Source organism: Myxocyprinus asiaticus, chromosome 15, assembly GCF_019703515.2.
Source record: "Myxocyprinus asiaticus isolate MX2 ecotype Aquarium Trade chromosome 15, UBuf_Myxa_2, whole genome shotgun sequence".
Taxonomy (NCBI): Eukaryota; Metazoa; Chordata; class Actinopteri; order Cypriniformes; family Catostomidae; genus Myxocyprinus; species Myxocyprinus asiaticus.
The window spans coordinates 17,871,684-17,943,772 of NC_059358.1; the positions used below are offsets into that span (position 1 = coordinate 17,871,684).

The 72,089-nt window shown below is 40.2% G+C and overlaps 2 protein-coding genes across 5 annotated transcripts; one reads left to right on the plus strand and one right to left on the minus strand.

Annotated features, from left to right (window-relative positions):
* The first annotated feature begins 1,115 nt into the window (after positions 1-1,115).
* On the plus strand, positions 1,116-23,168 carry LOC127453309 (F-box/LRR-repeat protein 4-like). Of its 4 annotated transcripts, none has more exons than XM_051719634.1 (8): positions 1,116-1,227; positions 4,103-4,725; positions 6,393-6,729; positions 9,451-9,695; positions 10,146-10,359; positions 19,450-19,521; positions 20,854-21,166; positions 21,855-23,168. In XM_051719634.1, the coding sequence occupies exons 2-8, from the start codon at positions 4,220-4,222 to the stop codon at positions 21,857-21,859; spliced, it is 1,692 nt and encodes a 563-aa protein (XP_051575594.1). In that variant the 5' UTR covers positions 1,116-1,227; positions 4,103-4,219; the 3' UTR covers positions 21,860-23,168. The 4 variants fall into 4 exon arrangements, with proteins under 4 accessions (XP_051575594.1, XP_051575590.1, XP_051575592.1 ...); XM_051719630.1 differs by having other exon boundaries at positions 21,766-23,167; XM_051719632.1 differs by having other exon boundaries at positions 1,144-1,227; positions 4,282-4,725; positions 21,766-23,167.
* Positions 23,169-28,055: 4,887 nt separating this feature from the next.
* On the minus strand, positions 28,056-29,710 carry LOC127453340 (POU domain, class 3, transcription factor 2). Its single transcript, XM_051719674.1, has one exon. It carries the CDS (start codon positions 29,683-29,685, stop codon positions 28,558-28,560), a length of 1,128 nt encoding a protein of 375 aa, XP_051575634.1. The 5' UTR covers positions 29,686-29,710; the 3' UTR covers positions 28,056-28,557.
* Positions 29,711-72,089: the final 42,379 nt, after the last annotated feature.

Here is a 72,089-nt window from a genome sequence, read left to right on the forward strand (position 1 = left end):
CAGTGATGAATATTAGTAGTTGCTATAAGACACAATAGACAAAATGCACAAAAAAGTCTCTTTTTTCAGGGTAAAAGAATTGTTTTCATTTTCCAGCATACAGCACCACTTAATGAGAGTTTGGCCTGTGATTGCTGAAGCTTCCACAGAGACTCAATGCTCTTTGTGGTGACAATGTGGCTTCAATTTACCCATGAGACAAAGTGACTGGACAAGTCATTCATCGATGCAAAATGCCAGCCAAGACGCGGTCATATGCATCTGTTTCCCTCTGTGAGCCCACCGCTTGCCCATGATGGACAGCCAGCAGCACATATTCTTTGGAGCCAAGCCTTCCCGGCGTCTTCAATCCACCAGAGAGGCCAGCAGAACAGGTCGTGAGGGAATGTGGCCATTTACGATTAAATAAATGTCACAATCGCCAGATTCTCAGTCAATTCTACGAGACAAATGTATTATTCAGAACATCACAACAATGTCTTTCTTCAAGACTACAAAGGCTTTGTGCTTCTCAATGGGCTGTTACATGAGAAAAATATTGAGAAAGTGGGGGGCCTGGGTAGCTCAGCGAGTATTGACGCTGACTACCACCCCTGGAGTCGCGAGTTCGTATCCAGGGCGTGCTGAGTGACTCCATCCAGGTCTCCTAAGCAACCAAATTGGCCCAGTTGCTAGGGAGGGTAGAATCACATGGAGTAACTTCCTTGTGGTCGCCATAATGTGGTGCGCTCTCTGTGGGGCACGTGGTGAGTTGTGCGTGGATATCGCAGAGAATAGCGTGAAGCCTCCACACGCGCTATGTCTCTGCAGTAATGCGCTCAACAAGCCACGTGATAAGAGGAAACTGAGATTCGTCCTTTATTCAAACACCCTTATGCTTGTAAACACCACATATGGAACATGTGCCTTAGAATTTTGTCTAAACTAGATTTCATATTTTAAGGCATGAATATTATTCATTAATCATTAAAAGTTAAATATTAAGTCCTCAGTCGTGATCTCTAAAACATCAGAATAGTTATTTAAATCATCGGCGCTTTGTTCAGAGATTCATAAAAATCCAGTGGTAGTGTGGTAGAACTCCACTTCCCACAATGCACTGTGCAGAGGTTAAGCGGATGTTTATCTTCGGCGTAAACAGTGAAGAATGTGCAAGCAATGACAGTAGAAGCGAGAGATGGACCGAGAACACGGAACACAGCGCCCCGAACCTCGATCACATCCTTTGTAAGTTGGCACTGTTTTTAAAGAAGTCGGTCAATGCGATGTGCCATTATTTAGCCGGTTGATAACCAAGCATGCATCAACAACCTGAAGCTCAGGTAGATAACATTTGCCCTCTCGTTTCAGGTTGCATTCTGAACATATTTTGAGCTCATATACACATAGAAAGTCGTATATGGTCAAAATATAAATATATGTCAAATGTGAGTTTGCTATAGCTCAAGAGTATGCTAGGTCTGAACATTAGCGACAGCTTTCTGAAAATATTAAGTGTTGTTTGATGGTGTGTGATATTGAATTGCACTGTGCATTACTGTACATTGTATGTATGTATGTATGTATGTATGTATGTATGTATACAAATTATTTTGCTGCAAACTAGTTTCGCTTGTGTGGCAGTAAACCGCATGATTTTAAACTGCAGATTTAGCCATAATTAAAATATTGGAATTGACAGAACCTTCTCTGTATGTCACTTGGGAGGACCTTTATTGAAGTTATTGTTCCACTTTATGGTTCATATCAGCAATTACATTGTTCAGGGAAGTCAGACAGTAGAGTGCAATAAAGAGTATATCTTAATCTTTATGACCTGCTGTTTGCCTGTCCTCAAATTTAAAGAATATTCCTGGTTAATGCAAGTTAAGTTCTGTAGTTCACAGATGATGTTGATTATCAAAGAAAATAATTTTAACTTATACCTTAGTTGTAAAATTATACCAACCAAAACAATGCACTTACAGTCATACAGAAATGCAGTTACAATAGCAATCTATAGGGCAACTGCTGAATGCTAACCCCATAGACTATCAACACACTTTTTTTATTTTTGAAAACTAAGATACATACACTATATTGCCAAAAGTATTCGCTCACCCATCCAAATAATTGAATTCAGGTGTTCCAATCACTTCCATGGCCAAAGGTGTATAAAATGAAGCACCTAGGCATGCAGACTGCTTCTACAAACATTTGTGAAAGAATGGGCCGCTCTCAGGAGCTCAGTGAATTCCAGCGTGGTACTGTGATAGGATGCCACCTGTGCAACAAGTCCAGTTGTGAAATTTCCTCGCTACTAAATATTCCACAGTCAACTGTCAGTGGTATAATAACAAAGTGGAAGCGATTGGGAATGACAGCAACTCAGCCACGAAGTGGTAGGCCACGTAAAATGACAGAGCGGGGTCAGCGGATGCTGAGGCGCATAGTGCGCAGAGGTTGCCAACTTTCTGCGGAGTCAATCGCTACAGACCTCCAAAGTTCATGTGGCCTTCAGATTAGCTCAAGAACAGTGCGTAGAGAGCTTCATGGAATGGGTTTCCATGGCCGAGCAGCTGCATCCAAGCCATACATCACCAAGTGCAATGCAAAGCGTCGGATGCAGTGGTGTAAAGCACACCGCCACTGGACTCTAGAGCAGTGGAGACGCGTTCTCTGGAGTGACGAATCAAGCTTCTCCATCTGGCAATCTGATGGACAAGTCTGGGTTTGGCGGTTGCCAGGAGAACGGTACTTGTCTGACTGCATTGTGCCAACTGTGAAGTTTGGTGGAGGGAGGATTATGGTGTGGGGTTGTTTTTCAGGAGCTGGGCTTGGCCCCTTAGTTCCAGTGAAAGGAACTCCGAGTGCTTCAGCATACCAAGAGATTTTGGACAATTCCATGCTCCCAACTTTGTGGGAACAGTTTGGGGTTGGCCCCTTCCTGTTCTAACATGACTGCGCACCAGTGCACAAAGCAAGGTCCATAAAGACATGGATGAGGGAGTTTGGTGTGGAAGAACTTGACTGGCCTGCACAGAGTCCTGACCTCAACCCGATAGAGCACCTTTGGGATGAATTAGAGCGAAGACTGCGAGCCAGGCCTTCTCGTCCAACATCAGTGTCTGACCTCACAAATGCGCTTCTGGAAGAATGGTCAAAAATTCCCATAAACACACTCCTAAACCTTGTGGAAAGCCTTCCCAGAAGAGTTGAAGCTGTTATAGCTGCAAAGGGTGGGCCGACGTCATATTAAACCCTATGGATTAAGAATGGGATGTCACTTAAGTTCATATGCGTCTAAAGGCAGATGAGCGAATACTTTTGGCAATATAGTGTACACTACCGTTCAAAAGTTTGGGGTCACTTGCCTGAAATGTTTCTCATGATCTTAAAAATCTTTTGATCTGAAGGTGTATGCTTAAATGTTTGAAATTAGTTTTGTAGACAAAAATATTTGTGCCACCATATTAATTTATTTAATTACAAAACTAAAATTTTATTTAAAAAAAAAAGTTTTTGAAATGGATGACTTGGACCGAATAATTAAGAAAAGCAGCCACTAAGTGCTCAGCATATACTGTAGATGGGAACTCTTTCAATACTGTTTAAAAAGCATCCCAGGGTGATACCTCAAGAAGTTGGTTGAGAAAATGTCAAGAGTATGTTTCTACAAATTCTGGGCAAAGTGTGGCCACTTTAAAGATGCTAAATTATATCATAGTTTTGATTTTTTTTTTTTTTTTTTTTTTTTTTTGTCACAACATAATTCCCACATTTCCATTTCTATTATTCCATGTTGTGATGACTATACTATTATTCTAAAATGTGAAAAAAAAAAATAAATATAAAGAATGAGTAAGTGACCCTAAACTTTTGAACAGTAGTGTAAGTCAACATTTATTTTCTGTGAGCTTAACAGTATATATTTTTAAGCATGCAAAACACAATAGATTAAAGTTAAGCACTAGTCTAGCAAGATGCCATAAGCTTAGTCTTGCTCAAAATTTTGACCTTAGACTTTCTGATCTGGCATTTCAGGGTCCTCACAATCTTGGTTTGTGTGTGTGTGTGTGTGTGTGTGTATGCGCGCGCATGTGTTTCTCACTATAACCCACAGGTCATGCATGCAGCTTGGCCTATAGCGTGTGCAGTATAGAACCCAACCCCATTCACACTACAGTGCAGGGAAGGGCAGAGAGGGTGTGCTTGACTGAAAACCCGGCCCTGCTGCTCCATGTTTCCTATGCTAACCCTTCTGAGCATGTTTTACTATATCTGTCTACGGCGGCGCTCCAGGAGCGGGACGCGGAGTGAGGCATTGGGCAGCCGGCGGGCGGTGGAACTGGGCCAGCGTTCGGCACTGCCTGTCACAGTAGAGGTCGAGCAGTATGGAAAGGAGGTCCTGGATTTCAGCTCCCACTATGGCAGCGAGAACAGCATGTCATATACCATGTGGAACTTGGCAGGAGTACCTAACGTCTACCCGAGCTCAGGAGACTTCACCCAGACTGCCGTGTTCCGCACTTATGGAGGCTGGTGGGAGCAGTGCACCAGTGCCGCGCCCCCATTCCGCCGTACGCCACCCAATTTCCACAGCAAGGACTTCCTGGAGCTGGCCTTCGAGGAGCCTGTCTATCCCACGGCGGTGGAGGTGCTGGAGACGTACCACCCTGGGGCCATCGTCAAGATCCTAGCTTGCTCACTCAACCCATTCTCCCAGAACCCACCAGCTGATGTTAGGTAAAATGTTGGGTGCTGCATTGTGCTGGTTAAAGCTCTGGGTTGGTTACTGAAAGTTTGTACCTTCTTGCCTTTGTTAAAGACACTAAACCTCAGGTTGCTCCAAGGTGGCTGACCCTCTGATAAGTATACTGCAAGTTAAAGGAATAGTTCACCCAAGAATGAAAATTCTTTCATCATATTCTCACCCTTATGCCATCCCAGATGTGTATGACTTTCTTTCATCTGCTGAACTCAAATGAAGATTTTTAGAAGAATTTTTCAGCACTTTTGGTCACTATAATGAAAGTGAATGGGTGTCAAAATGTTGAAGCTCCAAAAATCACATAAGTCAGCATAAAAGTAATCCATATGACTCCAGTGGTTAAATCAATGTCTTCAGAAGCAATATGAAAGGTGAGGGTGAGAAACAGATCAATATTTACTGTAAGTCCTTTTTTACTATAAATTCTCCATCCTGCTCAGTCAATCTCCACTTTCACTTTCACATTCTTCTTTTGTTTTTGGTGATTCACAATCTTCATGCATATCACCCCCTACTGGGGAGGGAGAAGAATTTCTTGCAAAAAAGGACTTAAATATTGATCTGTTTCTCACCCACACATATCATATCACTTCTGAAGCTATGCATTAAAACACTGGAGTCGTATGTATTACTTTTATGATGACTTTTTGTGCTTTTTGGAGCATCAACATTTTGCCACCCATTCACTTGCATTGTATGGACCTACAGAGCTGAAATATTCTTCTAAAAATCATAATTTGTATTTTGCAGAAGAAAGGAAGTCATACACATCTGGGATAGTATGAGGATGAGTAAAAGATGAGAGAATTTTCATTTTTGGGTGACCTATCCCTTTAAGCTTTGGATAGAAGTGTCACTAAATGACTTGGGTAAAAGCCCTACAGCCCTGACAGTTAGCCTGAGCCATAGAGTTCATATTTTACAGATATTAGTTGATGGGATTTCAATATGTACAGTTTAATCCAGTGTATGTACACTGAGCAATTGTTAGTCAATTTATGGATGCTATAACTCAAGAGCTTGGAACTTACCTAAAGAGTAGATTATCTTCAATGAGTAACCTCATTCCATTTTAAAGATAAAGCATGTCCAGATCTATTACAATCTCAATAAAGTTATGTCTTTTTGCTTATTATACAGTACATGAGTAAGCAAAATGCATTGTGATACATCAGTATGACAGTTAAAATCCAATGCATCAACATCATAATAATAATAATCAAATATCACCATAATAATACCCAATGTATTATGTGCTTTTCTACTTCTACAATATACAATTCATGGCTTTTTCAAGTTGTAAAAATCTACCAAATCCACATCCTCAATCTACTTCTGGTGTGGAAACATTTGATTGTCCCTCTGGTTACATTTCTGTTTCGGAATATTTTTAGTTAATAATTATGAATTGTACCAAAATAATCAAATCTAATTGATTTGTGATGAATTGTTACCAAATGTCATATTTCATAGTGCATTGCATAATTTAGTAAACATTTGTTATCAGATCAAGTTATTGTTGTTAGTGCAAATATTTAAACCCCATGATTAAGTATAGTCTGTTTTGTAGTGGTAGATGCCATTTTCAGTGTCTTGAGTATAGGTCAACCCTGTAAACAATATAATGTTGGTTTTTGTGCAGGTGGGAGGTTCTATGGTCTGGCAAGCCCACTAAAGCTCTGACCCCTCAAGCACGGCAGTTCTCTCCCATCATCAGGCAGATCAGCTTTGCCACCAATCTCCTGCGCCTGGAGGTGAACAGCTCTGTCCTTGAATACTACACTGAGCTGGATGCTGTGATTCTGCGTGGTGTTCGGGAGAGACCCATTCTGGCCTTCTATAAGATTCCCGTCATCGACATCAACGATCTGAGTGACAGCGAAGAGGAGATCAGTGAGGCAGGAGGCCTCTGTTGCCGGTCAGGTGGAGATAACAGGCACAACCTGGGGAATGGCTACTTTGATAGACTCCCTTATGAGGTTAGCAGAGCATTGTAGACTTTGACTGTAGTTATCCACAATGCTTAAATGATTAAAGGCTCACTCACACTACTCAAACAAACTCTGTTGTTGGGATTTTTTGGATCAGTGTATTAATTGTGTTGGTCCATTTTCATTCGATTCCTAATTTTCAGTTTCCTAAAGTTATTGTTTTCCAAAGTATGCGATAATAAGAGCATTTTCGATGGAGAAAGTTGCAGTTCAAGAGTAGATGAGGGGCGTAAACGTAGCAGAATAAATGCACTTCCAAGTGCAAACGTATTAGTGTGAACGTGTCTTTAGCCTTGAAGAACAGTTCGTCACATCATGTATGTAGTCCAGATAACAAAGATTGTTTTGATTTGTGGATAACAATTCAACAGTGTTGAATTCTTCTACATACAAGACAGATATTGAAGAGAAATAGTTTAGTTTCCTGATAGGACTTGTGTGGTTTTGCTAGGTTTCTTCCTGTAATTTTCAGATAATTAAAGACCATTTTGTCATAATTTAAAAATACCTTTCTAATTCCTAACCCCTCATTACCTGTTCATAGCTCTGATCTTTTGCCCAAACCACTGTCACCCAAAATCTCATTACAGCAAACATGTGTGTGTTTCTGAAACATTATACAGCCATTATCTGCTAACTGATATCCAGCTCAACATAAACTATTGTTCACCCTGTCCAATAGTGCACACCTACAACAAAACATAACCAGCGCACCAACGGAAGTCTTGAAAGTAACTTTGGCTAGTACCTTTCTCTTTAAAGTGATGAGATGAAATCAAAAATAAATCTGAATGGGAGTTTTGTGGCCTTTAATCTATGTTTTATCAGCTTTAAAGCCATATATGTTCTAATGTACTCCTTAAAGGAATATTCCAGGTTCAATACAAGTTAAGAGCAATTGACAGCATTTGTGGCATTATATTGATTATTACCACAAAAAATTATTCAGAGTGTCTATTTGCATACCTGTGTAAATGGCATCTGCCACACAGTGCTGCTATTTGCTCCCCAATAGTGTGGTAGAACCACAGAAATATACGACAAACTAAACAATAGGTGTCGCTGCAGTGGTGTGGGGTGTAAAGACGGTGCAAATGTGTACTCTATTGTCTTAGCGACTGCGGTTCAAATCTGCGTTTTGACCCACTCTTTTTCCCATCCGATTTCCTGTTTCCACTCTTAATATTTCCTTTAATACTAATTAAATTAATAGATACAAATTATTATAAATGTTGATTTCATCAAATTGATTTGGTCACGGTGAATGTCGAGGAGTGCAGAGAAGGGTTTGATCAGGAGGCGGGGTCTGTCGATTGCACTCGTTCCCACCGCTTGGCATCGCTTGTGTGTAGATTGATCACTGTATTACTAATATTGTAGTAACCATGTTTTTTGGCAGAAACCATAGTTTTAATGCAAATAGCCATGGTGTTAGTACAGTAATATGATGGTAATATAGTAACCATGATTAATTTTGTGGTTACTGAAATTTACAAAAAATACCATGGTGAAACCATGGTTACTGTAGTAAAACCAAGTTGTTTTTTTTTAAGGTAAGGTTAAGGTTAGGTTTAAGGGTAGAGGTTAATGTAGTGTGTCTGCGGGACTCTAGATTAGCACAATAAACACACTGCAGTGATGCCCATATACTGTATGTTAGTATTCAAATATGGGTACAAATAGTATCTGACACTATTTGCATCAGGGTGCAATTAGTATCTATTTGAACCAGGGTTGGGGTGCAAATAATATCTGCCACTATTTTCACTGGGTGTAAATTGCATATACCATTATTTCCACCAGGTTGCAAATAGTATATGCCATATTTCAACTCGTCCCTCCTTTTCTTTAAAAAAAAGCAAAAATCGAAGTTACAATGAGGGATACTATGGAAGTAAATGTGGCCAATTTTTGGAGGGTTTAAAGGCAGAAATGTGAAGCTTGTAATTTTATAAAAACACTTAGATTAATTCTTGTGTTAAAACTCATGTATTATGAGTGTAAAGTTGTTTAAATCATCATAAATCATCAACAAAGTTGTAAAATTGGCAATAACTTTCCACAGAAAAGGTTAGTAAGCGATTTTATCACACTAAAATCATTTTAACACAGATATTGTTTACATCTTGTGACTATACTTTTGAAACTATTTTAACATTGAAAAATTGGCCCCCATTCACTTCCAAGTGCCTCACTAACCCAGATTTAGCTTTTTGTTTTTTTTAAAGAAAAGGATGAAAGTAATTTTTCTGGTAATCAGTAGTATGGCACAAATGCTGTTGATTGAGCTTAACATGTATTGAACCTGGAATATTCCTTTAAAGTTCACAAAATTAACCTTTAGCAAATAGACACATTTTAAAATGTACAGACTCCTGCTTTTGGGAAAACTGATAAAAAAAAATAAAATAAAATGTATGTCACTTCTTGAACTACACAGACATTTGTCCTATCAAATGCTTCCTAGAATGAGAATGTCCTTCCCTCTAATACCACCTGGAAACCAACTAGCAAGTAGCAGATCATGGTTTATGGCTCTGACGTAACTAAAGCTAATTGGCTATTTAAAAATAATATCCCTTGCCCAAACGTTCAGTTCCAATAGGAAACATAGGAAAGAGGACTGCAAAAATACCACATAATTTGTCTTTGTAAGTATCAGTAAGTGTATTTCACTTATTTATTTTGAATTTGTGTGTGTTACTGTAGCTGATCCAGCTAATCGTCAGTCACCTGGCACATCCGGACCTGTGCCAACTGGCTCAGAGCTCCAAGCTCTTTCACAAGCACTGCTGTGACCCACTGCAGTATATCCAGCTCAGCCTCCAGCCATACTGGGCCCGGCTCACTGACACCTCTCTGTGCCATCTGCAGAGTCGCTGTACCCTCCTGCAGAGGCTAAATATGTCCTGGACGGGCAACCGTGGAGCCGTGACGGCCGCTGGCTTCTGCAGGTAATGATGAGATGCGTTCTTGTGTTAAAAACAGATAGGCGGAGCCCAGTGGAATTAACCGGAAGATGGGTATAAAGGCACATTAAAGCTGTATATTAGCACACCGTTGCTAATATACAATAAGCATTCAAAATGCTTGTCTGTATGTAAATATGCTTATCCCACACCCAGATTCTGATTGGTCTATTGTTTTAAATCTGACAACGCAATTTAACAGCCAAACACATCCGTCTAGCACATATTAACATAGACCACAGATGGAACACAAGAATGTTTTCTGTATGAACAGCCCCTTATTGTGTAAAAATTTGTTTGCTTCAGATATAAAAATCACAATGCCATTAATGATATTGTAGCTGAACAGAACAGCAATAGTTTTTGAGAACAAAAGTAATGTGATGTGTTATCAATTTGATTTTCTCAAAGTCATTCTATCTGTGTCACTTCCAGCTTTATGAAGGCCTGTGGGTTAAGTCTGGTGTGTTTAGAGCTGTCGTGCTGTCATTTCCTGACTGAAACGTGTTTAGAGGTAATCGCCCAGATGTGTCCGTGCTTGCAGGAGCTAAATTTGGCTTCCTGTGACCGTCTACATCCTCAGGCCTTCAGTCACATCGCCAAACTCACTAATCTGCGCAGACTCGTGCTCTACCGCACTAAGGTTGAGGTAAGAGAAAGATTTTGCTCTGGTGAAGCATCTGGAATCAGTGGCAAATTCTCAGGGCCAGCCAAGCCTTCTCTGCTGGCCTAACATGCCTAAAAAAATAATTACGTTCTCATTCACCTTTTTGCCTATTTATTTTCAATCGCTTTCGACTCCTACTTCATCTACAAATGAATACGGGAAAACAAAAAGTTTGTCCTTACAAACAAAGCATGATGCCTGTTTCACATCGCATGCCAAAGCCGAGCTTGTTTGAAGCAGCGTGTGAGTCTGAGCCCCACGCCCTCAAGCTTTCAGAATTTCCATTGAATCCCTAAACAGTGCAAGTGAATAGGCATCTAAAGTCAGACTGTCAGATTCATCAGCCATTCAGATTGATTATTTGTTCTTGGTGGGTGTGGTCTTACCGAAATGACCTTCTAGCTGGCCTTGAATGACGCAATCACGCATTGAGCGAAGAGCGTGAGACCTAGCTGTCGGCTGTCATTATTGCCGCTATCGCCATTGAGAAAGAGATCCTTGTGGATGTAAAAACCTAAGATGTTCTGCATGATCGTGTGATTGATTCATTTATTAAACAGTAAAGAAGGGCTGATTTTCATTTCAAGTAAACTGATAAGTGCTTTTTGCATTATTATAGCAACATCAGGCGTATTCTAAGTGTAAATTAGGCTTCTTGAGCATTCAGTTGCGGTTCAAGTTTTGAAAAGTAATCGAGTACCCTGACAAAACTAAATTTATTGCAAGCGACATTTAAATTACAAATATTATTAGATAGCTTTTTCCAAGTATAGTAGAACTCCTTGGTAGATTCATAAGAAAAAATATTATTTTTGAATGTCAGTTCGGGAGATGTTCATTTCACAAAACAATCGTGCTACAGTTAAAATTAGGCTGACTTGAGCATTCAGAATCTTTTCAACTTTTGGCTTTCGTTCATGGACGTGTTTTTAAAATGTCAGTTTGTGATATTAAGTGACTGCGACATAATGATGTCCATAGGGTGTCTTGTTAATTGTGAAACTGTGTTTTCTTAATGGCATGAATCGCACTGAAGGCCTAGATTTTAAATGCACGGGTCGCCACTGTCTGGATTGCACTAAATTAAAGTCCGCCTGAAATGAAAATTCACCCTATCTATTTTCTATGTTATTGATCTTATTGTGAATGATTCATCCATGCATATGTTTTATTTTTATTTTATTTATTTTTTTACCTCGTAATCTTTCATCAAAATTTAATAACTCTTCCGGTGAAACGACAGACTTCTCTCTGGTGACGTATGCAGGACTTCTCCCATCATTTAGTCCACTTAAACCCTGCCCCTTTCTTATAAATACCACTAGAGTTGAATGAAGTGTCAGTCACATGTTGGTGAAGATGGCAAGTTGTATTTTCGTCTTTTTCCTTTGTCATAGGTTAGTCGTGTCTAGGTGTGGTGAGGAGGATGTTCTAGCACACTCAGAGGCATGGAGACAGGATTTCATCATAGATGGGATTTTTATTTGTTTCCCAAATAAGGCCAAAGGCAGGATAAAGTATAATAAATAAATAAACTGAAATAATGAAACTATTTACAAACAGAAAACCATATGACATGAGTCAAAAAAAATAATAAAACAAGATGAAATTCAAAACAATATTCTGAATTGAATTCTTTCTAGCCATCAATAATAATAATAATAATAATAATAATAATACGTTTATTTTATATAGTTCCTTTCTTGAACCCAAGGTCACTTTACATGGAGCAAATACATGAAATACAGCAAAAGGACAGATAACACATACATTCCAAAAAAAAAAAAAATCCCTAACAAGCAGCCGAGAGATAACACTGAGTGAAGAGATGAATTTTTAGATGTAATTTAAAGGAGGAGAAGGTGTGAGTTCCCGAAGAGGTTGTGGGAGAGCATTCCAAAGCCGAGGAGCAACAGTCATAAATGACCTGCCTCCCATTGAAGACAACCTGAACTTCGGGACAAACAGGAAATTTGCTCCAACAGACCATAGAGTGCGAGTGGGAATATAAGGGTGAAGCAACTCACTGATGTACTGAGGAGCAAGAGTGTGAAGAGCCTTGAAAGTTATCAACAATATCTTATATTGAATGCGATACTAGTAGCCAGTGGAGCTGTTGCAGAGTTTTACTAAAAGTAAGAACTCTAGCTGCAGAATTTTGGATGTATTGTAGGCAATTTAGAGTCTTAGTAGGTAAACCATAGTAGAGTGAGTTACAATAATCCAATCTAGAGGAGATGAACGCATGGAATAGTGTTTCTGCGTCGTTCGTATTGATTACTGGTCCATGACATCATGATGGCGCTGCAGATGGCAGCCTCGGTGGGGAGCGCTCCTATTGTTTTGTTGTTTTTGTTTGTTTGTCCTGTGTTTAGTAATCTTTTTCCAGTCAGTTTTATCAGAGACAAACTGCTGAACATTCGACAGCTTATACCAGACAGTCTTTTCCTGGTTTTTGAATATTCAGACGTTTTGCTGGACATTTTAGTTGGAGGCGCGGCTTTGTTGTTCAGGAGACGCAGGCGAGGGAGACGAGCCGGTGCGCTGGTCAAACTCCGTTAGCGCGGCTTTCGAACAGCCCTGCTGAGCATTCATCTTGCGAATCTCCGCTCTCTTCCTAACAAAACGGACAAACTACATCTCACCCAAACAAACAAGGACTTTTCAACCTCTGCTGCCTTGTGCTTCACAGAGTGAAGCCATTCCGGCAGCGCGTTACATCTGCCGGACTTTCAGCTGTTCAGAACGGATCGCATCGTGAAGTTAATGGGGAAAACGAGAGGTGGTGGAACATGCTTTTACATCAGTGAAAGTTGGTGTACAGATGTATCAACGTTAAAGAGGATGTGCTGTCCTAATTTGGAAGCGCTCTTTATTAATTGTAAGCCGTTCTACTTGCCGCAGGAGTTTTCCTCATTTATTCTGGTGAGTGTGTATATCACGCAAACGTGTGTGTGAACACAGCGCTGCAACAGCTGACTGATGAAATCACAGACACAGAACAAGAATACCTGGACTCAGTTATTATTATTCTTGGGGATTTTAACAAAGAAAATCTCACACGTGAACTGCCCAAATACAAACAGCACATTACATGCCCCACCAGAGACAGGAACATACTGGATCATTGCTACACAACAATAAAGGATGCATATCGCTCTGTCCCTAGAGCAGCTTTGGGACTCTCTGATCACTGTCTGGTTCATCTTCTTCCAACCTACAGGCAGATATTAAAATCAACCAAGCCAGTAGTAAGGACTGTAAAGAGATGGACCAATGAAGCAGAGCGGGAACTACAAGCCTGCATCGATTGCACGGTTTGGAGTGTTTTTGAGGCTGCAGCCACAGACCTGGATGAGCTCACAGATACTGTTACATCATATATCAGATTCTGTGAGGATATGTGCATTCCTACTAGGACAAAAGTTCAACAACGACAAACCGTGGTTTACAGCAGAGCTCAGGCAGCTTCGTCAGGCCAAAGAGGATGCTTACAGGGGTGGGATAAAGTCTTGTACAATCATGCCAGGAACACACTGAACAAGGAAATCAGAGTGGCTAAAAGAAGATACTCTGAGAAGCTGAAAAACAAGTTTTCAGCTAACGACCCTGCATCAGTGTGGAGTGGCATGAAACAACTCACAAATTACAGGACTCCTACCCCCAACCCTGTGGTGGACCAGCAACTGGCTGACGACCTGAATGTGTTCTACTGCAGATTTGAAAGGCCTAATCTCACACCCCACACCCACTCTGACCTTCACTTCACACAAACACCAACACCTCCTGCAGCCCCCTTCCTCCCCCCTCCAGCTACTCACCCTGCACTTAAGATCTGTGAAGATGATGTGAGCCACGTCTTTCGGAAACAAAAGACGAGGAAAGCTTCAGGCCCAGATGGCGTCTCACCAGCGTCTCTTCGATTCTGTGCTAACCAGCTGGCCCCCATCTTCACACAGATCTTCAATAGATCACTGGAGCAGTGTGAAGTCCCATGCTGCTTCAAATGCTCAATCATTATTCCTGTCCCAAAGAAACCAAAAACCACAGGACTTAATGACTACAGACCTGTCGCCCTGATGTCTATGGTCATGAAATTATTTGAGAGACTGGTGTTGGCCCACCTGAAGAACATCACTGGACCCTTTCTAAATCCCCTTCAATTTGCTTATCGAGCAAACAGGTCTGTGGATGATGCAGTCAACATGGGATTGCATCATATCCTGCAACATCTGGACAGACCAGGGACATATGCAAGGATCCTTTTTGTGGACTTCAGTTTGGCTTTCAACACCATCATCCCAGCTATACTTCAGAATAAATTACACCAACTCTCAGTTCCCATGTCTATCTGTCAGTGGGTTACCAGTTTTCTGAAGGACAGGCAGCAGCTTGTGAGACAGGGGAAACTCACTTCCAGCAATTGTACAATCAGCACTGGTGCCCCCCAGGGATGTGTGCTCTCCCCACTACTCTTCTCGCTCTACACCAATGACTGCATTGCCAAGGACCCCTCTGTCAAGCTCCTGAAGTCACACCACTGTCATCGGCCTCATCCGAGATGACGATGAGTCTGCATACAGAAGGGAGGTTGAACAGCTGGCTGTCTGGTGCAGTCAAAACAACCTTGAGCTGAACACGCTCAAAACGGTGGAGATAATTGTGGACTTTAGGAGGAACACCCCAACACTGACCCCCCTCACCATTCTAAACAGCACTGTGGCAGCAGTGGAGTCATTCAGGTTCCTGGGCACTACCATCTCACAGGACCTGAAGTGGGAGACACTCATTGACTCCATTGTGAAAAAGGCCCAGCAGAGGTTGTACTTCCTTCACCAGCTTAGGAAGTTCAACCTGCCACAGGCGCTACTGATACAGTTCTACTCAGCAGTCATTGAGTCTGTCCTCTGCACTTCAATAACTGTCTGGTTTGGTTCAGCTACGAAATCAGATATCAGAAGACTACAAAGGACAGTTCGCTGAGAGGATTATTGGTTGGCCCCTGCCCCCCTTTCAAGAACTATACACTTCCAGAGTGAGGAAAAAGGCTGGAAAAAAATCACTCTGCACCCCACTTACCCTGCCCATTACCTTTTTGAACTGTTGCCTTCTGGCCGACGCTTCAGAGCTCTGAGCACCAGAACCGTCAGGCACAGGAACAGTTTTTTCCCTCAGGCTATCCATCTCATGAACAGTTAAATTGCCCCATTGAGCAATAACTATGTGCAATACACAGTTAATCTTTTTTATATTTATCCAATACATCCAACCTCTTCTGCCATTTCATTCCTCTGAAAAAAAAAAAAAAAAAAACATTTACACTGTACATGACAGATTTGTATTTGCATTGTACATAACAGATTTCAATTAGATTGCACTACGTATGTGTATGTGTGTATGTATGTATGTATGTATGTGTGTGTCTGTGTGTATTTACGTATGTGTATAACTATTTTTTATTTTTTATTATTATCTATGTCTTGCTGCTGTTTTTGTATTGTTTTTGTATTGTTGTACACTGAAGCTCCTGTCACCAAGACAAATTCCTTGTACGTGTAAGCATACTTGGCAATAAAGCTGATTCTGATTCTGGTTGGAGACGGGCAATATTGCGTAAATGAAAAAAATTATGTCTTTATAATGTTATTAACATGAGCCTCGAAGGTGAGTGATGTATCAAAAATCACCCAAGGTTACGAACAGTGAGAGAGGGCTTTTAGTTAGTTTTTACCTCACATGACTGAGGGAGAGCAATATACATACATCTGCATTCAACCACGTCTCACTCTCCTGAGCAAATGAAGTGCCTATGTTAAATAGGTACATTTCCCTCTGCACTGAGTGGACCAAACCATTTACATAAGCACTGCGGGGGTGTTCAAATGGGGGTGTTCACAACACAAGAAAAACGCTAATAAAACAGCAAAACAAGAATATAACCTTCTAAACAACATAGAATGATTCTTCTAAATCATACAGCTAAATGATAACATAATCACAGCACAAAGAAACAGCATAAATCAGGTTTAAAGCAAATTCATCTTACTTCCGGCCAGGTATCACAGAGAATGGATGGCACATAGAAGGTTCTCACTCGGGGCGCGTGCCCATAGACCGCTACACTCAATCACAGAACAAAGACCACTGTAAGATAAACGCTAAATCCTCAACATACTTAATTCAAAATAAACTGAACATTAAAACAAAGACAGTGTGTGGTGTGGTTATTTTGGGGTGATGAGTTGATGATTTAGTAGATTTATGTAGTGGAAACGTAATGTATTTAGGGAGATGTGTTTGTATAATTTGTTTCCACTCTCAGCAGCTCGATCTATTTAATTGGTGCACACAACTAAACAAATGCGTGTATCTACGCGAGTGTGTGAGTATGAATGTTTGCATGTACACTGGCGATCAAAAGTTTGGAATAATGTACAGATTTTGCTCTTATGGAAAGAAATTGGTACTTTTATTCACCAAAGTGGCATTCAACTGATCACAATGTATAGTCATTATACATAGGTATCGCCAGTGTATGAAACGATAAGTATACGTGGGATGTAATGATAAACGGAGAGTGCAGATATTTTAAACTGAGAATCAGTACATTTACAAACATAGTCCATACTTTCTTGGTTACGGGTCAACTAGCTTGAATTTACATTTAGGATGAGGAGGAATAACGGCGAATTCACGGTTGTGTTCGAGACATTTCATGCCTGAATTGCTGAGGTGAACACTAATGGATACAATGCTTCGGATGCCTCTGGAGTTTATTTATATTTTTGAATGCAGTTATCTTGGCATGCACAGCACGAGTAAGTGTTTTTTTTCCTTTATATTTAGTGTATTGTGATTCAGAACGTTAAATATGGTTATGGTTTTTCAACGGCTACAGCCTCTTCGTAAGCAAAGACTGCGATGTGCTTGTGCATTTATTTTGTCAGTTTGATAATAAATGTGTTGAGATAACTGCTCAATTCACAGATAACTGGCTCTGACCCGAGCACAACGTGTTTGGGGTTTTTGTGTGTCCACTGCAAACTCGCATTCAGATCTGCCTCCGTTCCGCTATGCAACGCCCATATTTTCACAATCCAATCAACAACCGATGGAAACACTCAAATCCCCGCTCTACATTTTTTTCTTGTTCGATAAGCTGTTTCACTCGGAAATACGTCACAATACGGAAGTAAAGTCAGTCGTAACTTCCGTCTCATGACGACTTTAAATGATCTTGCTCAAAAGCTAGGTAAATAGTGTAGTTTATGTATTGTCTCATCTTTTAATTTAATTAAACTGCTTACCTCTAGATTAATTGAATAATAAAAATAAAATAAAATAAAAAGTTTTTTTTCTTCTTCAGCAGTTTGGTAAATTAACACTTTTGTCAGCAATCCAAAAACTCACAACTACTCACCAGCCAAAGCTGGTCAGCCAAGTTGATTTGTGTGTGATAATTATGGTGGGAGGAGTCATTCTGAGGCGAAGCTAATCATAACAGTTTGTTTTCCTGCAGCTATAAACAAGAAACAGAACATGTCCCCCTGAACAGTTCCATACGAATTAAATGAACATGGTGTGTTTTAGACACCATAGTATACCCACTAATATATGGATATTAATGTGGATAAACAGATTATAATCTTATAATAATCTAGATATTAGAGGTTGACCAATTTTGCCAATACGATGAAAAGGACGTTAACCGATTTATTGCTTGATACTTGATTTATAGAATGATAAAAATGGCTTAGACTTTCCTTACTATGACGAGCACAGATTGAGGCTACAGGAGACCAAAATTAATAAAATCCCAAAAGCATTTTACTTTGCTACCAAAATCCCATTAACCATAAAAATTAAAATTTAGTGCATAACTTGAGACTTTTCACTATAAACAAGCCCAACATACAGAGGTTTATTGATGAGGGATAAAAAAAAAGAGGAATCCACCTATTAGCTCAGATTAATCGGTAAAACCGATATATCGGCCTAACCCTACTAGATATTTTGTAAAGTTGACTTCTTTTCTGGATCATATTTATACAGTAGATCTGTGTACATAATGAAAGCAGGAATTTGGCCAGTAATAATGAAGGTTTTTTTTCAAATAGCTAATTACTGGTGCATGGCTGAAATTTTGTGTTCATCCAAAAAGTGATGTGCTTTATTGTGCATATTTCAAGTTTTCATATCGCCTTTGTTTATTGTTTATTTGGTCTCATAAAAAAAGAAAGATATATTGAGAATTGAGGAAGAATGCTAAGTAAATTTGCTAGTTACCTGTTCATAATATTGTTTCAGGCTGTATAGCTGACTGTTTAACTGCATTATGACCTTTTGATCATTATGCTGCTGCTGCAAGTCCAAGTATGCCACTAATCTATGGTTGAAAAAAGAACAACACAGCATCCCTCCGTGTGTGGTTAACTGTGACTCAGCATTTGTGATTGTCTCTCTCAAAAGGAATAATGATTCTGTAGCTGTTTGTTTAGTGATGGCAACTATGTGTAACACACACACACACACACACGGCGGGCTGTGTCTGTAGCACACCCACTTATCTCAATCCACATTACTCTGTCATTACTTTAAATAAAATATATCTTCAGGAAGGAACCTAATAATATAAATAACAATCGAAACACACACACACACACACACACACACACACACACACACCGAGTTTATCCATTAACACACAACACTGTTATCCTTTGCTGTTTGAGTTATTGTACATTTCACATGACTGTTTTTGAAACCAGCACAATAATGAAAACAAGGGGGTATTCTCCTGGTGATCTCCATAAGATCACATTATATCACTTCATCTCTGAGTGTGCAAAATCATGGTCACATAATAGTTTTATTTTGACTTATCCATTTGGAGGAATATTGAATAGCAGACTTAAATATGTTGTCATCTTTGATTTGTGATTTCAAGTATTCCTTCATTTTATTCTACTCCACTGGTATCTGAATAGGAGGTTTTGTCAAACCCATGTATTCTCTCATTATTGTATTGTGTAAATAATTGTTATTTTCTACATTTTATTTCTTTCTATGTAGCAATCAGCCATTTTGAGCATCCTCACATTCTGCCCAGAGCTCAGGCACCTTAACCTGGGAAGTTGTGTCATGGTGAGTCTACTGGACAGATATAAAGTATGCATGTACAGTGTACTATCAGTCAGAAGTTTGGACACGCATACTCATTCTTTATTGTCTTCACATTTTAGAATAATAAAGTCATCAAAACTATAAAACAACACTAACAGAACACATTATAATAATTTAGGACACATCCACACTAATATGATTTTGTGTGAAAAGCACTTTTTCAGTTTCATAACATTATCGTTTTCCTCAATTATATTGATATCAATTTTAGGTTTCCAAACATACTTTTTGCAAATAGAATAGAATAGAAGTTGAACAAGGAGTCCTGCAACAGATGATATGGCCCCCACAGATTCTGGATCTCAACATCGAGTCAGTCTGGGATTACACAAAGAAACAGAAGCAATTGAGATGGCCTAACTACATTAAACCGTTGCTGCTTGGAACAAATTATCTGACAAAAACCTTAAAAAACTGTATGCAAGTGTACCTAGGAGAATTTGTGCTGCTTTAAAGGCATAGGGTGGTCACACTAAATACTGATTTTGTTTTTTAAGTTTACTCCACTTTGTATGAATTCAGTTGATACATAAAATATTTCATGGCATTATTTTTTGAAAACATCCTGACTATACAACATTTTCCACAGCAGACTAAAAATTTTGCACAGTACTGTAAATTATATTTAGACTTAAATACATAGATTTTTCTCTTTTTAAAGTTCTATAAAAAGGTTTATAAGATCATGATAAACATACATTCAGTCAAGTGTGTCCAAACTTTTTGCTGTTCGTGCAGTTCAAATGGTTTGCATATTCATCCCTAATAATAGTACATTGAAAATAGTATGTGAAATGTAGCCGGATGGCATACTATTTCTGGAGTTTCGAAGTAATGCATCCATGCATGTTCTAGGCTAATATTGCCCACAACCCCTTGCTATGCAAGATGATTGGATTGGTCAATGATTGGACAGTTTTATGACTTCATACTTCATAAAAGTACAAACTTTAATATTGCCAGTGCAGTACGTAGGTTGAATTTAGGTAAATCAGTCCACTTTTGGACTATCTCAAATATCAAAAACTGTCCGGGTTCACCTAAATTCACCCTACATTTTGTACTTGGTAGAAGTATGAAAATTGTTTTTTAGCCTGTGTTCCAATTCAGCCACAGAAACATTGTCTTACCTACTTTGCTACTTAAACCTGTCTCACGTGTTACCTTGCAACATGCAACTACATGCAACATATACTGAAATAAATTAGATTCTGGGTTTTCATATTTTGCTCTTAGAATAGCTCAGAGACAGTCGGTTAGCGACATGGTGATTTCATGGCCCGCTTTCTGCAGATTGAGGATTATGATGTGGTGGCGAGCATGCTGAGCGCCCGCTGCCATTCTCTGCGCTCCCTCGACCTGTGGCGCTGCAGGAACCTGAGTGAGCGTGGAATGGCAGAGCTGGTTATGGGCTGCAGGCTCCTGGAGGAGCTAGACCTCGGGTGGTGCTCTACACTTCAGAGCAGCTCTGGCTGCTTCCAGCACTTGGCTCGCAGCTTGCCTCGCCTACGCAAGCTCTTCCTCACCGCCAACCGCACTGTGTGTGACTCCGACCTGGAGGAGCTGGCTGATAACTGCAGTGCTCTGGAGCACCTTGATCTACTGGGTGAGTTGAGTATAAATGAGAAGTGCATGGAAACAAACAATTTCTCATGAGTGTCTTACCAAATGGGTAAAAAAAAAAAAGTAAAAGAAATCTAAACAAAATTATTGGTCAAAAAAATATCTAAAATAAAATTATTGGTCAGTTGCTTCATTATGGCAAGTGTTGTTTTTTTTTTATGTAAGTGTCATCTCTGTAATTACCTGAACATTAAAGGTACACAGTATTTTTTGTTTAGTAGTATTCTTAGTAGTCTTAAACTTTATACTGACACCTATTGGAGTGGATGTAGTGTCACACAAAAGCAAACGTTTTCAGTTACCAATGTCATTGTAGAAATACCCTAGTATGTTGCATTAGTATTAGAGGCTTACAGTATTAGCAGCTTTTTGTAGGCCACTGATATGACTTGAACGTTCATCTCCTTTGAGTGTACATCAATTTGAACATATTGTCTACTCTAAAGCATTGGACAAACTACTATACATTTTCATTTTCCAACTATTCGTACACTAAACTATTAATTTTTTTGTGCACAACTTTGTGATACTGAAATATACTGAGTGAACATTTAATGCTGCTATGTCATTGTGGGTTTTTAGGCACACGGATGGTGAGCCCCGCCTCTCTACTGAAGTTATTGCAGTGTTGTCCTAAGCTAAAGCTGTTGGATTTGTCCTTCTGCTCGCAGATTGACTCTCGTCTTGTCCAAGAGCTCAGTGGCCTTTTCCCCAATGTGTCCATCAAGAAGAGTTTCACTCAGTAAAACTAAATCCGTCCACAGGAGCAGCTTCACACATGTACTCTTAAGACATTCTGGTGTGCATTTTGGTGCTGTGAACTTGTACATACTGCCTTGAACTGCACAGAGCTGTGAACTGCCACATGGAGGAATTGGGTCGAAGATGTTATGGATGTTTCACTTACTCACTGCTTGAATGGTTTAGCTTTGTGTTGAATCTCACACATTTCATCAGACCTCAGTTTTTTATCTTAATCTCAGGGTTTTATTTTTGTCTCCAGAAGGAAAAACTCTTAGAGAGAGACATTTGTAGTAAGCCGTACAACTGGTGAATGGTTTTGTTTTAAATATAACTAATGGACAAATGTTCAGTTTCAGTGTTTTATTTGCATTGTTAAATGGCGTGAAATTCATGTTGAATATCGTGAAATAATATTATAGTAACATGGTCTACTAAAACTATTTATTAATATAAATTCAGGTCCACATTGACTTAAGTGTGGGCACATAAAACTTTTGTGGCAATACCCAGTTTGTGTGAAATGTTGCCCATATCTTGAGTCAATCATGTTATGCACATGTATGCACACAATAGGGCAAGTACCTCAATATAAGCTTTTCTCTTTTGCAAAACTTGACATTTAATTTCCACAGGTGCATGCTAGCTAGATAAAATATTCTTGTGCCTTAGGTTTAAGGAGAGAAGTGCTTTGTATGTGTGCTGGTCATCTGTATTGCGCTATTCTAAATTGTGATTTGCCAAAATCACCCTAAACCAAAGTGTCTTTTTTTATTTGTATGCATAATTTAATTTTGAAAAACAAGGCAATGTTCTGTAATTTCTTTGAAGATGTAGAATTATTCTAGTCAAAGAAAAAAAGAGGAAAGAATTTGTTTAGTGCTTTAGTATTAAAAAGTTGTTTTTTTTAAAGTGCCAGATTTTTTTATTTACCTGTTATATGTACTAAAACATTACATAATAAACACCCTGTAAACAAGCATCAAAGTAGAAACAACCTCAAAGATGATACAGATTGTATTTATAGTATGTAAGCTGTAACTTGTAAGATGTAGAGAATTACTCTAATAATGGAAATTGTATTAACAGCATAGTTCACCCAAAAATTTTGTCATTTACTTTTGCTAAGTATTTTTGTGTGAACTATCCCTTTTAGCATTGATTCGGATCTGAGAGTGACAGTTGTGAGGTCTTCGTTCAATAAAGTGAGGCCTGAAAACATTTTGTGCTTATTTTAATTTGAAAAATAAAAATCTAATTCTGTTGTCTCTATGTTTTAAGATCATAAAATATTAATCTTTTTTCTTGTGCTTAGCTGAAAAGCTTCTTCAACTATTTAGGAACAGTGGGTTTATGACAAGACTATGTTTGGTGTATGGTTGGTCTTGTGTATTTTCTCCTCCCATTAAACCCAGTAGTTTGGTCAAGCTGAAAGTCAAAAAATTTACCTGGCCTTAATCCCTCAGAGTTTAATGGCATATTAATTATTAATATTGCATCTGGTAGTGACAATCCCATTAGATTACCAGTGATGTAATGAATTGTTTATGTCTACTTTAATGATGGGCTGAGGAGTTTTAATGTGCCCTGAGGACCCGGAGGGATGCAGTTAATTAGATGAAACGATTTCCTGATTTCTGTACATCTATTGCTAGTCAGTTCATGCAGAAAACTGTCATTACACCCTTGTAAATACATCAAAACTACAACTCATAATAACACTGTCTGCCTTTGCCTTTGGAGCCTGTAATTTAAAAGTGGCAGTGTACTCCTTCTACGGTGTTCTAACATCAAAATCCATTTGACCTTTTCTACATTTCATACACCTTTTGTAGCAGAAACTAGGAGAGCCAGTTTAAAGAAAAGTATTACCACCTCAAACATACACGCTTTCTTCCAGGCATAGGATTAGTACGCCATTTTGAACAATACAAGGCCTAACATATGTTTTTAAAATGTAACAAATTCAAAGCTTGTGTGATTTGGGCATTCAGACTGTTTTAAAGGCTTGAGCTCCTTCATCCGCCTTTTCATATACATGGGATTCAGGAGTAATTGGGATACACCTGTAAGCTGCGTTTGGCTTCTCCACTTCACATGGATTTGCTTAGTTCCGGACAGCATTTCCAAGCCATTATTATTTCAATTCCATTAAAACTATTTTATAATTTGGCATTTCCAGGTATTGCTAATGAGCAGATTAGTTATGTGTTGGGGAAATCATGGGGTCAACATGCAAGTGTTCGCCAATTTCAGTATTTCTTACCTTAAAAAATTATTTCCTTGTCCCTCAAAATGGGAATGGTGATAGGTAAAATATAATGAGCAAATTTCTGGAATTCTTAGATAATAATAATAATAATAATAATAATAAAAAGTAACCTTTTTTGCTTTTTTTTTTTTTTTTTTGATAGTTTGGTTTGAGTTGCATACTTTGGGCTAAGTTTTTATTTTTTTTACTGACTTTTGAGTATTCGTCGTCTTCTTTTTTTTTCAGAACACAAAGACCACAAAAATGCATAATTTATAGATTGGTGCTGGATTTGTGTTACATTTTTGATGCACTTTTCTAGGCCTAATGAAGTTTTAAAGGATTTACCAGGAGCAGCTCTGCAACATGACAGGTTGTGCTCTAAACTTAAAAACTAATGATTGTTAATTAGTTCATTTTTAAATAATATGAATATTTACAATATAGTTACTTGTTTTTATAAAACCATTATTTAAGATTGATAGAAGATGCATAAGCTGCTATGCATGAGCTGTTTGCTATGGTTTTCTATTACAAGTAAACAAACAAAAAAATAAATAAATAAACAATCTATTTATCTACACAGGAATCTATAAATAGACCTTCTTGGCTTTACAGGTTGTAGGCTAAACAGTTTTTGGTGGTAAGAGCTAGTGTCCGAGAGAAAGCCCGTTGTGTCTCCCAGTGGACAGATACAATATATATATATGTTTTAGAGTAAATGTATTTTGTTCGTTTAACATCTTAGCCACACCAAAACTGTAAAACGAATCCCCGGTTAAAACTGTCAATATAGCCTATAAACAAAACTTTTTTTTTTTTTTATTATTTTTTTTTTTAGAAAAGATCTGCAATTTCTGTCATTTATCATGACGCATTGTGTGTCAATAAACAACAAAATGTGCATAATAACATATTATTAATGTAACAAAATATTAAAATCATCACACTCAGCAACCAATATTATCACACTTGCTCCAAATACAGCAAATCGCCATGTGCTCGTGTTACGTTTGAGAAAGTGGCTTTAGGCGTTCCGAAAGCACTAGGTGGCACTAGAGGATAAGAATGACCATTTTACAGCATCAATACATCCAATTCAAGACTTCAAAACGTCTAATTTTCCAAAATGTGGAGAACATGCTATTAGGCCACTATAATTTTTTTTTTTTTTGTTTTGTTTTGTTTTTTTGTATTTAAATAAATATAGCCTAATTGTAATCTAACAATGATAGAGCAAAGTTTCCTGTCTTGATGTGAAAGGCAAAGAGACAAGGCTTTGCATAGGACCAAACGATTACTGTCCTGCATACCTTCCCAACAAAGCAACATGAACGACAAGCTGATGATACTCATATCAGTGCCCCGCCAACAATTAATATTGGTTTACTACCATTAGTAAATTTCGAAGGAAACTGTAAAATATATAATCAAGAACACTGATGTTTAGCATTATTTCTAAATATAAATGTTTAAGGTTTAATACTGACAAAATTATATTGTTTTAAATCGACTCGATATTGCAAACGATCTGAAATAGTTGTAGCCTAATAGTAGGATAGGGAAACAGACTAAATCATTTAATGCAATAAAAGATGGCGTGGCTAACGTTTTGATGCCACAAACTAGTGTGACCATTAACTCTTAACTAGTGATTACTGTAAACTAGTGACACGAAATCGAAAAATTAAAAACGAATTGGCCCCACATTACAAATATTCTAAACATTGGCCAAACAGATTTAATTCGATTATATCATCTTTTCAAAATTCAGCACATTATGTTGAACGGACAAAAAAAGAGGCCTCACAGACACTGACCTATAGCCGACATCAGCAACAAATTTTAGGTCCATATATCTAATTGAAAATCCTCACTATTTTAAGACAAATTCACATTTCTGACCATGTCAGGGTTTTTATTTATTTTTTTTTTTGTTTGTTTTTTTGTTTTTTTACATTTTTAGATTTTCGTTGTCCTTGAATAAATAAATAAATAAATAAAAATGAAAAAAAAAAAAAAAACTTAAAAAAAATAAAATAAATAAAAATAAAAAACTTGACCGAGACGTTACAAAAGAAGATTAATTTGTCGACCATGTCAGGTTTTTTTTTTTTTAGGTTTTTTTTTTAGGTTTTTTATTTTATTTTTTTTTGATACTGCATTATTTTTTTTTACATTTTTAGATTTTCGTTGTCCTTAAATAAAAAACTAAAAAAAAAAAAAACTAAAAAAATAAACCGAGACATTAAAAAATAAAAATAAAAATAAGCTTTGTCCGCACAAATTACACACCCGGCGACATAAAATGTCAATTCTGATTCTTAAGAAAAACATCATACAAACTCTAATTTCTATCACAACCTCTGCGCATTTTATTATACCCACAAATTCATTCAGTTCAACGTTCGATGGCGTCTTTCTGACAGAGTAAACAAAAAGACAAATAAATATAGCCCACAGTCTTTGTAAAATTACATGACAGTTTGATCAATTAATCTATGTAAATGTGTCTTTTGTTTTCTTTTGAAGAAAAAGTAGAACGGTAATAACATATGCCCCTGGAATTTCTGTGAAATAGATTTACACTAAACCAAGAATTCAAATGTAAGAACAAATTTAAAAACAATAAAAATAATAATAAGTACTGATTGTTGTATTGTATTTACACATGTTACGTACAGCAAGCCCAAGGGAGAAATCTTCTCAATGTCTCAATCCAGTGTTTACATTTTCAGTAAATCATCACTGCATCGTATTCCTATAAATGCGAACGGACCAGCAATGAAGAAAAAAAATAAAAAATAAAAATAAAAAAAAAAAAACAATTCCAAGTTTCCATTAAATATGTAAGCTATAGCAGTGATGCTGGGTAAAACGTGGAGAATATTTAAACATAATAATAATAATAATTATTATTATTATTTAGTGCTCGTGTTTCAAATTGATATACTTTGATAAAAGATGGTATTGTTATTAAAAAAAAAAAAAAAAAACACAAAAACGTTTTGACATGAAACACTGAAGAGCCGTTTGACTTACAAACGAAAATATTGCAGGTCACATTACTTGCTTTTCCCATTCTCCACTAAACTGTGTAAATACTTTCTATTTCAAAATAATTATAAAAAGACATTCAAATGTTTGAGATATATAATATTGATTTTTTCGGGTAGAAAATAGTGCTAACATTGTTGAAGACTGAACATTGTGTTCTATACATAAACATATAGTAAAGTCAGCACATAATTTATAAAAAAGCAGCTGAATGTGGGTTAAAAAGCAACTGACTGGCGCAAGAGATAGCAAGAAATATTTGGCTAAATGACTATAAATATAAAGGCAAAGTATAACCAATTCCAATGCAAAATCATGTTAAACAAACGAGAAAATTTTAAATAAACCGCTAAAATATCTTCCAAATTCAAAATAATAAGAAAAAGTGCTCAAGTGAGAGGATAACGTAGCTATGTCTTTTAAAAATTATACAATATTTACAGCACTGTCTGAAGTCCTGTGAAACAATTGTATTTTATGTAATATGACTTAACCGAAGGAAATGCCAGGTTTCTATCTCTAGCCCTTCGGTGACCTGTCTGCATCTCGGTGCTTGTATCCCCCCCAGTGCAGTATTGATAAAACTGCGAGAGTATAGAATCAATTGTGTGAGACTAATTTCTTGGCGCCAAGACTACAACATCTGTTTAGTGTGACCTTGCACCTCGCAGTATCGGTGAACCACGCTGTATCTAAAATAATAATAACAACAATAATATTAAAAAAATTATAATAACCTATTGAAATGTTTTTATTTATTTTTACTTATTCCAAGAAAATAGTTAAATATCCTACTGTAGTTTGATGCATGTTACACTGATGGTTTTTTTTTTTTTTTTTTTTTTTTTTTACTGAATCGACGATCACCCCCAGTCGCCCACAACATAAGTTAAAATGGCGTGTATTTGTCAAATGCTGCAGCACTAGTGAATTTTCCGGCGGAATACTAATACTGCGAAATAAAATGCAGCGAATGCGTCTGTATACTATTAGGTCTAGATGTAAACAAATGGCGGGACACCCGTGCTCCCCTTTGAGGGACATTTCACTCTTCTCGAAGTGTTTGTTAAATAGAAGGTTACACCTTAAATCTGCGCCTTTTCACAGTGCTGGGTATTCAGAGAACAGTCGCTCTCTTTGCTCGTGTGGGGAACCCCTCTTTTGCAGCAGTAGGAATTTTGAAAAATAGCCAATTGAAGACGGATATAATCTGCTCTCCCGTATTCAGTATTCTAAACCGCAGATAGTTCCATGTTTAGATCTCAATGTGAAAGTATAAATTAAGACTGAGACAGTCAATAAACGATGCGTCCTTATTTTGTTTCTCATTGAACAGGCGTCTGAACTCCGTGGTGCGGTGGTGTGTCTCCGTATACGTCCTCGGTACCCGGTAGAGGTCCGCCGGGAGGAGTCATCCGTTTCTCTTTCTGTCTTCTGTTACAAAACCAAACCCTCACTACCTCTTTTTCCAACTGGAGACTGTCCGCGAGCGAAGTAATTTCCGACGCGGCTGGCTTTGGGCACTTAAGGAAATGGCTCTCCAAAGCTCCTTTGACGCTTACCTCGATGGAAGTCCTCTTTTTCCTTTTCCTCCCTTGCGCGGCTATCTTGTCCAGGCTGGTGGGGCTGCCAGATGTGGAGTCTGCCTCCTCCAACCACTTGTTTAACAATGGCTTGAGCTTGCACATGTTTTTGAAGCTGAGTTGCAGGGCCTCAAACCTGCATATGGTGGTCTGCGAAAACACATTTCCATACAGCGTTCCCAAAGCTAGTCCGACGTCCGCCTGCGTGAAACCCAGCTTGATTCTCCTCTGTTTGAACTGTTTTGCAAACTGTTCCAAGTCATCAGAGGTCGGCGTATCCTCGTCCGAGTGGTCGTGATGACTCTGGTGCGACTGGTGCTGGGACGGTGGATGGCCGTGGTCGCTGAGATGCGGGCTGTGGTGGTCCTCGTGCGCGTCGTGCATGCTGTGGTGGTGGATCCCCTGTCCGCCCGGGATGAGCCCGTTCACACTGAACCCGGGTTGAGAGTAAATGAGGCTCTGTCCATTGGATGTTGCCATGCTGGGAATGTGAGCTGCCGTCGTTGTTCTCCATGCCCTTGAATCGTGATGATTGCCGTGCGTCTGGTGTACCAGGTGGGGTGGTCGCGACTGATGCTGTAAATTGCCTGAATTGTGCATCTCGTCACGGGTGCTCTGTACCGCTGGCTTAATGTCCTGTTCGCCGAGGGGACTGGACGACCAAGGAGCTCCTTCCCCGTGTGACAAGGCTGTTATCCACTGGTGCGCGTGGCTGAGCGGGTGACTGTTGCTCTGTAGCGAGTAGTCACTCTGCAACAGGGTTTGCGCGTCCCTGTATGCCGCGGCTTGCTGCATGCTCCCAGGCTCCGAGTGTACTATAGATGGGCTGGAGGAGAGGATGCTGTAATGACTGGATGCTGTAGTCGCCATGACTCTCGGAGCCGGACTGATCGCTCCTGTTAAAGGAACCTTGCATTTGACAGTTACTCTTTTGCCACAGGCGTCTCCCAGGCTCTTTGCCAAGTGGACGCAGCGGCGCGCGCCTGAGCTCCGCCCCTCGCAGACATCCACTGGGTAGACACGGATGATCGACGTGCATGTTTAGTGGGCTCTCTTAGTTCATTGGTTAGTGGAGAGTCTCAACAAACACTGCCTCTTTCCCTCAAAAGAACTCTGTGTCATGCACCACCTCTGAAATGTGAGGGACCGACTGGGTACCAAGACCGGAGCGAAAACCATCAAAGGTTATGATTTTTATAACTTTAAATTTATTGTCAGACTATAGTCTCTGTTATGGAATTTGTGTCATCTATGTGTCTATGTTAACATAAATTATGTATTTACAAAAAGGGAAACAATTATAACCTATATATATATATATATATATATATATATATATATATATATATATATATATATATATATATATATATATATTATATGATGCAATTTAAAAAAATAAATAATTGTTAATTTTTTATTACAGGCACTGGGGATTCATTTGTCAAATAAGGCAAGCTATTTTCTTTAAGTTAGCTTGCCTAACCACCAAGGTATTTGGATACAGTGAGCTTTACGGAGTTTGGATTTTTAAGAAAAACAAAACAAAACAACAAACAACAACAACAACATCAACAACGACCAAAAAAAAAAAAAAAAAAAAAAATTCACGGTCAGTTTCAGCACATAGGCTGACTCAAACTAATACTCGTAATAGGTAACATCAGCATTTTAAAATATTCTGTTTCATTCATGCTGATTTTGCACTAGTGTTGTGAAACAAACAAACCAAGACTTGAATTAATATTGAGTTTTTGGACTCCGAAATAACTTTGAGGATTTGTTGATTAATTTGATGAATTCGGTTGTATCTGGCAATTTAGCGACTTCACAAAAAGACCGAAAATTTGGTGTTCTATTACTTTTCAGATATTTTGTAGAACACCTGTTTTTATTAGCTATATATATTTTATATATGAATGTTGATAAATTGTAATTACAACTGATAATGTAACAGAAATAGGTCTGCTGAAAAAGAGAAACATTATGCTATATTATTATTTGTTATATTATGTTGTTGTTTTTCTCATTGCGAATTATATATATATATATATATATATATATATATATATATATATATATATATATATATATATATATATATATATTAAACCATGCAGAAAGTCTGTTCATGTAGCACTTGAATTTATTTCATAACTTCCTGTTTCTAAACATGTGGGATTAAGGCCCAATAACAGTAGATATAAAATTAGTAGCATCTCGCTAATTTATTATTTATTTATAAATAAGCGATAGACCTTTATTTTTCTTATAGAAATACCCCTAAAATATAAAAACCTTGTTTGTATAGGCTTAGATTGCCTTTTCTTTGAGTACTCCGAGATTAGATACAGAGGTGCTGATTTGGTATAAATAGAAGTTATAATTCACAGACAGGAGCTTATGTGTTGTAGGCCTATAGCCTATTATTTTAGCAATACTTTTTTATTTTACTATATATTTTAATTTTGGCTAAAAATGATTATCGTTCCAAACATCAAATTTACACTTTCATTTTTTATTTTTTTTAAATTACAATTAACTTTTAGCAAGCAACTGTATACTGCTCTACTATAGCCTACACTAGACGCATCTAGCAAGAGAATATTTCAGACAAAAGCAGCGGGCCGTTTGGGACCGCAGGTGTCTAAAGCTGACCAGCTGGCTTCTCTGTGAGCCTCTATAAAGAAAAGCATACGACACTGTCCGAGGAGGGGGACATTTTTTCAGTAGCACTGCTGGTTGCTATAGAGAGCGGTAAATTAAACAACGCCTCATACGTCATCAGTATCGCCTCCTCTCCGATATGGAAAGGCCATACATCAGCATGGGTACTGGACAAAACAGAGCGAGAGAGAGAGAGAGAGAGAGAGAGAGAGAGAGAGAGAGAGAGAGAGAGAGAGAGAGAGAGAGAGAGAGAGAGAGAGAGAGATCAGCTGATTTTAAGGAACTATTTAAAAGCAGCAAATAAAGTGCAGTTTGCACAACCAGTGAACTTTGAAGCAGCCCGTACTGCACTATCAAATTACGCACTACTTAACAATAAACTACATAAACAAGACAGAAAACCCATAAGGAAAGTTCATGGAAAAGTCATGACATAGGCTGCACATGCATTCATTGGCCTATTGGTCAAGTGACCTGACCAATGAGAACATTTTTATTTGCTAAGCTATCATGAAGAAATATCAAGATGGAACATCACCGGTTCTGAAAATAAAATTATTTTAAAAATGAGTCCAGTTTAGTTTTGTTTATTTTAATTTGATTATTTTGGGGATACACTTTTTTTGTTTGAACACTATTTGTTTGGTAAATTATCAGTAATTTATTAGTTCTTCATGACGTATGTATTTGCCTTTTGTTTTTCCTGTATTCAAATAAGATTTATAAAATGTTAGGAATTAATAAAACGTCCTGAGGCATTTCCAATCATCAGTCATGCAAGAAAAACAGGCGAAAGACGCAAAGAGTCACGGCAGATAATTGTTTCAAAGCGCGTGGGAGGTAAAAGGGCGTACAAAAAGAGAAAACTTAAAAGGTGCGGTCCGGAAATTCACCCGCGTAATAATGAACATCATTGTGGCGTAATAGTAAAATCACCCAAATCAAAAGAACATTTATGGCAATTAAGGTTGTAATTCAGAGAATTACCACATCGCCACAGAAGCTTAAATAGTCGTGTTGGGAGAAAACCAAAGCACATTACTTTAATGGTATAATATGCAAACTATGGATCGTTCAATTACATGGCTTAACAACGCATAAATGATGCGAGTCTTGTTATTTGGACTGTGGAGTCTGTGGTAATTCATTTGGAAGGGCCAGCGCGTTCTCAGATACAGTGAAATCTATTTCTGAGCTCCGGGAGCCGCTGCCAAACTACATTTAAGGGAATAAAAATTAATGACAGAGAATCTGAGCGTTAAATTAACAGTAATTATATGACCCTCATGCTGTAAAGATTCCATTTTTTATGGTCTAATTAGGTAACTGTCTCCCCATACATCAACACATTTCCCTCTGTGGATTTCCACACAAGACCCCGGTCATGTTCAAATACTGATGAAAAATAATTAATTACATTTGACAAAGGCACGCTTTAAATCACGCAATAATCAAACTCTTCTCATAGTTATGCAAATCAATGACTGTCAGATCACCAAAGACGTAGCAAAACAAAGACTAACAAGTATCTTTCGTTTAAAGCAAGAATGCATTTTCCAGTATACTTCAGAAAAATGTGAATAAGCTATTTGGTGTGTTCAATTGTTTAGGGGTGGTGAATGGGGAGAGCCATGCCAGTGGTGGAGTATACAGTACAACACAGCTCTTGTTGAACAGGCCTTGCACCGAGAATCAACTAATCCCATGCAATTAATCCGCACAAAGACATAGTTAAATCTGTCCCTCACTACAATCGGCTACCGACTGTCTGCATCTATTGTGGGGGGCGCAAGAGACCACCTCTGTGAGGCAAAGAGGAATTACACGCACCCAATTACAGTAACTCCAAAATCTTCTGCGACTCTGAATCATTATTCCATTGGAATTGGTTCAGAAAGGGGAATTTATGATTTGGTTTTTGTTTTTCCGCAGAAGAGCCAGGGTCAATTGGTAGGCTAACACCCAAGAGGTGGAGGAAAATCATCAACTGTTTTTACTCTTATTCCAGGGTAAATAATGTAAACTGTTGCTGTCTACAGACTGCTGCATTAATTTGAAGGACGTATTTAAGCCTTTAATCGCATAAACATGCTATTCCAGCCAACAACAGGTTGTGGATCAAACCAAATGTTAGGGTTTCAAAACCTAGCACTTGCAATAATACATCATTTCATTACATTAAACACTACACAAGTTTTAAACACTGTTACTTTTAAAACGTTTCCCAACCAAATGCCAATATAATTAACAAACAGCATATGCGGTTACTCTGGATACTAAGCAAATCTGCCCAGATAGCACACATACAGTACGTCTCTGAGATGTCTAGTTTAGACCTTTTCATGTGGAAAGCATTGCATTTTAATTAACATCTGCTAAACATCTTTAAAAAATCAAATTTACAAACAATCTAAATCATAAACGTCTCAAAGACATTCGATGAATGTCTTACTGACATCCAAGTGGAAACATCTTATAGATGTATTGCAGATAAGCAAACAACCTTTATATAAATAGATGACTGGGCAATAGGCCTAAACTGTGCTGTCAGGGTGGGTATCCTTGAATCAGGTGAGTGAGGGGCCGTTCACACAGAACTTGTTTTTGCGTCTGTATACACTGTTTTGAATTGTTTTTCTACGTAAACACGCAAGACTGACGTTGTTTACCTTTGCGCCCTGTCATGCTTTTTTCTTTTTTCTTTTTTTTTTTTTTTTTTGCAAGGCAAACTCGTGTACAGCTGTGATGAAACACACTATTATTAAGGTTGCCTAAATAAGATACTGGGCCTACAGACTCTTATCCATCTGTATAAAGATGTGAGTGAGCTCCTGGTCCCATCGCTCATGTGCAGCTCGATTAGCCCCACGTGTCTCGTTCATCATATGTGGAAGTGCAGCAGATGGTCGGAGACGCATCGTGTTACGAGGCTGCGGCGTATGTAACGCAGTTCTAACTGAAATTTCAATGTTGCAACAAAACTCTGTGGTGGAACAACATTCCAAGTTTGGAAAAAAACGTTTACCAATGAAAGTTCTCCTGGAATCGTTTTAGTGTAAATTGCCTTATCTCAAATGCACTGTGAGTTAAATTTGTAAGCATTACCGGACGGGTTAATAGAGTGTGGTATGTACAACCATAAAATATTCAATATCGCTTGCGTTGCTTTTAAGGGTACCTGCTTGTATGCACCTTTGGGCCTCATTCGGAGTAGAGCCATATTTAATTTTGGACAGGAATGAAAACAAGGCTGTGAGGGACAGACTTAAGTGTCTAAGGTGGGAGCTGGGTGGGGGGCTCAAGGCAAATCTAGGGCAGCAAAGCCCCCAGAAACTTCTGATGCCCCCGCCCTGTCCGAAAGAGTGGTGATCAAGGGGCATTCCGCACCCCGGACTGATGGTGAAATGATCAACATTGCCTCACCACCCCTCTCCCCCTAAGCATATGCCCCACCAAAGGCAGCATCCTGGCCCTGTAAAAAAAAAAAAAAAAAAAAAAAAAACAGTTTTCTAAATTGTTCTCAGCAGACAAAAAAAAACAAAACAAAAAAAAACAAAACAAACAACAACAACAACAAAAAAAAAAACTCTAAGACAAGAAAACACAAGTTGTATAAATTAGCTTTATACAGTGCCTGCCATTGAAGAAACTCTAAAAAAGTCTACCCAACACATCCTCATTTTCATTCCCGTCAGAAATCAAACATGGCGCTAATGTGAATAAGGTCTACTGCTTTTCACTCTTAATGACCATCATATGAACAGTCAGGGTTGGGAGGGTTACTTTTGAAATGTATTCCACTACAGATTACATAATACATGCTGTAAAATGTAATTTGTAACGTATTCCATTAGATTATTCAAGGTCAGTAATGTATTTAAATACTTTGGATTACTTCTTCAGCACTGATAGATTTTTTCACTTGTTTTGACTATAAAAACTCTGCCAGTACAGTAAGACAAAATACACATGTTAAAAATACATTCTCTGAAAAACCTAAATATCTTATGCAGTGTTGTTTCTAAAACAAGATAAATCAAATTGATCAAATGACAATAAAATGCAAAGTAATCTCTTCAGTAATCAAAATACTTTTTGAATGTAACTGTATTCTAATTAACAATTATTTAAATTGTAACTGTAGTGGAATACAGTTACTTATATTTTGTATTTTAAATACGTATCCCCGTTACTCCCCAACCCTGTAAACAGACAAATACAAATTAATTAATACTTATTTACTAGCAGTATTATTGGTCACGGTTCTGTTTAAAGATGCAACCCATAATTTCAGATAGAGAGAGATAGAGCTTAGTTCAATTGTTTGCCCTTCCTTTTCGATGTCCTTGCCAACCGCTTGCTGCCAATACCCACAATGCCCACTTTTCTCTGCACTCTTAAATGAGACCTCTGAGGTGATGCATCTGGATATCCATGGCAACCTGGTGGTGAACTGCTTTGCATGGATGTGATTACATCACCCAGTGGTTTTCACGTGACCAGAGGCCCTTCTTGAATTGAGGACACTGACCTCACAAAACTTACTAAGACTGTGTCTGCCTGCCCAACCTCTGAGAAAAAGGAAAAGATCAGATGGATTAGAGACATAAGGGCTTACAGTATATTGTGATGTTCACTCGACATGTTTTTTTCTTCAATAAATTTGTAAATACATTTGTAATCAGGTATAGACTATATGTCAGAAACTTGCACAAGCAAACAAACTCATTAAAGTTTGACCATTTGGACAAGTTTGCACTGGAGACTTGTGTTTGGATCAGTTTGTCTCCACTCTTTTGCCATGATGTTTCCCACAGTGGTTTGAAGCTGAACCTGAAAACTTTGTTAGCGTCAACCCAATCTTTCAAATCATGAACTGAAATTATTAAAAAAAAAAATTAAAAAAAAAAATAGGACATAACTGCATGGTGATATAAAGGTGTCTGAATATGGACAACATGATTCAAGAATTTATAACAAACAAATTGGCCTATTGTAAAATTCTCTCTTACACGACTGACAGTACTGTTTAAACAAACCATCCACCCTTCCCCCAAGCATTGCTTATGGTCCAATGTCAACCCCAGAAAGGGAAAAGTTTCTGCACACCTTAATGGATAAAACAAAGGACATCGTTTGTAGGTCTTGTCTAAGCCCTCTCCTCAGCCTCCATCAACCAATCCAATACAGCCCTAAGGAAAATAACCAAAGCTCTGCATTTGGACTAAGGTTGGAAGGTCTATTTGCCTCTCCGTCAAGCATCGATTTATCCTACTCTCCAATTTATTTCTCCTCCTCGTTCCTGCGATCCATACGATTCCTGCCTCTGGGGGAAAACCAGAGGAGAGGTGGCGAACAGCCTCCCAACACATTCAAAATACTTCCCAGAATGTATATGAAGCAGCACATGGTAGCCTCTCAGATTAATATATAGAGATATCGGTTGTTGCCGATATATCTGAACTGTGAACCATCAAGGGGTTTTCTTAATGCCAATCAACATAAAGTTTGCTTGTTTGCCACTTATGCTGAAAAAATAAAAATAAAAAATTAATAAAAATTTAATCAACAGTCTGAGATTTTGTGCTGTGTTGCTTATGTGTAGGCAACCTGAGTTCAAATCTGGTATGTTGAAATTTCCCAATCCCCATCTCCCCCTCTTCTCCTTATGGTTTTTGTCAACTCTCATAGAGTGCAACAGTCTGGTTCCAGAAGTAAAAATTGTATTCATTTTGTTGGGAACTGATTATAAATTACAGCTTAGAAACCTTTAAAGACAGACCTATCGGAGCACTGAGGTTGTTAATGGATGGTATATGCTTCTGCTGAAGCCATCAGTCTGCGTTATTTCTATAAAAAAAAAAAAAAAAAAAAAAATTAAACTCTGTTTAATAGTGGAATTTCTGATGAAGAAAAACACTGCATGATCCTGAGTGGGAAAATACACCAATCAGAGAGTCGTGGCAAACAAACGGTGGCAAAAGAGCCAAACAGCAACTGCCCACTTCCATGTCGTACTCTGAACACAGCAATCAAGCCAGTCTACTTTTATATTTGTAAATATCTGAATATTTTTCAATAAACTTAAAATATACTAATTCTATACTTATCAACAATTCTAATTTGATTAAGTCATTCGCAATGCTTCATGGGATTGTTGTTCATGCCCTCATTAAAGACATTAAGTTCACAGTCTTGTACCTTTGTCTTTTTGTCTGATTTTAAAATGCATGCCTTATGCTTCAAATCAAAGTTTGTAATGTTGAAAATCACTTTGGAACTGGTTGGTTTAGTTTATGGCTTTGAACTCTTTTCTTTAGGACTTCATGAAATCCCTTTGGAATGAATGGGAGAAATACCGGAACCAGGGTGGGCACTGTTGCGCTATATAGAAGAAGCAAAAAGCCACTTAAAAAATTCAGCAACAGTCTATCTGTCAGAAATATGGAATCTCGCAATGACTAATGGTTGGCAAACTGAAATTTATATCTTTCTTGTTAAAAGCAGAAAAAGTATTTTAATCAGTATTGCTATCATTATAAGAGGCATTATTAACACACATCATTCAAGCTACTGCAATAGTGAGATGACCAAGAAAAACCTGTGTGTGGATATGTCTGCTTAACAAGAAAGATATTTAGAAAAAGTATGGCCAAACCTATGCTATATCTATATCTTCAAAGATGTGAATTCCTAAAGATACCAATATCCAGTGCTAAAATAAAATAAAATATGAAGGTACTTTATTTTATTATATATAAAAAAATAAATAATAAAGTGTCTTGCACTGCACAACAATACTTCACCACAGTCTTGAGAGAGGCCTGACACGTCCCTACACCTGAAACTGATCAGTGCAGATCTGTTCAGGGAAATTGAAATCCATAAGAAATTAGTTGCTTTAAAGATTTATTGGAATACTAAATCACTCAGTGTGATCTGGGCAGTCATACCTAACTACACCAGGTGTGGGGCTCCTGGAATGTCATCAGTCTGAGCCTTCTTACACCATAGGCCAGTTAGATCAAATCCTACGGCGGGACATGGGTCCTTGGGTACAACTAGCCCATGGCCCTCTAAAAATAATGAAAGTTAAAAAGAAAGAGAGAGTGCACTATAATCTATGTTTCAGTCATCTTTAGGCGCATTTCCATAATTAGGCCAAACAGTTCAGAGCATTGTGAGAAATGGTTCCAGTAGCATTTCCATTAGAACAGGGTTTGGTATGGAAAGATTATTTATGGTACACATGAATTTCTAACTGTAAGCTAACTGTTCTCAGGACAAGGGAACCATGCAGGTGGGATGGCTTCAATAACATGGATAACTCAAAATTGGTCACTTGATTTTATTCTAATCGTGAATTCGCAGCACCACAATGCAAAAAGAAACCAAAACTGCATCAACAAGCCCAAATCGGTACAGAATAGCATGAATCAGCAACAGTAACTGTTCAGCCGTAAAATGAAAACGCACTATATGAATGCATCACAAGTGAAAACAGAGAGAAAGAACATTTGCTTGAGGCAGAAAACGTAAGAGCAAACCAAAAAAGAATACCAAGACAAGCAAACGAGAAGAAAGATAGCAAAATGAGGCCTGAAACGCAGTTTCTGATTTGGACGGGGGGCCCAGTTCTACACTCACTTGCTTTGTCCACATTTAATTGCTTTTTTTTTTTTTTTTTAGCAGACATGAAGGAAAAAAACAAGACAACAACCCCCCCCCCCCCGCCACCAAACATAGCAGCGACAGCAGCTAATGGAGGGGGTGTAATTGTGAATGGAGGCATTCATCTGGAGATGCGGCTGGTAAATTGCTGCAGACAATGCATAGCGCAAGGATGCTCAGATCGCCAGCGTTTAGAGACGCTGGGGTAATTGCCCCTACACCAAGATGGAGGGAAATGAGTGGGAGAAAAAGGAGAAAGGGAGGAGAAGAGGAGATGGTGAGAGAGGGAAGGTGGACAAAAGTGGATATCAGAGATGGGTAAGGTAAAGATGAGTCTAGAGACTGAAAGGGAGAGACGGTGAGAGTGTGAAAAGAGAAGAAGAGGAGAAGAGTGTGTGTTTACATGGGGAGAAGATGATGTGGGGGAGGGTGATGACTGTGGTGAAATAGGTTTTCAGCTCTGCACTTTGCAGAAGAAATAGCCGCCGAAGGAAAGAAAATGGTATGAAGACAACACTGTGTACTCAAGTGCAAAATATCAGCAGACACTCCTTCTGACTATTGAGAAATATATCAGAAGTCTAGACATTAACATTTAAAGAAAACATCCAAGGTCACAAACACAGGAAGGAAGAACATAGTCCCACAAAATGCACATACACAAACAATACAAGAGATGCACATATAAGAGATGAAAAGAAGAAAATGACAACAACCATTCACAGACAAAACACATTTGTCAACAGAACAGCATTCTCACTAGAAAAACATCAGGGAGCAACAATTCAATTAAACACATCATCCTGTTTAAATTATGGCTACATAATCACAGCAATTCACCATTGCCTAGAATTACAAATTCACAACACAATGGGCTGAAAACACAACAAGATAGACAGGGCCAGTGATAGCTTTGGCAGGAAAGAAATGGTGTGTTTTGATTTACAGAGGAACTTGCAGCCATAAAGTCTGAGGCTGTGTGAGGATTTTTGAAGTTCTAAAGGTATAAAGTATCACCAAAAACTGGCATTAAATACCTATCTAGAATATCCAGACCTAACATCATCAATATACAGTATTTTTCGCTTATGAATTAATTGCATGTGCAGAATGGAAGTTGTGCAAAAACTGCAAATAAAGATTTTCTTAAGGCAGGGGTTCTCAACGCCTAAGGGGGCGTTCCAAGGATGCCAGGGGGTGTTAGGTTATAAATGGGGGGCATTCATCAGTCATAATAATCAAATCTATCATCAAGTTCCTCTTTGCATTAAAATGTTTATCTAGACTTGGAGTATATCCATTGGTTCTCAATTATATGGGTTGGTACGCATTTGTATCACGGTACATCTAATTTTGAAGTCTAGTGACACATCTGAAGTATCTGGTTTAGCAGCGTCAAATACACAGCTGAGGCACAACCTCGGCTAATGCACTTGCGTGGCTTTGTAGATGGATACGGCTCAATGGACAGAGCAGCGCAAGCGCAAAGCTCTTACACACGCAGCTTTACGAGAAGTGGAAACCATTTGAATTTGGCACAGAATTCTACATCACCACCCTTGAATTGACTATAGTAACACTAACTTTACTTTAGGCAGAAATAGACTGATAATAAACATTATCATATCACTACTTTAGCTCTATTAAATTTGTTATAGGCTACATTAGGGGAGTGAGGGAATATAATTAATTTTTGATACAACTTATAAATATTTATATTTTGTATTTATTGTTTTTACATGTGTTTAGAGTAATGTAAAGCAACCTTATGTAGGTAATTTATTTTATTATATAAAAAAAATAAAGTGTCTTGCATTGCACAACAATACTTCACAGTCTTGAGAGAGGCCTGACACATCCCTACACCTGAAATTGATCAATGCAGATCTGTTCATGTAAATTGAAATCCATAAGAAATTAGTTGCTTTAAAGATTTATTGGAATACTAAATCACTCAGTGTGATCTGGGCAGTCATACCTAACTACACCAGGTGTGGGGCTCCTGGAATGTCGTCAGTCTGAGCCTTCTTATGCCATAGGCCAGTTAGATCAATTCCTATGGCGGGACATGGGTCCTTGGGTACAACTCGCCCATGGCCCTCTAAAAAAAGTGAAAGTTAAAAAGAAAGAGTTTAGAGTAGGTCTACTGTTTATAATTACAAAAATGTCATAGTTTGTTTTATAGAAATCATGTTACATCTAACCATGAAGAAGATCCATGCTTCTATGGTGTTGTTACAAATACCATTGTTAAAACTATAAAAAATACTTAATTAATGAATAAATTACAATTTGGCAAATATATATTATATAATATATTAACAATATCACTTTTATTAATAGTTTCTGTCTTTCTGGGGGGCAGGGTGTTTAAGGGAATGAAGTAGGGGGGCGTTCATCAAAAAAGGTTGAGAACCACTGTCTTAAAGGAATAGTTTACCCCCATATTACAATTTTGTCATTTACAGTACTCATACAACTTTCCCATATGATGTTATTCAAAATGTTAGCCTCAGTCACTACACACTTTTGTTGCACTTTTTTCCCCATGCAATGAAAGTTAATGGTCACTGAGGCCAACATTCTGCCTAAGATCTCCTTCTGTGGTCCACAGAAGAAAGTAATATGTTTGGAACAATATGATGGTGAGTAAATGACAAAATTAGAATTTTTTTAAAAGGGTGTGATGTTGGAGCTGTGACGTAGAGGTTAGTGCACATGATCTGACACATCAAGCAATGCTGGTCGTGCAAGAATTGAGAGTTCAAGCCCGAACCTGTTTCCCAATCATTTCCTGGCCACTCCACTGTACTATAAAAGTAGCAAAAGATAAAAATAAAAAATAAAAAGTAAATGATAGGAGAAGATTGTAGAAAGTGAAAGACTAGATAGTTTAGAGAGAAACTTGCCTTTTGTTTGACCCTTTTTTGTAGAATGGTGTAATTGTTTACAAATGTGCATTTAAAATAATAGATCTTTTAATTAAGTTCCTATAAATTAAAGCAAAGAAGAGGCCATGCCTTAATATTGTATTTTAATAAGGCTTAGAACGTTGCTTTCACAGTCTGATTTTAGAGATCGAACTATTCATTTTATAAAGTGAAATTTACCTTTGAGTAGCCTGGCCCAGAACAATTCAGGAAAAGTTGGCAGAAGGACAAGCGATGTGAACTGTGTGAATACTCTGCTGAGTGTCCGTGTCACACCTCTGAATACTCCCCCCCCACCCTCCCCCCCTTCCCCGGCTTTGTGGTTAACAAGACGTAGCAGGCGCAGTGCGGCCGAAACACACTGCTGACACGAGACGGCCTGGGTCAGCAGGGGTCAGGCAGTAATTACACGTATAACTCCCTCTGTGAGCAGCATGCCGGCAAAGCTTAAAGCCACTGGCTACTGTGTCACACACAAGCTTTCACGCAGAGTGCCTTATAGTGCTGACACATGTTGCGAGTGACCGGTGCTCATGAAGTGTGCACACACAGTGAGAAAGTGATTACAAGGCAGGAGGAGACAACCAAGCTAGCAGAGACGGAGATGTGCTGAAAAGCATGATTATTTGAGCAAGTACGCACTGGCAGGGTGGAAGTCTGTGTGACTCTGCCTGTCCCGAACAGGCGCTAAAACAGGCATTGTCTCATGCCTGCAGTTATGAAGCCTCTTTATCCTCTCATTAGAGATTTTCTTTTAGAATACCCACCAAATTGATGTCAAGGGTCATTTTTAGAATCCATCTTTAGGTACAGTATATGTGGTGTGTTGTGTATGCTGACCAACCTTGTATGGTCTCACTCGCAAGCCTTGGCTGTGCTCTTGTTGTCTGTGACCTGTGAAAAATCATCAAAGATGTTTATGGTTAGAGTTAGAGTTAGAAATAGGGTTTAGACTTCTTTGTTTCAAACATGAACATTATTCCTGGCCCAACAAATAATGTTGATCCAAGGACAAGTCTTTCTTGGCAAAATCATAGTCACCAGATGGGTAAAGCTGTGGGTGGTGTGGTGTTGTGCTAAATGATAAGCGCTAGTAACAGAAAGGTTTCAGGTTTGATCCCTGTAAAGAATGACCTACATGGCACTTAACCTCAGGCAGCCCCAGGTGGATTATCCCTATAACAAGTGCAACTACTGTAAGTCACTTTGGATGAAGCATCTACTAAATGATTGCTAACTGAACAAAAGCTTTATGTTGAGTTATTTTGACAGAACAGGGTACTAGAATGCCTCATATGTCTGCAGGGCAGGACACTTGAAGTTGACGAGTGTAACACCACACAATGTTCTAAGAAGGTTCAGGTCTATGGAATAAGAGCATCCCACAGCTGAGCACAGCATTGATTTGTAGTGGGTAAATAAACCACTGGACACCACTGGTAGATCAATACCCACTCTAACCTAACTAGGAGAGAAGCCTCTCATAAAGCAACACTGTTCACTTTGGTGCTGACAGAAAATTTTTCTGCATGCATTTTAAAACTTAGATGTACTTTTAACACTAATCTGTCTTGAAGAATATACAAAGATATGCAATGACATCTCCGAATTGTTTCTAGGAATGTTTCTCATTCCCAGACATAAAATGGGATATGGATTACAAGTTTATCACTTAAAGTGAGTGATACAATATCATGTCATTGCAGAGCACTACATCTGGAGGCATGCAACACTTGGAGAAAGATGGAGAACAGCACCCACAGGGTCTGAAACGGGGATGAAAGCAAAGGTGTATATAAATAAGAACACAGGCAAGTTCAGAGAGATTGCTGGAGATGGATGGTGCTACAGAGAGAACGAGCAAGATTAGGCGATGGAGAGATGGGAGGAGATAGATGAGAAGAGTGCTGTAGAGTTCAGGCAGAAATGAAAGAGATATCATGAGAGAGGGAGGGAGAGATAAATGGGAGAAATGGCAAGGTAGAGGCGGGGAGAAAGAGATGGAGAGATGGTTATACAGCGAGACTGCGAACAGCAGATGAAAGAGGGGGTGGCAGAGGGAGAGAGCTGGGCTGGTCGGGTGTGCCAGCAGGACTCTTGCTGGGTGTACATATGTAGAGCAGCAGGGGAGCGATAGTGTGGATGACTGTAGCACTGGCTGAACACCAGCTTTCCTTTTTCCTTCTCTCACATCAGTCACTCTCTGCAAGACCCTTTCCTTTCTCCTCTTTATCTCAAGAGCAACATATAACAGGACTTTTCCCCTTTCTCTGTATCTGGATGAGCCCCCAATATGATCCTGGACACGTACACCTACAGAATCAGCATAAATAAATAAATAAAACACATCTGACATCCCTAAGCTCATTAGCCATGGAAATGCATGCAAAAATATGCACCTCTACAAATCCACCTTGGGCCAGTGTGTGCTTTCACGGATGTTTGTGTGTACACACGTGCGCGGGTGAGTCATGCGTAGAGAAAAGTGCAGTGTGTGGGTGTCTGTGTGCGTGAGGGGAGATTCTCTGTGCAGTACAGCACAGATCATATGGGTATTCCCTACCTCCATCTGGGTAAGCTTCTCATGTGACAGTGACAATGTTTGTGTGTAAATATGGGTTCTGTCAGTCACAGACGTACCCAAGTGGGCCGTAGTGCTTCAGGCTTCACATTATTGAGTCTCTTCAGCTAAAGCACAAGCCTGGAACCCTTAGAGGCTACCCAGGATTCAATGTAAACACAGTGGGGTGCTGAAACACTAGCTCAGCCCTGTCTTTTAGTCATGGGAGGGTCTGCAGCAAGAGCAAGACATTACAGTGAGATATGGGTTAGGATGCTAAGAGAGAGGGGATTGCATGTTAAAAATCTGTTAATGATGCTTCAATTTCATCGGACTAGAATAAGTTAGAATGGTCTTAATCCAGCAGGAAGTCACTCTCTCTTTTCTGCTTTGTGGCCTGCAGCACTATCCTTCACTGCAGTGGAAGGTCACCTAGGCCTCTGTCTTTTAAATGTCAATTAAATGTCTTTCTCATCATCCTGCTTTCTGACAATTGTTATCATGACAAATCAATAGAGTGAAACAGGCCTTGTCTTCTCTGTCCTTTGGTTAAAATAAGATGGGAATGATGTAAGAGTTAAATCTAAAAGGCATATGTTTGTGCTTCTCCTCCTGGCTATAAAATCTGCTGAAAATTACTTCATATGTTATGACATATTACTTTTTATTACACAGCTCTCTGGAATACTTGATCCTGATTGATCAATCACAGCATTCTGTGGTCAAATATTTGTGTGGGTATAATGAAAGCTTAACTAAACGCTAAATGCTAATTGACTCTTCAACCAATTTCCTACATATGCTAGTTTCATGTCTATCGTATCACTCTGTGGTCTTTTTCTTCTCACATAATAAAATTATTTTAAATTGATGTTTGTCCATTTATTTACGTATTTATTAAGTAGCTGTGTAAAAAGCAGGATAATGTAGTAAGCCGGTCACTATCAGAAAACACACCTCTTCAGGGTGATGCAAGACCCTTACATAATGGTTATAATAGAGCAGTGACTGTTCAATAATTCTATCAATGCATTGTTTTAGTACAGTATAATTATAACAGAGCTGAGACAAAATAATATAGCAATAATTACACAAAAGCTGTAATTAAGCGATCTTCTTCTGTATTTGTAATAGAACTGATTTCAAAATAGATGTAATAAGAGTAATCACGACACAGTAGTTAATAATGTTCAAGCAATGTTCTTCTGAAGCTGTCATTGAACTGTGACAGCACAAAAGTTGTACACATAATGCAAGTATACAGTTTATAGCGTTGTTCTATAATTGAAATAGTTGTAATACAGAAGTTGCAGCACAATAATTGTCAATAATTGTCATGTGTTCATAGGAACTGACTACTGAGGGCAGTAAATGCACTAACATTTTAATTTCTTATTTCCAAATATTTCTTTTTTAAAATTAAGAATCATTAATGGAACCGTGAAGGAATCAGAACTGGAATCGGTGAATTCCTTATGATTCCCTTCCCTTGTTGGATGTAATGACTGTCTTCTGGAGCATGCGCACATGTCTGAGGCCAGTTGTGGTTTAATGAATGTGTATACATGCAGGACAAAGTCGAGCTAAAATCGCATTATCTAGGTATATTAGTCAAACTTTTCATAACTGTATGATTTCAATCAGACTAAAGCATTTACATGACATTTAAAAAGTAAAATTATTGCTTTAGTCTGACTGAGTCTACATCCACATTAATCCAGGCACATTTGATAAGGGTGTTTTCATTTTCAAAACGAAAATGAACATTTAAAATCATGATATCATCTTGTTGAAAGATATAGTGACATTTTGAAATGTATATTTTAACCTCCCCCCCCCATGAAAATGTTAGTTTGTGGCACATGGTTAATGTTCATGATGTTTCTGACCAACACCTCTGTTCTTTATCATCTCACATCAGCCTTTACTTGTCTGTCTAATGAGAAGTCAAATTGAAGCAATGTACATATTAAATGTACAATTTTGCCAGGATTGAACAGTGTATTTTTTATGAAAAACAACAACAACAACAACCTGTACACAGTAAAATAACAGTATAGCACTGCATTGTGGGTTATAATGGTGAAATACCCATAAGCCTTTGCCCTTGAATAAGTATGTATGCTTTGGTAATGCATTGGGGATACAAAAAAAAAAAAAAACCTGTACTAAAGTTTTTATTCAGACTTAATAGAAGTCTTGGTTTTATTTAGTGTTGTTGTTTTGTTTGAAGTCACCAATATGGTGATTAATGTTCTCTTGAGCTGGCACCTTGGACCTTCTTTATTATTATATTATTATGTTCTTCCAGCCAGTCAATTAATGTTTTAAGTAAAACACAGGTTGTTGCACTGTGCTACTTGGAAGGCAAAACCTAAAGTCAGACTGAATATCTGATCCTACCTTGCAAATGGCACTATATGAGGAAAAAGTGATGCATTACACATAAAAATATAAAAGCAAAAACAGTAAAGGATATTTCAACAAAATGATATCAGCAAATTGAGTGTTTGATGTTTTTGATTAACTTACAGCATAACTCCAGTTGTTATCAAGACACACAGAAATCAACTCTCGGCATACAAAATGCAACAGTGGTGACAATTAACAAACATACTTTTACGTAAAAAAGTAAAAGCTGAACATTAAAATACAAGTAGCTTAGACTACAACAAAAACAACGTCAAAATAAACCAGTAAATAGAAGAAAAAAAATCTGTAATAAATAATTTCTTCATGCCGCAGTGCATGCTGGGAACATAGCTGCTAATTTCAACAAGTAGTATGTAATTTGACAGCTATATGCGCTAAATTACAGTTGTATACTGTAGCTGTAAAAACAGGATCTAGCTATTAATTTCAGCAACAGCAAGACACCGTTAATTTTACAGTAACATGCTGGCAACCCTGCTGCCAGTTCTTTACTATTTTTTTGATGAGAAAATACACTTTAACAGTGTACAACATGGGCCACCATCTTGATTGTTTTGGGTTGAATGGATTACATGACTACATCACATGACAACAAATACAGCTAATAATAGTTTTCAGATATCTACGTCATCCCTGTCCACACTACAATGTGAAGATGCCATTTTCAAATGTATCCACTTGGCAGAGTGTTTTTGAAAAATGTGGTTTTCTCTGGACAAAACGCTATCTCATTGTGGACAGAAGGTCAAAACAGACAAAAATAAGCTTTTTAAAATGATGACGTAGTAGTGTGGACGTGGCCTGAAATCAAACTATTAAAGTGTATTTAAACCTACTGTTGACTATCTGACAAGTCAAAGTAATAAAAAAAATAAAAAATACATACTAGGTAAAGATACAAATGTCTTCTTCCCTTCATCAAATATAACCTGGAAAACCACACTATAAACAATAATGGTTCATTTTTGCTGTGCACCGTACAGCAACTTGGCAGCTGGAACACTTGGCCTGCTTATAATAATCCAAACTACACCTGTAAAACAGTAGGAGAGGAAAAAAACAGAGAGCAAGACATCAAAGCTGAACAAGTATCAATATTAAATTGTGTGCTTGTGTTTGTTATTGGACTTTGAGTGTAGATTTTCCTGTGTATGTATACAACGTGTAGCCTAATATCCATCTCTCCCAATGTGTCTACAAATAAATCAGCATGTTAGCATGTCTATGTTCTCTAAGGTGTGAATATGTGCACAATGTACAGAGAGCGTTGAAAGGCCTCCTGACTGATATACCACATGTCTCTAATGGCTCTATATGAAGAGGCAACAAGTCATTTTCAAAGATGATGTTGTCCTCTGACACAATCACTATCTATTCTGTCCATCGGAGAAGGGTGGCGTTTGCAGTGGGTAATTGCATTGAGAATTGATTTTAAGCAATGTGCCGTCTCATGGGCTGTAATCAAGCACCATTATTCACTGTTAACTAAAGCATTCCACGCAGGCCAACACAAAGACATGACTCCTGTTAAACAGCCCTGGCTCCATGTGCACTCTCATTAACACACATACACATACCTCTAAGAATGACTAAGAGCTCTCATACAACACAGGGAGGTAACGTTTGAGCAACATACCACAAACGTACGCCAAGAACATGAAGTGATAAAGCTGAAATCAGGCCTCTCATGAGCTCTTATTTGCTGGAAATGAATTGGCTCATTTGCGGCATGCCGTGAAAGGAGAATGTTTGATATTACTTTGAGTAGGAGCTTTCTAAAATGATTCCAGATCCGTGTCAACTTACATAACAACACTGGCACAGTAACCTACACTATTCACCAATCAGAGCCTGAGATTCACCCAGAGAAGTTTGTTCAGCAACCAACCAAAGTAAGTAAGGCACTCAAAAGGCTTATGTTCATTCATCTGTCTGAGTGATAGCACATGGCTATGAAGCATTTTGTTAGGACTAAGATGTTTTTTTGTAGCCTGACAAAGGTAAAACTAAATTACGGGCTGCACCAGGGCACTTTTTGATAAAATGGTGACCGTTAGATATGACACAATATCACTTCTGTCCCATCAGTGATTAAAAATATTGCCCTATGTCTCACACCCATCATCTAAGACACTGCTGTGGGCTCTTTAAACTATGGGACTGCACTGGTTGAAAGCGGCAGATCTCTTTCCAAAGCAATAAATGTGCTTTGGCATCTGACTGAAGGAGGGGTTGGGAGTGACACGAGAAATGCAAAATGGCTGGTGTTAGGAAGGAAGATGCTTTTTTTCTAAGGTTTGTACTATAAATGGTCCACATAAAAGTTCTGTATTTTTTTGAGGGGGCACTAGTGAACGTCCTGTCCTGTCTACTTAACTGCTTAGTAGTTCTTTATTGAAATATGTATGCTTTCAACATTGAAATATGTAAGTTTTCATTTAGTGTTCAAGAGGTTGAAATCCTAAAATAATATATACTATTATTGCACGGCTCTCTAGAATACTCGATTCTGATTAGTCAATGGTGCTATCTAGCGATCAGATATTGCTCTGTAACAACCGCACATCCAGGGATTCAGACGTTTTAGACCGCTCATCCGGGTTCTGCGAGCCGTCTCTCCTGCTTCTCGGATCACTGAGCAATCTCTACAAGTAAGTCTCTTAAAATAACTTAAACTCAAATCATGTGCATTCATTTATTTATTTGGCAAGTTGTCTTGTAATAGGCTGAATAATGAGGAGTCAGACAGTCATTTTTACAAAGTAAACACCAACAGAACTCCGACGCAAACCGGAGGTGGATTTCAGCTGTCCAGCGATTTCTTTCTCACAAAATTAACAATTTCAGCGCAAATCAATGTTTCATGTCCAATTATTTGTTTATTTGGCAAGTAGCCTTGTAATAGGCTGAATATTGAAGAGTCAGATGGTCATTTTCACAAAATAAACTCCAATGCAAACCAGAGGTGCATTTCAGCTGTTCAGCGATTTCTTTCTTCTCAAATTATATAATTTCAACGCAAATCAATATTTTATGTCCATGTATTTATTTATTTGGTTAGTAGCTGTTTAATAAGCAGGATAATGCACAGTCAGCCGGTTGTTATCGCAAAATAACAACCGGCTGACTGCATTATCCCTTACATAAACCAAGCAAAAATACGACTGGATTTGACAACCATGAGGGTGGATAGAACATGACAGAATTTTTAGTTGAAAGAAAATTATCTGTGAATGAGCAACAAGATTGAACTGACCAAATTTAGAGAAGTTGTGATTTCTGCCACAGCATTTATTTATTTATTTATTGCATTCCAAATCTATCTTGCTCCAAAATGGGCATGACATCTCTGGTCGACAAGTTATTAGAAGAGATCTGAATTCATAACCTGTTTGGATAAGACCTTACACATCCAAGACCTGAGATAAGAATTAATAGGTTTTAATGTAATAAATCATGGGGAGCAATCAATACTATGTTCAACATAGATAGAGAGAGAGAAACCGAATGAGAGTGTAAAAGAGTTAATTTTGTGACTGACAGCAGTAGTGCTGTGTGTACCCAGCATGCAGCTTGTAAAGCTCTGACCCCCTGCCTTCCCACGTATCGCATCTGCAGCCCGGCACTCTTTGCCTCCTCTTTCAGCCTCTCACTGACCAGTGCTTTGAAAAACTCTCCTTTCTCTCCCCTTTTCTTCTCTCTCTCTCCTCCCCTGGCTCCTCCCTCGCTCTCCGCAGGTCTTTTCTTCCCTCAACTGTCTGGGGACCCTTTCACTTTTTGTCCCTTCCTGACCTCCCCTGGACCACATTCTGTGTTGTTATACACACCATCTGCTTTGGTGGGGGAGCGGCGAGCCTTTCTGAGCCCTGTAAAATGGTCAGTGTGTCAGCCTAGCAACCTTCCTCCCATCCAGTTGATAGTGTCACATTGGATTTCAGAACGGACACAAGCTCGGCCCTCCGAGTGGATCAGAGAGGGTGATTAAAGGTGGACTCATCTCAAGTTCGCACCCCTTGGGCTGCAGTGGTATATCCCACTAATTCCCTGATAGAAGTTTCTTTTAAGAGGCACTCAAGCCGCACTAAGCAGCTGCCTGTGAGTTAGGTCATTTTCCCAGGAGTGGGACAGTGGGCTTTGGCAGGACCTCAAAAAAAGAACACCATCTGTTATTGGACTGAAAAGGTTGGTGACACCTTCTGTGGTACCAACAACCCCTAATTAAGCGAAGGGGAAAGCAGGCGCAAGCTGCGAGCCGACTGGCCGGCCAGCCTTACACATTGCCCTGGTGACAAGCCAAGCCCATTCCTCATCCTTCCCCCTCTCCCTATAAACATCTGTCCACCAGGGCACACCGAATGGTCATGAAGGATTCCTCCATGAACCTTCTCTCCTGCTTCTCTACTGACGCTAGTTGCAGTTTCCTCTTATGGCAAATGCCCCAACAATGTGACTAAAACTTTCAGGCAGAAGGAAAATAGTGCTCATACGTGGAGATTTTCATGTTAACACCCCCCAAAAGATAATTATGAGAAAGAACCAAACTTTTATTCAATTTTTTTTTTTAATTTTTTTACTCAAAGTGTCTTTACTAAGTATTATGCTTAAACATGAAAGTGATAGACACCTTTACAAATGCACCTTTACAAATAAAGCCTTATTAATGAGACATATGGGGATTAAAGGGTGACAGGGTGAGCGTTCTCCTTTAAGACACGAGTTGATGGGATTTGGATCTTTGCTTTCTCGTAATCATATATTAAGTGGGTAACACTTTACAATAAGGTTCAATTCACATTAGTTAATGCATTAGGTATCATAAAATAAAAATTAACATGGTTTTTCACAGCTTTTATTAATCTTGGTTAATGTTATCAAAATACAGTTGTACATTGTTTGTTCATGTTAGTTCATACTGCATTAACAAATATTTGCATGCAACATTTAATGTAAAATATATACAGTGGCAGCCAAAAGTTTGGAGTAATGCACAGATTTTGCTCTTATGGAAAGAAATTGGTACTTTTATTCACCAAAGTGGCATTCAGCTAATCACAATGTATAGTCAGGACATTAATAACGTGAAAAATTACTATTACAATTTGAAATTTTTTAAATATTTTAATTAAACTACTTCAAAGTCTCAATGGGGTTATGATCCATAACACTCTTTTCCAATTATCTGTTGTCCAATGTCTGTGTTTCTTTGCCCACTCTAACCTTTTCTTTTTGCTTTTCTGTTTCAGAAGTGGCTTTTTCTTTGCAATTCTTCCCATAAGGCCTGCACCCCTGAGTCTTCTCTTTACTGTTGTATATGAAACTGGTGTTGAGCGGGTAGAATTCGACGAAGTTGTCAGCTGAGGACATGTGAGACATCTATTTCTCAAACTAGAGACTTTGATGTACTTATCCTCTTGTTTAGTTGTACATCTGGCCTTCCACATCTCTTTCTGTCCTTGTTAGAGCCACTTGTCCTTTGTCTTTGAAGACTGTAGTGTATACCTTTGTATAAAATCTTCAGTTTTTGGCAATTTCAAATCAAATCAAATCAAAAATCAAATCAAATCAAATCAAATCCCTTTATTGTCACTCAACCATATACACAAGTGCAACAGTGGGTGAAAATCTGGGGTGCAGTTCCAAGCAACATAGCAGTATGACAATTACAATAAACATTTCAAGCATTGTATAGCCTTCATTCCTCAAAACAATGATTGACTGATGAGTTTCTAGAGAAAGCTGTTTCTTTTTTGCCACTTTTACCTAATATTGGCCTTAAGACATGCCAGTCTATTGCATATTGTGGCAAAAAAAACAAAAAAACAAAAAAAAAAAACACAAAAAAAAAAAAACAAACACAAAGACAATGTTAAGCTTCATTTAACAAACCAAATAGCTTTCAACTGTATTTGATATAATGGCAAGTGATTTTCAAGTACCAAATTAGTAATTTAGTATGATTACTCAAGGATAAGGTGATGGCTGTTGGAAATGGGGCCTGTCTAGATTTGATCAAAAATGACTTTTTTCAAATAGTGATGGTGCGGTTTTTTACATCAGTAATGTCCTGACTATACTTTGTGATCAGCTGAATGCCACTTTGGTGAATTAAAGTACCAATTTCCTCCCGAAACAGCAAAATCTGTACATTATTCCAAACTTTTTGCTGCCAGTGTATATAAAAATTAGGGCTGTCGATTTAACATGTTAATTTAATGCGATAAATTATACGAAAATACATTACCATTCAAAAGTTTGGGGTCACTTGCCTGAAGTGTTTCTCATGATCTTAAAAACCTTTTGATCTCAAGATGTATGCTTAAATGTTTGAAATTAGTTTTGCAGACAAAAATATAATTGTGCCAACATATTAATTTCTTTAATTACAAAACTAAAATGTTATTTAAAAAAAAAAAAAGTTTTTGAAATGGATGACTTGGACTGAATAATTAAGAAAAGCAGCCACTAATTGCCCAGCATATAGATGGGAACTCCTTCAATACTGTTTAAAAAGCATCCCAGGGAGATACCTCAAGAAGTTGGTTGAGAAAACATCAAGAGTACATTTCTACAAAATCTAGGCAAAGATGCTAAATTATAACATAGTTTTGATTTATTTTGGATTTTTTTAGTCACAACATAATTCCCATATTTCCAGTTCTATTATTCCATAGTTGTGATGACTTTACTATTATTCTAAAATGTGAAAAAAAATAAAATAAAAAAAAAATAAAGAATGAGTTTGTGATCCTAAACTTTTGAATAGTAGTGTAACTCATCAAAAATTATACAATGAATCATGCCTTTGACCCAGAATTAAAATTCCGTAATAAGGAATGTACCTACCAGCTTGATACAGTATGCCACCTCGATGTTTTTGTGATTTTGTGGAAGTAGGGGGCAGTCAGTGCTCCAGCTGTACAGGCAACGCCTTCAAAGTGCCTTCCACAAATGACACACTATTGCACTCAAGACTGCTGGAACAGAGACTATTTTGCCCAAGATAGACCACTGGTACTAAAATGAATGGGAGAAACTGGAACAGCCAACGCTCAACAGATGTAGAAAAGGAAGTCACACCTTACAAGTAAAAGAGCCAAACACCTTTTAGATACAGACATCACCTGTCAGGGAACTTGCCTGAAATATATATTTATTTATTTTTTGGTATATATTTAGTCAATATTTTGACGTTTAAAGTCACTTTTTGTATTGTCTAAATGACTTACTTGTCTGGTGACACAATATATGTAGCCTACTGTATATTATCTAATGTTTTTGAATTATATGAATTCTAATATTTATTATATATTATTATATTTGTAATTATTAATATTGTTATATACAAAATTATCTTTATTTGGGGTCTTTCTCAGTAAATATTGATACGCAATTAATTAGATTTATTAATCGGCACATTTGTATTAAATTAATAACATTTGATTAAAAATGTTCAGTGATTGACAGCCCTAATACAAATGTACATTAACCAAGATTAAAAAATGCTGTAAAAGTATTGTTCATCATTAGTTCATATTAAGTATTATGTAAAGTAATGTTAATTACTATAACCTTATTGTAAAGTATTATCATAAAGTCTTTATATGGGATGAATATGGTGAACAAATCAATTTAAACATGTAATAACCAAAATCATCAAAATCACAATTTAGATTTCTTGGTTTGATTGACAGTTTTAGTTCATGATTTCTAAGAAAAACAAAACAAAAAAAAACACATTGTGTCACTGCAGCCTATTCTGTTACTATACACTTACAGCATAGCTCTATTTCATCTATGTGACTGACTTATTAGTGTGATTAAGTAATTAAGATGAAAGGTCTTAATTAAACACACACACACACCGGGGCCTTCAAGGCCTTGGCACTACAGAGACTGAGTTTTGGCACTCTTTCTTTTGGTTGTTTAATGCTTTAATGGAAGCCTTTAAACAAAGACAACACATTCACCCAAAACGTTCATCTTCCAAGCTGTGTCTAACCATCTGTGTTGCTTTGATATTTGACAACACATTGCTAAACATTAACAATGCTAAAGCTAAATCACACTGTGAAGCATTGAGACTCTTGGCTGTGCTGAAGAACAAACAGTCCATTTGACAAATGACCACTGGCTTTCAAACAGTGCAGAGGAAACAGAGGTGGTGCTAACATCCTACCGAAATGTCAAAGCAAATGAAATTGCATGAAGTAAAAGGCCTTGATGAAAAAGCTGGCAGGGGAAGATTACATTTCTGGCATGGGCGGTGATATAGAGAGTATTCTATTGCCTCACACCTGCACTCAGATCAGTGGATTGAGCTGAAAGTGACTCCATTAGGGTGACTGTCACTGTCTCACTGCTCATTCTCAGTCACCGGTTCACTGCATCGTTTAAGTCGGTTAAAAAACAGGTGTTCAACTACCTATTAAACCAATTAGTTCCTAAAAGAGGAGTTCCCTATTAGGATCTCCCGAGAAGATATTACAGGGATAATAAAAATATGTGATTTGATCAGAGGACCTTTGGCTGTCCCATAGGGCATCGAGGTCTATTACGTGAGACAAGTGACACCTGACAAGCCTCTACGATTGCGGAAACCTGACCAGTCTTATTAGTTCATTTTTCAGCATCTCTCTCTTAGTAGGACTGGCACAACTGTAGGGCAGCCATACATCCAAGACTCTGTGTCAGCTAATTGTGTGATAACATAAATTAACTAGAGATGAGAAAAAGGGAACTTTATTTATGAATTCCTTGGATTTCTTTATCCCTCCAGCAAAACATCAAAATTGCTACTTAGCATGAATTATACATTAGTGGAGGTTGAGAAGAGGGGCCCTCTATACCCTGCGGGGGTGGGGGTGGTGAAGAGGCTGCCCGTGCATGTGCCAGCTCATAAACCCCCGTAGAGAGGACCCCGCCCCTCCACAGGAAGTGCAGCGCTCCACTTCCCTCGTCCCTCTGGGCAAAGTGGCGTGTCATTGAGACACAGGCACATGCATCCCACTTTATCTGTCCGCCTGTCAGTCAAGAGTGTGCAGAGACTGATGCACACGCACACCCGACACAAACAGACTAAAGAACTTGACAGAAACAGAAAAATGTGTTCAAACATTCACAAGTCCAACATACATAAGCATTTATAGACACAATAACCAGGGTTGGGAGGGTTACTTTTGAATTGTATTCCACTACAGATTATAGAATACATGCTGTAAAATGTAATTTGTAACGTATTCCATTAGATTACTCAAGGTCAGTAACGTATTCTAAATACTTTGGATTACTTCTTCAGCATTGGTAGATTTTTTTACTTGTTTTGACTATAAAAACTTTGCCAGTACAGAAAGACAATATACACATGCTAAAAATACATTCTCTGAAAAACCTAAATATCTTATGCAGTGTTGTTTCTAAAACAAGATTTATGTAATTGATCTTGTTTTAAGGATTTTTTTTATATTTTTACAGGAAAACAATACAAAAATTATTATCAAGAATACGATTTTTGCCCTAATATCAAAGGTCTTACTAGAAAAAAATTAATTATGATCCAACGTGAATTTTCTTGATAAAAAAATATGATCGTGCCTGTAACGTGTATGTAAAATGGCTAGAAATAGCATTTTAGCTTAGCGTAAAGCAGACAATTTACACAAGGTTTATTTCTATTTCTTCCGCTCCAAACTTACTTCAAACTTACTTCTCTGTCTGCTCGTATGAATGTAACACATCATAAGAAAGTGTTTCACAGCTGTTCAAATGCACTTTGGATCACATCATTTATATGTATAAATATTAAATGAAACAAATGACAATAAAATGCAAAGTAATCTCTTCAGTAATCAAAAAACTTTTTGAATGTAACTGTATTCTAATTACCAATGATTTAAATTGTATCTGTAGTGGAATACAGTTATTTTGTATTTTAAATACGTAATCCTGTTACATGTGTTCTGTTACTCCCCAACCATGACAATAACCAGCACACTTGTTTGTACCAAAACGGATGACCCAGTAGTGAATAGAAATGTATACCCAAAGTAACGAAAAATCACAAATGAGATTGTATCTAATTTTCAGTTGTTTCTCCTAGACTGCAATGAGATTAAACTGAGAGGAAATGGAGATGTTTGCTGAAGTCTCCTGCTTCTCCTGCTCCAGAGTTTAATCTTGAGGAAAAAATGACCCTAACAATCTCACTACTCTATCTGTCACTCACTCGACGTTGGGTCGATGTAGTGACACTAGGGGTCACTCTTGGGAGCCCGAAACACCTCTGGACTTTGATAAAAGGACAATGAAAATTGGCGAGTGGTATTTGCATACCACTCCCCTGAACATACGGGTATAAAAGAAGCTGGTATGCAACCACTCATTCAGATTTTCTCTTTGGAGCCAAACGGTTGATGCTCACTGAGCTGAATTCCCACGGCTGTTCATTCACCTCTGCTGTATCTGATGGCGTATTTCAGAGGCTTCTCCCCCCTCTGCACTGGTGCACTGCAGAGAACGCCCCTGGGCGCTTCGGCAGAAATAAAAGAGTATATTCTAAAAAAAAGAGTATATTTCTCTAAAAGAGCGGCACACATGGAACGTCTTTTTAAAGACGCGTCTTTTTAAAGATGCCTTTCCATCTGTGTGTTATTCCTGGTTACGGTCGTTATTTCTCGTCTTCTGATGGTCACGATCGCTGTCTTTCGTGTCTGGGCACTACCCACGCGGAGACAGCGTTCGTGGATGGATTGTGTACTCATTGCACGATCCATCCAAAGAAAGCAAGCCACCCCAGCTGCTCCCCGCCTCAGTCCTTCTACCTACGGGTATGAGGCCAGCACGGCTAGCACTGGGGGCGACTTGGGGACCCCAATGGGACAACCTCCGCCAGGTATCCCCCCACAGACCTCCCATTCCCCAGCACGCTCGTCTGCCCCGATCGGGCTTTCGGATGAGTCCGCCGGCTCGTCTCACGGCGAGTTCGACCTCTTGTTCGGAGCCCGCGAAGGTGATGAGCTCTCGAGCGCAGCATCGGAGAGCGGGCTCGTCCAGTTGGACGCAGAAGCCTCAGCTGGGCTCTCCCCCTCGGGTACGGTTGCCCAGTCACAGGCTGATGCGGAGACGATGGACATGCTTTCCCGGGCAGCCATGAGCGTCGGCTAGAGTGGAACCCTCCGCTCTCCCCTGAACCCTTGCGGCTCGATAATTGGTTCCTGGGCTCGCGCCACCACTCAGAGCCATGCCCCGCCCCAGTTCCTTTCTTCCCGGAAGTGCACAAGGAGCTGACAAGGTCGTGGGAGGCACCTTTTACTGCCCAGTCCCGATCTTTCAGCTCCCCCGGCCCACAAATCCGCCCCTGATGTGATGGTCTCCATGGGTCACGAGGACAGGCCTCTTCCTCAACCATCCCAGGCTGTTCCAGGGGTGGTCACAAGGAGCCAGGTAAGTGCTTCGATGTCCCTGAACTCAGCGCAGCCACGACACGGCGTGGCACCTCAGGCTCCACCCCGCCGCGAGGCCCCACCCGCCGATAGGTCCAATGAGATTTTCCCCTTGGTCCCTCTCGCCCGGAGCTTGGACGCGTGGCTTGCGCTTTCCAACCCGTCGCGATGGCTGGTCCGGACCATCCGACTCGGCTACGCGATTCAGTATGCCAGGCGTCTGCCCAGGTTCAGCGGCGTCCACTTCACCTCGGTGAAGGGCGAGAACGCCGCTACCTTGCACGTGGAAATTGCTACCCTCCTACGGAAGGGTGCGATAGAGCCTGTCCCTCCGGCCGAGATGAAGAAGGGGTTTTACAGCCCCTACTTCATTGTACCGAAGAAAGGCGGTGGGTTGCGGCCAATCTTGGACCTGCGTTCAATCTTGGACCTCCCGTTCAAGATGCTGACGCAAAAATGCAGTCTAGCGAGCGTCCGGCATCAAGATTGGTTCGCGGCGGTAGACCTGAAGGATGCGTACTTCCACGTCTCAATTCTACCTCAACACAGACCCTTCCTGTGGTTTGCATTCGAGGGTCGAGCGTATCAGTACAAGGTCCTCCCTTTCAGCCTGTCCTTGTCCCCTCGCGTCTTCACGAAGGTCGCAGAGGCAGCCCTTACCCCGTTACAGAAAGTGGGCATTCGCATTCTCAACTATCTCGATGATTGGCTAATCCTAGCTCACTCTCGGGATGTGTTGTATGCACACAGGGACCTGGTGCTCTCGTACCTCAGCCACCTAGGGTTTCGGGTCAACTGGGGAAAGATCAAGCTCCCCTCAGTTCAGAGCATCTCTTTTCTTGGCTTGGAGTTGGACTGCGTGCCTCACGAACGAGCGCGCACAGTCGGTGCTGACCTGTTTGAAGGCGTTCAGACAGAAGACAGCGGTTCCACTGAAACTGTTTCAGAGGCTCCTGGGGCATATGGCATCCTCAGCGGTGGCCACTACGCTCAGGTTGATGCATATGAGACTGCTTCAGCACTGGCTCCAGACTCAAGTCCCGAGATGGGCATGGCGCCGCGGGACACATCGCGTGGCCATCACACCGGTCTGTCACCGCCTCTTCAGCCCTTGGACCGACCTCACATTTCTACGGGCAGTCGTTCCCCTAGAGCAGGTCTCCAGGTGCATTGTGGTTATGACAGGTGCCTCCAAAAAGGGCTGGGGTGCTGTATGCAATGGTCATGCAGCCGCCGGCTCCTGGACGGGCCCACGGCTACGTTGGCCTATCAACTGCCTCGAGATGCTGGCAATTCTGCTCGCCCTGCGGAGGTTTCGGCCATTGATCCAGGGCAAGCATGTGTTAGTTCGGACAGACAACACGGCAACGGTAGCATATATCAACCGTCATGGCGGTTTGCGCTCCCGTTGTATGTCACAACTCGCCCGCCGTCTCCTCCTCTGGAGTCAGCAGCACCTCAAGTAGCTGCGAGCCACTCACATCCCGGGCGACCTCAACACTGCAGCAGATGCGCTGTCACGGCAGGTTACCCTCAGGGGAGAGTGGAGACTCCACCCTCGGGTGGTCCAGCTGATTTGGAGTCGATTCGGGCAGGCACAGGTAGACCTGTTCGCTTCCCAAGGATCCTCCTACTGCCTGTTCTGGTACGCCCTGACCGAGGCACCTCTCGGTATAGACGTGCTGGCACACAGCTTGCTCCCTGGACTACGCAAATATGCATTTCCTCCAGTGAGTCTACTTGCACAAACCCTGTGCAAGGTCTGGGAGGATGAGGAGCAGGTCATCCTGGTAGCACCCTACTGGCCCACCCAGACGTGAATCTCGGACCTCATGCTCCTCGCGACAGCCCCCCCGGCAAATTCCCCTCAGGAAGGACCTTCTTTCTCAGGGACGGGGCACCATCTGGCACCCGCGACCAGACCTCTGGAATCTCCATGTCTGGCCCCTGGATGGGACGTGGAAGACTTAAGTGGCCTACCACCCGCGGTGGTAGACACAATCACTCAGGCTTGGGTCCCCTCTACGAGGTACCTGTACATCTTGAAGTGGCATCTGTTCGCTAAGTGGTGTTCTTCCCGATGCAAAGACCCCCAGAGATGCACAGTCGGATCGGTGCTTTCCTTCCTGCAGGAGAGGTTGGAAGGGCAGCTGTCCCCCTCCACCTTGAAGGTGTATGTAGCTGCTATAGCGGCACACCACGACACAGTGGACGGTAAGTCCTTAGGGAAGCATGACCTGATCATCAGGTTCCTGAGAGGCACCAGGAGGTTGCATCCCTTTAGACCGTGCCTCATTCCCTGGGACCTCTCTGTAGTTCTTCAGGGTCTACCTTAAAGACCCACTCTCTTTAAAGACTGCCCTCCTGACTGTGCTCTCTTCCATCTAGAGGGTAGGAGAGCTGCAAGCGTTCTCTGTCAGCGAAACGTGCCTGGAGTTCGGTCCGATCTACTCTCACGTGATCCTGAGACCCTGACCGGGTTATGTGCCCAAGGTTCCCACGACCCTTTTTAGGGATCAGGTGGTGAACCTGCAAGCGCTGCCCCAGGAGAACGCAGACCCAGCCCTGACGTTGCTGTGTCCAGTGCACGCTTTACGCATCTATTTGGATCGAACGCAGAGCTTTAGAGTCTCTGAGCAGCTCTTTCTCTGCTTTGGTGGACAGTGGAAAGGAAGCGCTGTCTCCAAGCAGATGATCGCCCACTGGGTCATTGACGCCATAACAATGGCATATCACGCCCAGGACGTGCCGCTCCTGGCAGGACCACTAGCCCATTCTACCAGGAGTGTTGCGGCCTCCTGGGCCTTGACCAGTGGCGCCTCTCTAACAGATATTTGCAGAGCAGTGGGCTGGGAAACATCCAACACCTTTGCGAGGTTCTTCAATCTCTGGGTGGAACCGGCTTTGTCCCGTGTAGTGGCAGGCACAAGCAGGTAAGTCTGGGACAGCTGGCCGGGTGTATCACTTGTGCATAGCGCCTTTCACCTCCCCTGAGCTGAAGACTTGCGCTGTTGATTCCCAGTAATGTTCACAAACTGTGTTCCCTGGATGATTTCCTCCTTGCCCTGTGGCAGACGAGTTTGCGGAGAAACTCGCTGCCGGCTCAGTACATGCACTAACTAAGCCCTGTACTGGGGTAGGTGCTCCGCATGTGTTGGTTCCCCATAGGTAACCCCATGTGACATATATCTTCTGCTAATTCATTTCCCTGTTGGTAAACTGCATCTTCCTTGGGCAGTGGCTCCTCTGCCCCAGTCACCATGTTTGTAGAAACTCCTCCCCCGTAGGGTAGGACCTACCATGGGACTTCTCCACATGACATACCTCTGACAAAGCTCGGCAAGACCATGTGAAGTATTTCCACTCTAATACCCCCCCCTGGGTGGGGTGTCTTCCCCTTGGGAGGGACACCCCCGATGTAGACCTGGTGGCCCCAGTCGGTTAACTCTTTTTTTTTGGGGAGAGGAAAAAAAGAGAGGATAAGAGGCCATGACTGGGCTAGCCTGTCTCTATCTTTTGGGCAGTCGACTTGTCCCCGAAGGGCCGTTCCACACTCATAACAGTGTTGGGGGAGGTTATGTGTCGGCCTGGTGCGCTGGCTACGAGGCACACAGTGGTCTGCCCGTCACACACCACCAGTTCACGTAACACAGTTCAGCCAGTTGTAGCGTTTCATATAGGGACCCCTAGTGTCACTACATTGACACAACGTCGAGTGAGTGACAGATAGGGAACGTCCTGGTTACGTGCGTAACCTCCGTTCCTTGATGGAGGGAACGAGACGTTGTGTCCCTCCTGCCACAATGCTGGACTACCCGCTGATATGGCCAGGACCTTGTCTCGGCTCCTCAGCACAAAACCTGAATGAGTGGTTGCATACCAGCTCCTTTTATACCCGTATGTTCAGGGGAGTGGTATGAAAATACCACTCACCAATTTTCATTGACCTTTTATCAAAGACCAGAGGTGTTTCGGGCTACCAAGAGTGACCCCTAGTGTCACTACATCGACACAACGTCTCGTTCCCTCCATCAGGGAATGGAGGTTACGCAAGTAACCAGGACGATATGTCTCCATTAGTTTCAAAAGAGATCTTAATGTCACAACTGTGCTAAGATTGATCAGAATCCAAAATCAAAATCAGAGATTTCAATATGAACTCAGAATTAGTGCTGTCAGTGGTAACACATTAAAGCATGCAATTAATTACAAATGTTTAAGGTGTTAATTTTCTAAATCGTGATTAAGGCATGTGCCGATTTGACATTAGATTCTGAAATTATATTCAGCTCTGTGTGAGTTGTAAACACTGTTCAGGGGCAGAACTAGAGGGAGAATAGGGTGAGCAGCCGCCCTAGGGCCCGGGTTAAGAGGGGGCCCGCAACGGTCGACCAAAGGAAACCATAAAAATGACCACAGGCCCGAAGGGTGATGAAAAATGACCGAGGAGGAGGCCCGACAGTTTCTTTGTACTGGAGCCCGCAAGATCCAAGTTACGCCACTGACACTGTTAGAGGCTTTTGCGATGTGTTTAGTGGGGAAATTTCACTCATATACACACTAAAAAAAAAAAAAACACACAACAGCAAGTCCGTGCAAATGATCAAGTGCTGGAGAAAGAACCTCTAATAAACTAATGCTGAAGGGACTTTGAAGGACTGTCTTTTACAAATCAGCATTTTACTACATAGCATGTCAATTCTTACAAGCCTGCTGTGCATCTAGTTATTCTCCCTGTTGACGCTCCGCTCAAATTTAATATAATTTCAACTTTGTACCCATTGCCGCCAAGCTTTTGAAGTGTCAGTTAATGATCACCAGACAAATTGGATGAATTATCTTTATGTTGGAAGTGCCACTGCTAAAAGCAGATTGATGCCCTGACACGAATCTTGTGCATTACAAATCTAAAGTGATAAGACAGCCTGCCGACTAATTAATATTAAATGAGGGTTTAATGCACATTGCAATGAATACTAGTTCTTTCAATTAATCAATATCCCAGTTAGACTTTGGTAAATGTTTAATGTTATTCGAATTGGAGCTATTTTAGTGACTTTCTGTCTATTATGTTGTTCTTTCTAAAGAACAAATAAATGCATTATGACAGGAAATAAATATGTATAGAGTCAAATTTTACTACTTTTAAAATCTGAGATTAATCGTGATTAACTATGAAAAATTATGAGATTAATCGCAATTAAAAAAAAAATTAATCTACTGACAGTCCTACTCAAAATATTTCCCATAAAATTCTTCCAAGACCAGTTTATATGTAATATGTTATCCACACTCAAAAAAAAAAAAAAAAAAAAAAGGATTTTTGCAGGTTGTTCACTTTACTTAATTAAAATTAATTTTTTGTAGCATTTGATGAAACTGGTCAGGGGATTTCAGTTTCCCAGCATGCTTTGCAGAGATAGGATGGTGTGAACAAATGTTTAAACTAAGTGTTATTTTATGCATTTTTGAGCAAGATAAGAACAGGATATGTTCTGTTCATGTTTACTGTTCTGTTTTATAATTTTTAAAAAGTAGTGTTTGTTTGGCTGGAGTTTGCAGGGATACCATTGTGGTGAAGACTGGTGCTTGTGCTTTGGTTGAGGATGGACTTGCACTTTCAAAAGATGTTTGATTTGAATATTGCTTAGCTCTATAAGCAGTTGTTATCAAACTGACAGTGCAACAGTTTCACTGTCCTTACACTTGCTCGCCTGGCATATGCTAACGATTAAAAAATAAATTAATTTGAACCAACACAAGACAAATAATTAAATAAGCCTTAGTAAATTAATAAAATTATATTAGACCAACATAAAAAAAGTTTGATTAACCTAATTGAGTTAAACCAACTATAGTAAATTGATTTGACCTAATCCAACTAAATTATGTTGGTTTAATGACACTGAATTAATTAGAAGTAATTTAGTAATTAATTTGTTTTTTGAGTGCACATTAATTTTACAGCACTACATTCTTGCTGCATGCTGTTGTCATTTGTGTCTTTTTTTAATTTCTCATATGGAATTTTAACAGAAACAGAAAGGGATAGTTCAACCAAAAGTGAAAATACTGTAATAATTTAAAACCCCAAACCCATATGGCTTACTTTCTTATGTGGAACACAAAAGGAGACAATGGCAAAATGTTAGTCTCAGTCACCATTCACTTTCACTGCATCATTTTCAATACACACTTACAATTAAGTGGTGAATGACAAAGAAAATTCTGCCTTCTCTTTTTGTGTTCAGTGGAAGAAAGTCATATGGGTTTGGAACAATGTGAGGGTAAGTGATCTGACAGAATTTTATTTTTGTGCTGAACTATCCCTTTAAGTCTCCTGAGCTATAAAGATCAACCTCTAAGCAATACAATTTTCTTTTGGGTAAATCTGTGGCTTACATCCAGCAGCGCCTAATTAAACACAAACAGAATGAGAGCCAATGATTTGGAAGGTAAGAGGTCAAAGTCAAGCAGCCACAATCACATTCCCACTATGCCCCATTACACAACATTAAGGCCAAGAATGGGTGCAATGGGTGCACTTTCATATGGATACTACCATGAATTGTCAAAATAATACTCTTATATCCAAGACCAATTCCCACACCACACTGAAGAAATCTAAGAGTCTAATACATACAAAAACAGATCTTTCTCTCTCTTACAATTATGTACTGTATGCACACCCCTTCTTCTCAGCCTAGCAACCTCCTACACCACTCTTTAAAAGTGACCATTTATGATTTAACCATTAATGGTGGAGGCACATTTGTGTTGTTTTCCATCATTATCTCTATGCTGTGCCACTCAGAGCCACAGAATCAGGTTAGCGAGGCAGAAGTGCTCTCTCTGTCCCACGCCATATCTTTAATTAGCTTGACTCTCTCCAGTAAAACACACACAATCCACAAGCTCAAAGTAATTGGCTCAGAGAGAGAAAGTGAGAAAAAAAAAATAGATTTCTTTAATTAATTTATCTGCCCGCAAGAGCAACCGGGAGAGCAGCCGCAGGCCAGTTTACAACCCTGTCAGGGTGCTCTCTCTCACACATACACAACACCACCACCCGAGATTATATGGCCTTGCGAGAGAGGAAATCTAAGAATACAGTAAATAAAGGCACTTAGCCTCATGCACACACACACCACATACTCAGCTTTGATTGGAGGTTCATTTGTAATGTTTCCAAAAGTCCATGCACCTATATTGACTGACAGCTCATTTTAATTTATTATTAATTCGGGCAGAAAATATTGATAGGGGCAAATTTTACAGAGACATTTACAGATTTTAGTCTAAAGAGTCTAAAACTGATATTCCACGTTCCCTATCTGTCACTCACTTGACATTGTGTCGATGTAGTGACACTAGGGGTCACTCTTGGGAGCCCGAGACACCTCTGGTCTTTGATAATAGGCCAATGAAAATTGGCGAGTGGTATTGCATGCCACTCCCCTGGACAAACGGGTATAAAAGGAGCTGGTATGTAACCACTCATTCAGATTTTCTCTTCGGAGCCGAACGGTCATGCTCATTAAGCTGAATTTCTACTGTTCATTCACCTCTGCTGGATCTGATGGCGCATTTCAGCGGCTTCTCCCTCCTCTGCACTGGTGCACTGCAGAGAATGCCCCTGGGCGCTTCGGCAGAAAAAAGAGAGTATATTTTCTGAAAGAGTTTAATTCTCTAAAAGAGTATATTTCTCTAAAAGAGCGGCACACATGGAACGTCTTTTTAAAGACACGTCTTTTTAAAGATACCTTTCCGATTGTGTATTATTCCTGGTTGCGATCATTATCTCTCAACTTCGGATGGTCATGATCGCTGTCTTTCGTGTCTGGGCGCGACCCACACGGAGGCAGCATTCGTGGATGATTCATGTTCTCACTGCGAGAACATGACCATGGCAACGTTGCGGTCGCGGCTTGCTTTCGTAAGAAAGCAAGCCACCCCAGCAGCTCCCCGCCTCGGTCCTTCTACCTACGGGTATGAGGCCAGCGCGGCTAGCACTGGGGGCGATTTGGGGACCCCAATGGGATCGCCTCTGCCGGATATCCCCCCGCGGAACCTCCCATTCCCCAACACGCTCGTCTGCCCCAATCGGGCTTCCGGATGAGTCTGCCGGCTCGTCTCACGGCGAGTCTGGCCTCTTGTTCAGAGTCCGCGAAGATGATGAGCTCTCGAGCACAGCATTGGAGAGCGGGCTTGTCCAGTCGGACGCAGAAGCCTCAGCTGGGCTCCCCCCCTCGGGGACGATTGCCCAGTCACAGGCTGATGCAGAGATGATGGACATGCTTTCCTGGGCGGCCGCAAGCATCGGGCTAGAGTGGAACCCTCCACTCTCCCCTGAACCCTCGTGGCTCGATGATTGGTTCCTGGGCTCGCGGCGCCGCACAAAAAGCCTACAGCGCTGCTGGACAAGCCGCCTCTGCCCTGCACGACATGGCTGTCCTGCAGGTCCACCAAGCCAAGGCGCTAAAAGAACTGCACGAGGGTAATTCCGCCCCAGATCTGATGCAGGAACTGCACTCGGTGACCGACCTCGCTCTCCGAGCGACGAAGGTCACGGCGCGGTCTCTCGGGCAGACGATGGCTACATTAGTGGTCCAGGAGCGCCACCTTTGGCTCAACCTGGTCGAGATGGGTGAGGCCAACAAGACACGGTTCCTTGCTGCCCCCATTCCCCAGGCTGGCCTATTCAGCGACCCCGTCAAGGACTTTGCCCAGCAGTTCTCGACAGTGAAGCAGCAGACGGAGGCTATCCAGCATATCCTGCCCCAGCATGGCTCAAGATCCCGCACCCTGTCTGCTCGTCACCAAGGCTCCGCCGCAGCCCGCCCCTTTGTCCCGGCCCCGGCGTGGAGCCCACCGCAGGAAGCAGACGCCACCCATCTCACAGTCGGCCGCTAAGAACCCACGGAGGTCATCAAAGCACCCCTGAGACGGGTGATCCAGGGTCGAAGAAACACACTCACCTGGAGCTTGTAAGAAGACCACTCCATCCCCCGGTGGAGGGCCGGGTGGAGAATCTTTTGTTGCCTTTTTGTTTGATTTCGCCGCATGCCCAAGTGGCTGCGGTACCCAACAGTTCGGCAAAAGAGCGGTTTCCTTCTTCCCTGGGTCACATACCCAGTGTGCACGGTTGTCATCACGACTACCGTCCACTGGTTTTTCCTTGCAGGATTGGCACTCCAGCAGTGGTCTTCCTGCCCCTGAGCACCCAGCTGTGGCACACAGCCGCCCCCGATGTGACGGGTCACGGGTCACGGGTCACGAGGACAGGCCTCTTCCTCCCCCGTCCCAGGCTGTTCCAGGGGTGGTCACAAGGTGCCAGGTAAGTTCTTCGATGTCCCTAGACTCAGAACGGCCACAACGTGTTGTGTTACCTCGAGCTCCGCCCCGCCACGAGGCCCCACCTGCCGGTACATCCGACGACTTTTGCGCGGAACTTGGATGCTTGGCTTGCGCTTTCAAATCCGTCGCGATGGCTGGTCCGGACGGTCTGACTTGGCTACGCGATTCAGTTCTCCAGGCGCCCGCCCAGGTTCAGCGGTACTCACTTCATCTTGGTGAAGGACGAAAACGCTGCTACCTTGCGCGCGGAGATCGCTACCCTCCTACGGAAGGTCGTGATAGAACCTGTCCCTCCGGCCGAGATGAAGAAGGGGTTTTACAGCCACTACTTCATTGTACCAAAAAAAGGCAGTGGGTTGTGGCCAATCTTGGACCTGCGAGTACTGAACCGGGCTTTACACATACTCCCGTTCAAGATGCTGACGCAAAAACGCATTCTGGCGAGCATCCGGCATCTAGATTGGTTCACGGCGGTAAACCTGAAGGACACGTACTTCCACGTCTCGATTCTACCTCGACACAGACCCTTCCTGCAGTTTGCATTCGAGGGTCAGGCGTATCAGTACAAGGTCCTCCCTTTCAGCCTTTCCCTGTCTCCTCACGTCTTCATGAAGGTCACAGAGGCAGCCCTTGCCCCGTTAAGGGAAGTGGGCATTCATATTCTCAACTATCTCGATGACTGGCTAATCCTAGCTCACTCTCGGGACATGTTGTGAGCACACAGGGACTTGGTGCTCTCACACCTCAGCCGACTAGGGCTTCAGGTCAACTGGGAAAAGAGCAAGCTCCTCCCGGTTCAGAGCATCTCTTTCCTCGGTTTGGAGTTGGACTCAGTCTCTTTGACAGCGCGCCTCATGAACGAGCATGCCCAGTCGGTGCTGGCCTGTTTGAAGGCATTCAAACAGAAAACAGCGGTTCCACTGAAACTTTTTCAGAGAATCCTGGGGCATATGGCATCCTCAGCGGTAGCCACCCCGCTCGGGTTGATGCATATGAGACCGCTTCAGCACTGGCTTCAGACTCGAGTCCTGAGATGGACATGGGGCTGCGGGACACATCGTGTGATCATCACGCTGGTCTGTCACCGACTTTTCAGCCCGTGGACTCACCTCTCGTTTCTACGGGCAGGTGTTCCCCTAGAACTGGTCTCCAGGCGCGTCGCGGTCATGCCAGACGCCTCCAAAACAGGCTGGGACACTGTTTGCAACAGGCATGCAGCCGCCGGCTTGCGGACGGGCCCGCGACTGCATTGGCACATCAACTGCCTCGAGTTGTTGGCAGTTCTGCTCGCCCTGCGGAGGTTTCGGCTGTTGATCCAGGGCAAGCACGTGTTAGTTTGGACAGACAACACGGCAATGGTAGCATATGTCAACCGCCAAGGCGGTCTGCGCTCTCGTTGTATGTCACAACTCGCCTGCCGTCTCCTCCTCTGGAGTCAGCAACACTTCAAGTCGCTGCGAGCCACTCACATCCCAGGCAACCTCAACACTACAGCGGATGCGCTGTCACAGCAGGTTACCCTCAGGGGAGAGTGGAGACTCCACCCTCAGGTGGTCCAGCTGATTTGGAGTTGATTCGGACAGGCACAGGTGGACCTGTTCGCCTCTCAAGAATTCTCCCACTGCCCGCTCTGGTACACCCTGACGAGGTCCCCCTCGGCATAGACATGCTGGCACACAGCTGGCCCCCTGGTGCGCTGGCTACGAGGCACACAGTGGTCTGCCCGTCACACACCGCCAGTTCACGTAACACAGTTCAGCCAGTTGTGGCGTTTCGTATAGGGACCGCGTGAGTGACAGATAGGGAATGTCCTGGTTACTTGCGTAACCTCCGTTCCCTGATGGAGGGAACGAGACATTGTGTCCCTCCTGCCACAATGCTGGACTACCTGCTGAAATGGCCGGACCTTGTCTCGGCTCCTCAGCATAAAACCTGAATGAGTGGTTGCATACCAGCTCCTTTTATACCCGTATGTCCGGGGGAGTGGCATACAAATACCACTCGCCAATTTTCATTGGCCTTTTATCAAAGACCAGAGGTGTCTCGGGCTCCCAAGAGTGACCCCTAGTGTCACTACATCGACACAATGTCTCGTTCCCTCCACCAGGGAACGGAGGTTACGCAAGTAACCATGACGTTTTCTTTCCAGCTGTTGCCAGAGTACATGATGAACACAAATTTGGAGCATTAGCGCATATGGGCATGCACACAGACACTTAACAGTGTGTAAAAGACAGTGACATTAAGCCATAAGATGCACTGGAAACTGTAAACATTTGAAGACGAATAATATCATAATTATCAAATAATGGTAGAAAGGAGTAATGTACTGTATCACTATAAAAACACAGAATTCCACCCAGGGGCCAAAATATATGATCCCTAAAAATACATATCAAGTGTACTGGCAAACAAGTCTCATTAACATCTCCAGTGCCTGGCAGACACACATAAAAACACACTCTGACACCGTGGATCTCCTAAAACCCTCTCATTATCCACTTAGAGTTCCGAGCAGGTCAGTGACAGACAGTGTGCTAAACTGCCACTTCTCCGAGGCCAGAGCAGGCTATCTGCCATCTCCAACTGCTGAGAATCTGTGATTGGATGATTGAGGTGATTGGCAGTGTGACTGTCTTGCAGGCCCATGAATGCAAATGAAGGGCGGGATGTCTTGGACAGTAATTGACAAGTCAAAGGAGGGATGTAGACTTAGGTTTGATTTTTCTTCTTTTTAAAAAAAGAAGTCTTATTGGTGAAAATTGACTGCACTAATGTGAATGTCTTTGCCCGACGTGTTATCACACTAAGTTAGTCTCATTCTAAGTCATTCTCATGAAACCTGTCCAGGAAATATCCTAGTCACATTTACCCTAAATCAATTAAAAATAAATAAATCATATTTTGCTTAAAGAAAACGAAGCCTACATTTAGGACCATATAATTTAGCACCATTATGTAATTATATTTTCATTTTGAACTTTTTTTACCCCCGAATTCTCATTACATTAATGCATCTTGATGTTTTTATTTTACTATACTCATTGTTTTCAATTATGTATCACAGCAAAAAAGATGCTATTAAACAACAACTTTTTGTTAATAATAAGCAAAAATAAAAAGGCAGTACTACTGTTAAGGGGGAAATACTATGATGTATAAATACTTTACAATTTAAATAATATTTAATTTTTTCACATTGCGGTAATCAGAATATCATAAAGACCATATTTTTTCCTATTGCGATAATGAAAATTGGTAAAATGTGGGGTAAAATGTGCATAACTCTCATGAAAATAATGCCAAAATGTAAAAAAAATAAAAACTTAATGGCCTTATTTTCTATATGCCAAATTTCTTATTTGTTTCTTTTGATTGGGAGTAAAATAGGTCCAGGACATATTCTTGACAGGTTCCATGAGAATCACCCACTATAGCAAAACTGAATGGAATTGCAAAAATAATGTTTTCAATCTATTTTCAACCATAATCTCAAACACAACTCCCATCTTTTATTGATCAGACAACCAGGGCCCCATTTCCCAGTAACGACTGATCTTTATTTAGTTGTTAAGAACATTTTCTATGAGCTATTTTTCGAATGTTCATCATATTTTACGTGCATTAAGTGCTATGTAAGAAAGTCACTGTCCGTATATGTGAATTGCTGAAATGTGACAGTGTAGTGTCGCTTGTCATAACTTCATTATATTTGTGCATAACTTTTAATTAACCTCTCTGGGAAATCTTTACATTCATTTTCTTTATTTTGTTTTACACTTTTATTTTATTTTAATTTGTTTATAACCTTACTAACTACAAAATTAAATGTAGTTTTGTTATAATTTTGTGCAGAATGATCTATTACATTTAGACAAACACTGCTTTGTTAATCAGATGTTCGTTTGAATGTTTTGTTTACCAAATTTCTGTGGGTCGAGGTGCAATTGCTTCCAGGGTCAGTGAAGACATACCTGTATGTTAATGGACTGTGGTTAGTTACTGAGTTCCTGTAAAAGATCCTGCCAATGATCAAGCACATATTGAATATAACAAGGTTTACCACGTTGTCAGCAGAGTGCAAAGTAGAAAGCTGGAGCCTGTGCTTTAGGAACATTCACAAACCAAGTGGAGGTCTGCTCTTTGCTCCACAAAGTGATAATGGTCAATGTTGCAAAACATTGTGGTGTGGGTGACAGCACGCTTGGGTGTCAGAGG

Excerpts from the sequence above, each read along its gene's own strand:
- LOC127453309 (XM_051719630.1), top strand. The coding sequence starts at position 4,220 with ATGTTTCCTATGCTAACCCTTCTGAGCATGTTTTACTATATCTGTCTA. Across the intron at positions 6,730-9,450 it reads TTGATAGACTCCCTTATGAG|CTGATCCAGCTAATCGTCAG; the intron begins GTTAGCAGAGCA and ends GTGTTACTGTAG. Across the intron at positions 21,167-21,765 it reads GGAGCACCTTGATCTACTGG|GCACACGGATGGTGAGCCCC; the intron begins GTGAGTTGAGTA and ends GTGGGTTTTTAG.
- LOC127453340 (XM_051719674.1), bottom strand. The coding sequence starts at position 29,685 with ATGGCGACTACAGCATCCAGTCATTACAGCATCCTCTCCTCCAGCCCA.